Below are 72,089 nucleotides of genomic sequence, written 5' to 3'. Positions count from 1 at the left end.
TAATTAACTTAAAATAATACAGCCGCTGAGGCACTAGTTAGCAGATCTTACCAGGGCAATGATCCAGGTCCAGACAAGATTCTCCATTTGTGCAGTTTATTCCGATAACAAAGTACAACGAACAGTAGTGATGGTGAGATGAAGCCTTATGAAGCTTTGAAGCTTTCCAGCCAATTGGTTCGCAAAAGGGTTCATCTCATGAGGCTTCATCATGGGCTTCATTTGAACACAAACCCCCTGTTGGTCAAAGTGTGTAACACAGGCAGATTGGACATCTCAACAGTGTGCTCTATCTCATACCGAGTTCCCATTGAGTAAAGCCTTAGAATAACTCTAAACAACGGACATTAAATCATATGTTCATGTTAACAATATTGTATTTATTCCAGTTTAATGATTGTGATTGAAAAGCCTAAGGAGGCTGGTAAACATTGCAAAGAGGGATTTGTATTCCTTAATAATATTCGTAAACTTAACCATGTTGTAGCCTGAGAAAGGCAAAACCATATCAAAGAATACATTTATTAACTACATTATCTCATTTAGCTGTAACTTTTATAAACAAAAAAAAAGTACGTATTGTTCTGTCGTTGAACCAGGGACCCTGCGGTCGTGAGTCAACTGCTTTCCAGCTGAGCCACAGCACACACACTAAAGCTCCCTGAAAACACAGCAACATATTTATTCCAGTATTTATTCATTTATTTATTCATGTTTTTATTCCTACATGTATTTATGCATGTATCTATTTATACTTATGACATGTTCCGAACTCTATATAAGTGAGGGTCTGAGCTCTCTTGATTCCATCGTGTCACCGGGCCCGGGTGCAGGAGGGGTAATATGGTTCTTATTATAGATCCATGGGTATGAGCGTTGTGGTTCAACGGTTCAACCGATCTGAAGCGCTTCCTGAAGCAGTCACGTGGTATCGACAGGCAGCGAGGCTTCGTTTGTCATCGATGACGTCACTGGCCCAAAACGATACAAGCCTCGATTCAGGCTTCACAAAAAGCTTCGTTGATTACTCGACACACGCTCCGAAGCCTCGGTGCAATACGTAACATCAGTAACGAACAAGTTTCCTATATCCCTTTTCCTTAAGCCTTTCCTATGGCTTTCCTTTTGCTGGCTTGAACCCCCCTGATAAAAAACCGTTTGCCTACTAGTGCTCTGGCTCCCACCTGTCTCAAATATATACAATTACACCAGGTGCTCTAATCACCGAGTGCCCAAACATGCCTTCAAAATATAAGCATAGAAACTACTTTAACTTATGAGACTAACTAAGAGTACATTTACAATAAACACTATAAAACAGCAAGAAAATAAATGTTAAACTATTAAATAATATAAAGAGATATATAGCTCCAACAAAATATGTTCAATAATAAATTAAACACATCTAAAATGTTACTTGAACTAGTACAAAGGTCATTAAGTAATTACAATATTAATACAAATTAATGTAAAATCTCATCAATCAATTATTGCCAACATGTATTTATAATATATTCTGTATATATATTTATTGTCATTATACACAGAGTATAACGAGATTCAGAGTGCAACTCTGTCCCGGTGTGCAAAAAATACAAACACATACATAACACTAAAAAACACGGCAATAGGACAAACAACATAAACAATCATACGGGGGAATAAATAGTTAAAAATATTGATATAAAAATAGTATATAAAGAGCATTAAAAGTATGTGTATGTGTGATAATGGTAACGGTTATTTCATTATGTGTGGTGGTTAAGCAGCCTAACGGCCCAGGGGTAGAAACTGTTTGTCCGTGACTTGTAGCTCCTGTATCTTCTCCCAGAAGGCAGGAGAGAGAACAGTCTGTGACCTGGGTGAGAGCTGTCCTTTATTATTTGGTTAGCTCTGTTGGGGCAGCGGGAGGTGGAGATGTGTTCCAGAGAAGGCAGGGGGCAGCCGATGGTTTTCTCTGCCATCCTGATCACTCTCTGCAGGGCTTTCTTGTCCGCAGCTGAGCATCCTGCATACCGCCCCGAGATGGAGTATGACAGCACGCTCTCGATGGTCACCCGGTAGAAGGACATCAGCAGCTTCTTGTTCAGTCGGTTTCTCCGAAGCACCCTCAGGAAGTGAAGTCGCTGCTGGGCCTTCTTAACTGCTGCAGTGGTGTGTGCTGTCCAGCTGAGGCTCTCCGAAATGTGAACCCCCAGGAACTTAAAGGTCCCATGTCATGCTTTTCCGGTTATTACCCGCTTGACATTTTTTCCACTAGTATGTCAGGTACGATGAGGTTAAAAGCTGAGCTAAAATCGACAAACAGCATCCTTATATAGTTGCCTGGGCCTTCTAGGTGGCTCACAGCTGTGTGAAGGACCGTGGCAATGGCATCATCCGTGGATCTGTTGGCTCTATAGGCAAACTGATGAGGGTCGAGGGAGGGTGGGAGGCTGGCTTTGATGTAGTCGGCTATCAGTCTTTCGAAACATTTCATCACCGCCGATGTTAGGGCTATGGGCCTGTAGTCGTTGAGCTCTCTTACTGGTGTCTTTTTGGGGACAGGAATGATGGTAGCCGTCTTCAGACAGGATGGAATGAAAGCTTGTGACAGGGACAGGTTGAATATCCTGGTCAGGACCACTGAAAGCTGGTCAGCACAAGCTTTGAGTACTTTGCCGAGTACTCCATCGGGTCCTGCGGCTTTTCCAGAATTCACTGACCTCAGCGTCACCTGATGTTCTTTGAGAGTGGGAGGTGGTATGGAGCTGGTAGTTTGCAGGGGCAGAGTAGAAAAGTGGGGGGGTCTGCTAGCCTCAAAGCGAGCAAAGAAGTGGTTTAGTTCCTCTGCAAGGTGGGCGTCAGCTCTAGTAGTGCCAGATGGCAAACGCACCGTGTGTTTTTATGAGCGAGATTCTCCTCCACTTTTTCCTTGTAGTCCTCCTTTGCAGCCTTAATGCCTCTCTTCAGATTCACCCTTGCCAAGCTGTGTTACAGGAACTCAGGAGAGACCGCACCGCTCTTGTCATCCATGATTTTTGGTTTGGGTAGACCCGTATGCAGAACTTGATGTAGGATTAGACAGGCTATGTGTGTTCCTCCAAGTCTGTCTGTTCTAGTATGTCCCATGCTGTGTGTTCGAAGCAGTCTTGCAGTTGTGAGAGTGCCCCCTCGGGCCAGGTTCTGATATATTTGACCACCGGCTTGGTGTCACCTCTGAGGGGGGTGTAAGTTGGGATGAGAAGCAGTGAGAGGTGGTCAGATAGACCTACATGGGGAAGTGGTGCCGCTCTGTAGGCATGCTTCAGGTTAGAATACACCCGGTCCAGTGTATTCTTTCCTCTGGTGGTACATTGTACATATTATATAGCTGCGCCGCCGCTGTTTGTATATAGGGTAAACACTGAAACCAATTAAAATAAACAAATAACATTGAATGAGAAGGTGTCCAAACGTTTGACTGGTACTGTATCAAGAAACAACATAAATTAACATAAATTAAACAATGACAGGGAACATTTTACTGCACCATCATTACTTTTACATAAGAAGGTGCCGTAAAATGTTCTGTTAATACTTGCATACTTTTACTTAAATAAGGTTTGAATGCAGGATTTTAATTTGTAACAAGAGTATTTTAATTCTATACTGTAGGCGTAGTGTATCTGGAAACGATCCCAAATACAATTCATTGTTTACATTGCGGCTAGTGCTACGCCAGAAGAAAAAAAACGTTTTTCATTTTCAAAGGGGCTGGGCTACATGAAGTGAATTGAGCCAACACAAATACACAATAGGTGGGACTAAGAAAGATAATGTGAAAATATTAAAACAAAGGCATTAATTAGGGCTGCAAAATGTCTCCAATTGTAATGGTGATTAGATGTTTAAATGCTAACACTTAACAGTTTGTTCTGACTGTGTTTCCTGTTTCCTGCAGACGTCCAGCAGCTGGTGGTGGTTAAAGAAGAGCTTCTCCCTGACCAGCAGGAATGGAGCACCAGTCTGGACCAGGAGGACCCAGAGCCCCCCCCACACATTAAGCAGGAACAGGAGGGAGAGCAGCTTCAGGAGCTGGAGGAGGCTGATATCACCAAGTCCACTTTCACTCCTGACCCTGTGAAGAGTGAAGATGATAAAGAGAAACCTCAGTCCTCTCAGCCTCATGAACGGCAAACTGAACACATGGAAACAGAAGCTGTTGGAGATGACTGTTGTGGACCAGAACCAGCCAGGAACTCAGATCGAGAGAGCAGTTTACAACCAAAGACTGAGGAGGACACTGAAGACTCTTCTGAACCGGACACTGAAGACTCTTCTGAACCTGACACTGAAGACAGTGCTGATTGGAAAGAGACCAGAGAATCAGCATCAGGCTCAAACTCACTGAAAAATAGACATGAATCTGTCGGTGATCCACGACGTAGTGCTGAACATAAACCATTCAGCTGCTCAGTCTGTAAAAAAGCTTTTTCACAGAGTGGAAATGTAAAGGACCACATGAGAGTCCACACAGGAGAGAAACCACACAGCTGCTCAGTCTGTAAGAAAGCTTTTTCACATAGTGCACATTTAAAGGACCACATGAGAGTCCACACAGGAGAGAAACCATTCAGCTGCTCAGTCTGTCAGAAAGGTTTTTCACAGAGTGCAAATTTAAAGTCACACATGAGAGTCCACACAGGAGAGAAACCACACAGTTGCTCAGTCTGTAAGAAAGCTTTTTCACAGAGTGGAAATTTAAAGTCACACATGAGAGTCCACACAGGAGAGGAAAAATAGAGCTGCTCAGTTCGTGACAAAATATTTAAATGGCGTAATCGTTTAAAAAGTCACAAGTGTGTTGGTTGTCAGCTGTTTCTGTAACTGTAAGGGAATACATTTGTCTATTTTGTATCCTGATGACCTGATGCCGTTACATGGAATACGGAGCCTGATTTCACCCGCCTGCAACCGATTCACTAATAATCAGAAATGTTCATTTCTTTAACCCTTTGACTCGACTATTTCTTGTTTAATAATCGTTACATCTCTTCAGGACCAAGTTCCCGTGTCCTGCCTTTCACCTGCTGATCACCCACTGCTCATTTAAGGTGGACTGACCTTCCCTCCTCTTGCTCTTTTCTCTTCTCCCCCTTTTTCTCACTGCAGGTAATCAGCTGATCACTTCCTGCCTGTGCAGCTGGGCATTTTCTTTGGTGTAAATAAATAAACTTGTGTTCTCTTTCACCTTGACTGTTATTGGTTGCTGTGTGTTACTGTCTCCATTTCCCTACACTTTATTAGGGATGTAACAAACACATTAATCTGGATTACATCATAAAAATGAAATAATCCAGTAATTCAATATATATGATTCTAAAATGGGATATTACTCACAGTAAGTAGTAAGTAGTGGTTGATGCCAATACGTCTCAGTTTATGCTGCTTTATAATTCTACTTTGCTACATTTTAGAAGACAGTATTGTACTTTTTAATCCACTGCATTAATTTCACAGATGTTAGTTACTAGGTAGATATAGATTATTAGATCATTCCAAAAATATAAATCAATTATTAAATGCACCTTGACAGTTATTTATAGGATAAGATATCCAGCAGCAGGACATAAGGTTATTCAAATTAGCTCTACATTTACTAACTGTGATAAAACACACATACTTTTGGTACTTTAAGTATATTTTGATACCAATGCTTTTACTTGTAACACAGTATTTTTACCCTGTAGTATTTGTACTTTTGCTTTAGTAGAATATCTGAATACTTCTTACACCACTGCTACCATGAGTGTGGAGCCGTGTGCTACAAAAACCTGAATTTAAAACAAATACTTTACAGCTGAAGACTGTTTTCAAATGTCGAGCAGGTTGTAAGCGAGGCTCCGTTGGTAAATTCCTCCCCTTCAGATCCACGCTGAGGAGGATGGGTGTAACCAACATGTGGGTAAAGTACAAGAGCTGATAGGCCACATTCACTGCTCACACACACACATGCTGTTCAGATCACAGCTCACATAGTTTCAGCTCTCAGGAAGTGAAACTCAGACACTCGCTGCCACTGAGAGGTGAAATGGTGCAGAAAGGAGTTCAGCTGGACCGGGAAACCTTCTCTTGTTCCATCTGTCTGGATCTACTGAAGGATCCGGTGACAACTCCATATGGACACAGCTACTGCATGAAGTGTATTAAAGGCTTCTGGGATGGAGAGGATGAGAAGGAGATCCACAGCTGCCCTCAGTGTAGGCAGAGCTACACACCGAGGCCTGTCCCGCTAGCAGCTTTAGTGGAGGATCTGAAGAAGACTGGACTCCAAGCTGCTCCTGCTGATCACTGCTATGCTGGAGCTGAAGAGGAGAGACGCTGAGCTGAAGCTGCTGTCTCACACAGATGATCACAACCAGTTTCTGCACAGTTACCCCAAAAACACTATAGAAGCTGTTCCTGCCGTTGTTACGTTAGTTCAAACGGTAACAACGGACTACTTTTCTTTGCGGATGCATGTCAATTTAAATCAATACATAAAACTATTTTTTAAATCAATACAATCTTTTTCTAAATCCATAAAAGCATTTCAATTATTATTGGGAGTCATTTCGTTACTTTGTTGAGAATGTGGCCATGTGTAATAAGTGGGATAATGTCCACATTGCACATTGCATAATGTGCCTTCATGCCGATCTAGATCCCTCCACAAAACAAAAAACGGCTCGTTCGCGGGCGAGAGCCGGCTCCGGTCGTTCACTATAGGATCCGCCCCTATACGATCCGCCTCCTTGCTGCGGTCTGCAGCCAGACTCTATTGCATTATTGCCCAGCGCATCAACGGAGAGAGTACTGTTTTTGAAAGCAGTTATGGCAACAGTTATTGCAAAGAAGTCATCGGAGCGGTGGAGTGATGAGGATGTGTCGGCGCTTCTGTCGATTTACTCCGAGGACGCGACCCAGCAGCTTCTGCTAAAGGCAGTTTCCAATGCTAAGTTGTACGACCGTTGTTCACTGAAAGTTACGCGACCTGGGAATCTTCCACAGCGCTAACTCATGCAGGGGCAAAATAAAGAAGCTCAGGCTGGACTACAATAATAAAAGTGGTAACGACCGGAGGACGAGCAAATGGTACGATATATTGGATGCTCTGCTCGGCCACAGGTCCTCATTCTCCGGCACAGCGTCGACAATCGATTCGGGCGCGCTGGTGTGGGAGGCCGCTGAAATGACGGATTCAGTGTTCGACGACGACGAAGAAGGTACAAATAAACTACATGCACTGCACTGTTTTAATCTGCACAATACTGGTCTCATATGTACCTTTATTTGCTCAGTAGATCGAGCTGGCCATGCTAGGCTGAACTGGCTAACACTGTTAGCATGCCGACCCTGAGCAGGCTAATAACAGCTAGCTGGCTAGCTATTCTCGTCCGCTATGAAAACGTTTTGACTTGTGAATAAGTGTGCAATGTTTCTGTAATTTGCTTCACTAACTAATCGTGTGTTTTCAGGGGCAGAGATGGGACAACTCTTTCTAGAAACGAGTGAGCTTTCCCCTCCAGATCGGGACAGCAGTCCTCGCTCGTCTCCCTTTCCACCAACCAAACGCAAAGGTACATATAAACACATTTACTACTCTGGTCTTGAAAAGAACGTTATGCATCGAACTGATGTCCACTAATCACGTTTATTTCCGTCTTGGTACAATTAGGAAACACCGTGAAAATACATCGTTTACACTTTTAGCGCCTTTTTTCACTCTCTCACAAACGTAAACTTCCGGGCTAGAGGTTGCATGACTTCCGGTAAGATAACTCCTAAGATTTTTTGACAAAAAACTTAGTTCAAGCATCCATTACACTTCACCTGAACTTGCTCCTGTGGGTATTGTCCACAGTATCTGACCATTGCATGTATGATATATGTGTAATGTGTGTATATGTAAAGCGCTTTGAGTCATTGAAAAAGCGCTATAATAAATGTAAGGAATTATTATTATTATTATTACATTAAGCACTCTTCACAAATACAAAACAATAAATAAGGGCACCACACACACACACACACACACACACACACACACACACACACACACACACACACACACACACACACACACACACACACACACACACACACACACACACACACACACACACACACACAGTGTATATATATATATATATATACACACAAAGTGTGTGTGTGTGTGTATATATTATGCTATTTGATCCTATCTTACCTTCTACTTTACACCTGCATTTGTTACACGGTCCCTGCCTGCACCATGTCCAATGTTGTCTTGTTCCTTGTATGTTGTAAAACTACATGGAGAATAAACTGATCTTGTATCTTGCTTATTTGTCCTCTTAGGAAAGCGGGCTCGGCATGAGAGCTTCCTTGACACCATCGCGGCGATGGAGGACCGGCGTGCCCTGGCCAGCAAGGACAGTGAGGACCGATGTGCCATGGCCAGCAGGAAGATGCACGACGAACAGATGTTGTCTGTTCATAAGTCCCAGTCACCAGGCCGAGGTTCTATTGTTCACCCAGAGAGAGTGTGGGATACGACGCGCACCGCAGTATTCGCATATCTGGAACACATACAAAGGCACAAATTAGCTCAACATGGGTCATTCCAGAATTGGAGGACAATTTAGACACCAACATTTTTGAAAAATGAACCTTTACATTTGATAAAAAATGTATATGTATTTAGGAAAAACAGATAATAAACCATCAAAAAAAGTGATTTGCCCAGCTAGGCATCAAATGTATATTTTCCAATGAAGAATTACCCCGGTTACTCTAATTATAGTAACAAGGTTGAAAGTAACAGGGTTGAAAATCAATGCTAATTTGAGCTTTAACCTCAGGAATTATTGCTAGATGTAGCATGTAATGCTACTTTCAAGGCAAGGACAAACTTGGATATCTAATGCAAGAAAGATAACTTTGAAATTAATATGCTTTATTCTGATAATATCAGTAACAGGGTTGAGTGGATCAGAGTGCCACACTCTTTTAAGACTGAAAAGATTGTAAACGCATGTTGAGGGACACACCTTCTGTGCAAAATTACTGTTATTTAAAATATGTTTATGATTTAACAAATTGATTTTACCATTACAAGAGACATATATCAATAGAATAATACCAAAGTAAATAAAATCCCTATTTCAAATGTTATATTTGACTTGCAAGTTGGTCACCAAGATTTTTGATATGGGGGACATGAAATGTCCTCCAATTCTGGAATGACCCACATAACTCCACAAATCCTACATTAGATTGTATTATGATTTACTGATAACTTACCATTGCTGTTCTTATGGCGTGATAACGCTCATCATCCTCAGCCGCCCTACGGTGAAACAAGGCCAGAGAGCGTGCATTCTGTCGTCCAATCCTTTTGATATCGCTTCTTAACCGTCTTCGCTTCCGAAGCAGCGTTGCTATTTCATTTGAGGTGGTGTAGATCTGCTTTTGTGGCTTGAATAACTCAGTTACAAGGCTGTATAACACGAGCACAAAAACCACAACATCAGTCAACTCCATAATGTCTGAGGTCGGAAGTTTGTGTTGTTGTTCTTATCTTGGTTCTTCTTCTCCTCTCGGTTTTTGGCGGATTGCAACTTTAAGGTGCATACCACCACCGATTGTACTCGCCGTGAAGTGGTTTGCGGCCTGCCAGTAAACCCAAAGCAGAAGAAGAAGAAGTGACGTCAGCGGCTTCATTTGCCTAATCCACCCCCAGGGACTTTTTCCGGTGATCTGTACTTAGTTCATGTGAACTAAAGAGTTTGCATGGTTCGCATGAACCTTTGTGGGAAAAGTACCGCGGTGTGAATGCGCCTATTGAGAGAGTCGGGGGGAAAGTGAACACAAGTGCATTTATTTATACCAAAAATGGAGATGAAGAAGCGTCTATGGAAGAGGGTTAGGGACATGTGGTGAAATGTGAAACTTAAAGTCAGATACAAATCACTTTGGTCGGACCTCAACTTTTTCTTTACTAGTGAAAGTCAGAATTCTGATACAAAAATTAAACATTTTTTTCAGATTTTTGAAATCTCAGAAATCAGATTTTTCTTAAAATATATTTTATTTATTTTCATGACAACCTTCAGAACCTTCTTCATAGATCTGAGATTTAAGTAAGAACTCTGATTTATTACTCAAAAGAAAAAATCAGTTTTGGTCAGATCCAAAAAATAAATCCATATGTGGTCCTCATCCTCTTCCGTGTTTCAGAGTTCTGAGATTTGCATTACAATAAATACAAAAATTTATATATTCCTAGATCTCAGAGTAAAGTCGATACAAAACTAATCCCATATTACTGGCAATGTGTGGGGAATACTGAGAAAAAGAACAATAGGTTTATTGATATATATTTTGTATCCATAGTCATGAACTTTTTCTTGGGACAAAATGTGACCCGCTCTATCGAAATCAGTCGGAAGTCGCAACGGCTCATTTAAAAAATAAACGTGGATTTACATAATAAACTATTATTTCGGGGTTCGGGTGTTTTGTTGATTATAAACAAACAAAGTCTTGGCTTTCAGAATATGAAACTTTTATTTCCAAAATCACACGATAAATATATTTTTGAAGCTTGTAAAGGGACGAAGACAGGCACCTCTCACTCGCAATCTGCTCTTCTGGAGCGCGGCCCCCCCTCCCTTCGGCTGAAATTATGAATGTAAGAGTATAGTAATCATAGATTAAAACTGCGGTCACAGACGTGCACGCAGTTGTGGGCGGGCCTTCGCGTCCGAGCGCCTGTAGGGGAGGGTCGCTGGTCGTCCCGGCGTCAAGCAGATGCGCGCGTGTCCTCCGAAATGAGCCGTTCGTAATTTCGCAAACGTTCGTGTCCCGGACTGCATCTTCCCCATAATACTCGGGCATGCATGTGAGTGGTGGAGGAGGGGGTGGTGGAGATGCAGGTCCTTCAGCAGGGCCTTCAGCAAACTCCAACAATTCTGCAGCAAGCTGCTCCCTGACAGTCTTCTGGGTGTGTGGCTTTGTCCTGCTGCATCTAACAAATGTGGAAAAACAAAGAGATTAGATTAATTCACTGGCTTATACTTATAGGATAATATTGGACTATAAATGAAATATTACACCAAATAAATAAGTAAACACATGTATATTCATTCACTGGCCATTCATTTAGAAAATGTAACTCAAAAAAGACAAGTAACACTATTTAGCATTTTGGCTAATCATTCCTGTTGGCTAAGCTAACACTGTGATGCAGTTCCACCAAACACAAAAGTAATATATAAAAAGGATAATATTGGACTATAAATAAATAATATTACACCAAATAAATAAGTAAACGCATGTATATATTCATTCACTGGCCATTCATTTAGAAAATGTAACTCCAAAAAGACAAGTAAAACTATTTAGCATTTTGCCTAATCATTCCTGTAGCTTCGTGGCTAAGCTAGCACTGTGACGCAGTTCCACCAAACACATAAGTAATATATATAAAAACAGAGAGATTACATACCTTTCCCGTGGTGGAAGTTCAACATCCGAGTCACTACTGCCCGGATCCAGGTCTGGCTGGAGGAGATCTTCATCATCCGACGAAGAGTCATTTGGTATGATCAAAGCCCCGCTATCGTCAGCTAGCATCTCTAGCACCTGCTCGCCTCGGTGGTGAAGCTCTCCCTTCTGGCTGCGTAATGCGTAATGGAGCGGGCGTAGTTTATACTACGCAGGATCATATCTTTGGAACCCATTGGTCGATTTGGGTGATTGACACCTTTTCTGAACCGTTGGAGCCAATAGAATCGAGTGACAGTTAGTAAGTCCCGCTAAACACTTACGTCAAGTAGAGAGAGGTTTGCGTAAACAGCACGTGAGACAGCATTAACTCGGGACTGCAAAACTTTATACCTACTCTGCTGCCATGAATGTAATGATAGATTATCAGGAACAATTCTAAAGTGACTAAGAGACATTGGATTAACCTTAAGCAGCGTTTTTATTCCCTTGAACAAGAGCTTTGATCACAAAACAGCAACGGTAAGACATACTTATTGTTATGGTTTTGAAAACTGTTGTTTTTTTTCTTCTCTGTTCTGGCTGATAGCTCAGTGAGTTTGTGTCCTACAGTGATGATACTTATAACAAAAATAATCTGTGGAGTATCAGCTTTCAGATGATATGTAGTTTGTGCAGAAAACATTAAGTTTTAAAGGTCGTTTTTGCTAGTTAGCACCGGAAGTAGCATCTGCCCGTTTTAGCTAAGGGCTAATGCTAACGCTTCTTGTGAGACTTTTGTTTTGTTTCGGTAAAAATAGTTCTTATCGTCAGTTAGCTGAGATTCTTCTCTTTAATCTGGTATAACACATTAATAGGTTTTTAAATATTAAGATGCTCTGAGACACAGTGTCGTGGAAAAAAAAACAGGGTCCCCGCCGGCTTAACAGGTTAACCGTGGCGTGCGGTGCAGTGGGTTGTGCAGACGTTCTGCCCTTGACTGTTTGTTTACTCAATAAACGCATCTCCTCTTGATATTAGGCCATGTATGTTCCATACCAGTGGAGTTTGCTTTTTGTTGTTGTGTTTATTGATCAAAAAGCAAACCTTCAATACAGCTGTTATGTGGTCAAGGTAAGTAAAGTAATAATTGAAGCTGTGTATTGGTTAATATTAGCGTATGACTTAAAATGAAAACACAACAGCATTTCACAAAACGCTACAGCATTTCACAAAACGCAGCAGCATTTCAGAAAACACCACAGCATTTCACATTGGACGGAAAGGGTATTCCGTAGGGAGAACACTTCTTGTTTATGATTGGACAGAGCCAGCCAGACAGCACTGCTGTGATTGGTTGTTTTTGCTGCCAGTGAAGAAATGACGCTTCGTGATTGGTCAACGTCCGACAGCGCAATATGTCCCAACCGGTCCCTCCCAACACATCAGCCGTTAGCACACACTCAGAGCTCACAGCTCCTCATATCTGTTCAGAAACTGGACAAAAGTTAAATATGTACAAACCACAGATGGCGAATACAGTCGCTGCTTTATTTATGTCTGTATGACGTTGTTGTGAGTGTGGACGGAGCAGCTACAGGTTAGTTTAGCCTGATGGATCCGATTCCATTCTGAAAACACGCATTTTAAAAGCTTTTCGCCTGCCGTCTTGTCTGCAGACTTGTCAAAGCATTAATTCATGGTTTTTACTAACCGTTATCAGTATTAGTTACTTCGGCATCACTTTGAAACGTGTATTACAATTAAATCACTGCCAAATATGTTCATTTTGTTGTAGTTGGTATCTCCCATAGGATTTACATGGAGATACTTCCCGCCCCCTCTCCAGCGCGTCTTGTTTGAATGACAGGAGCAAACACAGCTGACAGCCGCGGTGAAACTCAAGCGATTAGAGCGATGCGAATATTGGGTAAGGCAAGGCAAGGCAAGTTTATTTATAGAGCACTTTTCAACTCAAGGCAATTCAAAGTGCTTTACAAAAAAAAAATGAAAGACATTAAGCATTAAAAAAGAAAAGCTAATCAAATAAACATTAAGGAAAAATACATGGATAAAAGTTACAGTGCAGTCTAAAATATAAATAGTTCAATTAAACATTACAAGAAAAAGTACATGGATAAAAGTTACAGTGCAGTTTAAGATATGAATAGTTCAATTAAAAGCAGCGACAAAAAGAAAAGTCTTCAGCCTGGATTTAAAAGTAGTCAGAGTTGCAGCGGACCTGCAGGTTTCTGGGAGTTTGTTACAGATATTTGGAGCATAATAACTGAACGCTGCTTCTCCAGGTTTAGTTCTGACTCTGGGGACAGAAAGCTGACCAGTCCCTGAAGACCTGAGAGATCTGGATGGTTCATAGTTTAGCAGGAGGTCAGTAATGTATTTTGGGCCTAATCCATTCAGTGCTTTATAAACCAGCAGCAGTATTTTGAAATATATTCTTTGACACACAGGAAGCCAGTGTAAAGACTTCAGAACAGGAGTGATGTGATCCACTTTCTTAGTGTTAGTGAGGACTCGAGCAGCGGCGTTCTGAATCAGCTGCAGCTTTCTAATAGATTTTTTAGTGAGACCTGTGAAGACACCATTGCAGTAGTCGAGTCTACTGAAGATAAAGGCATGGACAAGTTTTTCCAAATCCTGCTGTGATATTAATCTTTTAATCCTAGATATGTTCTTTAGGTGATAGTAGGCTGATTTAGTAACTGGGTAGTCTACCATAGTATTTACATGGAGATAAGCCTCTTAAAAACCATGAATTAATAAAGCATTAATTCTGTGTTTACTCCTGTGATTCAAAAAAGACGCTGGAGAGGGGGCGGGCCGGATCTCCATGTAAATCGGAATCGGATCGATCAGGCTAAACTAACCTGTAGCTGCTCCGTCCACACTCACAACAACATTATACAGACATAAATAAAGCAGCGACTGTATTCACCATGACATAGACAGTCTGTGTTTTGCATATCTTTAACTTTTGTCCAGTTTCTGAACAGATATGAGGAGCTGTGAGCTCTGAGTGTGTGCTAACAGCTAACGGCTGATGTGTTGGTCCAATCACGAAGTCATTTCTTGATTGGCAGCGAAAACAACCAATCACAGCAGTGCTTCTCTGGCTGGCTCTGTCCACAAACAATATCACAAACAATAAGTGTTCTCCCTAAGGAATACCCTTTCCGTCCAATGTGAAATGCTGCAGTGTTTTGTGAAATGCTGCGGCGTTTTGTGAAATGCTGTGGCATTTTGTGAAATGCTGTGGTGTTTTGTGAAATGCTGCGGCGTTTTGTGAAATGCTGTTGTGTTTTCTGAAATGCTGTTGCGATTTGTGAAATGCTGTGGCGTTTTGTGAAATGCTGTTGTGTTTTGTGAAATGCTGTTGTGTTTTGTGAAATTCTGTTGTGTTTTGTGAAATGCTGTGGTTTCTTGCACTTCAGGGCCACCGTACAATAGAGATGTTTTTATTTTAAAGTAAATTGAGATGGAACATAGTAAAAACATGTAAATTCTAATGTCCGCCTAAAAAAAAAACATTACTTATAGTGAAAACCACCCTTGAATGATGAGTTTAGTAGACTAAAAGCTTTAGGAATCCAAACTATAACATATAATAAGTACCCTGTATCAAGATTGATGCAAAACAAGTGAAATTTGACCTTTTTAGAGAGGTTTAGACAAATAAAGTCCACCTCACCTCTGGGTAATTTGGGAACCATCAGTTCCATTTGAACGTTTTCACTGTAAAAATCATTTTATTACTTTGTATTATCACTATAGGTATTCATTCCATCCAAATACAACTGTTGTGAAAAAATAAATAAAATAAAAATAAAACATACTCTGTTATTGTCTTAGGCCCCACAGACCCGTAATCGCGTCATTTTCAGGAAACAACGTCTAAGGAAGCTTAATATTTAATAAACTATGAATATTTTATATCCATAGAATGGGAAAAAAACTAATTTAACTGATCTTTTTCATTTATTTTTTCACAAAAAACACACAATGCTAACAGTGAGCCTCTGAATTAGCCCCGAGCGAAAAATGCTAACCTATTACTGCACCGAAAATCACTCCTAGCTCCCTTATTACTTATCCTAGCTCCACATCAAACACATTGTTTATGACCGCAAGGAGACACAGAATCTAACGGTGCCCACCTCAACACTAAAAGATACAAACTAGCGAGGTTACCAACAAAAACGTACATCAAAACAAGTGGCGCTAGGTATTAGCATTAGCACTGCACACACCCACCGCGTGTTCCAATGAAAAGCATACATATATATAAATAAAGTATAAAGTATAGGTCAACACATTTCAGTATAACACACCAATTGCGATATTACTCACGTTTGACCGTGGAGCAGGGTTTCTATGTACCGAGAAGTGGGTAGTTTAATGAGTCTGTTGACGACAAAACCTTCGCGCACACAGACAGCCAAGGCAAGCTACCTGAATTAAGTCTCTCCCTAAACCGGAAATACCGGAAATGTGACATCCGGTTTGTCATTCACAATAAAGTTTTTCAAAATAAAGGTACATTTAATATTGACGTATCAAATTGATTCAAATGTCTTACACAACACATGTATCGAGACAATAAATGAACTGTTTATATAGTCGATCAACACTGTGTAGGTTACTCATTACAGGATAATCACATGGCACTAAATCAGACCGGCTGTTCTCCTCTGTTTACATCCTGCTGGTTTAAATTATGTGTTCTATAGGCTCTGTGCACAAGATTGAGTTGAGTAGTGAGCCATTCGTTTTTTTTTCGTGGTGAGATGTCTGCTGAGAGGTCCTTGTATACCTCGCTGACTTTGAGGACATCTGGGTCTGGCAGCTCCCCCCGCACGGCCTTGTAACGTGTACTCCTTTGAACACAGCTACATACAATTACAATATATATTACCTTACACCGTCAGCAACTGTAAACTGCTTTGGCATAGTGGAAATGAACACCATGTCACTCACTCTGCCTGGTTTCACACACTATTAATTACACAAAAGAATTGTCAATTTAATTGAAAAGGTCGTTGATGCAATATACTAAATCAGCTCTTGGCACAAAGGAAATACTCATTAAATCATGGATTGGCTGTGAACACATACTGTTCTATTGTATTGCATAGAAAGATGTGTTACTGTTGTGCTTATAGTGGAAATACTGTTTGTAGTCGTAGATAGAAAAACAAAGATGGAAAACATTTCACCATACATTGTTTAGGAGTTTTATATGTATTGGGTGTTTATGGTTAATGTGGGAAATTAATAAGCAGAGCTGTTGCTGGTAAATTTGTGTGCCATCCTAATAGTAATGTGTATACAGCGTTTCGTGAATATCTGGAAAATTATATGCGAGTAGTTTGGAGTCATTTGAGACATGTAAATCGTCAAAAATGGTACATTCTCTGTTAGCTTACGTTCGCCCCGATTGAGCTAGCAACTATTTTATTCGCAATTTAACATGATATTGGATATGGGCTTAACTTGTCCTGGACTGGAATTTTCCCGATCTTTTCCCGAGGAGGTGTTTGCGAAAAAGCGCTTAAAATGCATGAATAACACAGATTTTTCAAAATGGCCGACTTTCTGGGGGGCGGGGCTAATGGAAGCTATTTTGAAATATGTCCGCAATTCCATCAGTAATGTCTGTGGCAAGATTGGGGTAGTTTGGAGAAACTATATGTGACTATCGCACAATAGGGGGCGCTACTGAGCTGGTGTACAAAAATGTACATTTTTTTTGTACAGTCTGGAAAAAGACGTGGGTTGTGACGTGTGTTCCAAGTTTTGCGTCCGAAAGTCATTTTAGCGATTTTGTGGCATTTAAATCGTCAAAATTGGTACATGTTCCGTTAGCTTACGAGCTCCCCGTTTGAGCAGTCGACTATTCATTCGCAATTTAGCATCACATTGGATATGGGCTGATCTTTTCCTGGTTTGAAATTTTTCCGATCATTTTCCTAGGACAAGTATGCGAAAATGCGCTTAAAATGGACATATTTCAAAATGGCCGACTTCATGGGGGACGGAGATAATGGAAGCCATTTTGAAATATGTCTGCATTTCCATGAGGAATCTCTGTGCCAAGTTTCGGGTAGTTCGAAGAAACTATATTTGACTACCGCACAATAGGGGGCGCTACTGAGACATATTTGCTAAAACGTCCGATTTTTTTCTACAGTCTGGAAAAGGTTGTGGGCTGTGACATGCGTTCCGAATTTAAAGGCCGTAACTCATTTTCTCCCCTAGTTATGGCTCGGTACATTTTTTAACCCTTCGATTTCGAGAAAAAACTGAATAGGACACGCCCACATTTTTCATTGGTTGCGACCCTTTAAATCTCAGTTTATACTCACCCTGCCAGTATGTCTATGACAATATATATTTTTTTAGTCCATCGGTTCTTGAGATATAAATTAGTTGTGTTTTTGGCGCCCCCTATTGTTCGAAATGAACATTGTTTGTTGTGCCTATTCCCCAAGACACACTGAACCTATCCACCGAAATCTGTGATATTTGGATACATTTTGGATGAATTGTGAGCATTTATGTGTAGGCCACACCCTTTTGCTAATACGTTTTGATTGATGTCGGCCACATTTTTCCACACCTCGTGCTCATTTTGTATGGTAATGTGTCTGCCCCTCCATTAATGCTGTGCACTAAGTTTGGTTTGGAAAATCAAGAAATTGGAATTTAACTTAATATTTCAATGTTTTTCACATTATGCTAATTAAAAAAAATCAAAGTAGGCGGAGCTTCGGGATATGAGAGGATAATATGTAGAGCTGCTCCACCCGGATAAGTGTGCACAATTTCAGGTCCGTCAGACTTACGCTGCGACTTTGTAAATTTTTCGAAACACTGAATTTACACAGGTGGCGCTAGAGAGCAAGTTGAAAAATGTTCTCTCATCGAATCCAGAATGTTAACATTTTCACCGGTCCTGGCGGCGTTGCCAAATCTCGCTACATGAATAGTGTCGTAACCCCCTCAAAAACAGGTCGAAAGTGCAGAACCGGTAACAGAAGAATAATAATACTGACGATTTCAATAGCTCTTTGCTCTACGTGCTCAGGCCCTAATAACACGGCAGGGTCCGTTACAGTTTGTTTTCATCTGATTTCAAATAAACAAAGTCTTGGCTTTCAGAATATTAAACTTGTTTCGGCAAATTCAGATGATAAATACAACTTTGAAGCTTGTAACGGCATAATTACAAGCGGAGAACGGAGTAACTTCGTCACAGCCGGTGTTTCTCGTGAGTGTTTTCCACAACAAACACAATACACACAAACGCAAAATTACACAAACACACACACACAGACACACACGTATACACACACACTCGCACTTACCCTCCAAACGAAAATATCTTCCCTCCATAGTATTTTGATCATTTGCTCAACTAATAATCAATCAGATCGATGGATTCCAGAGAAGAGAACACTTTGAAGGCCTTTTTCTCAAAATGATTACTCGGTGACAGTCATTATGTGACATATTTCGCTTAATATTTGGAGTACAAAAACAATCCTCATATCATTAGAAAGCTAGGAATATCCTCTTTCCAACAGTGTACAACTCATAATGTGTATTTGGGTCAATGCGAATGATTTTGATAGAGCTGCAGTGAGGTCCATGGCTGGTGAGGCACTGGCACTAACTCTATAACAAATATTATATTTTGACCTAAATCAAAATATAATATTATTTTCAAAAGCTTTTTTTGTCTGATGCTTCGATTAATTTTAAACAACAGAAAGATACCCAAATAAATGTAATTTTATCATTTAAATATTGAATTGTTCTCTCTTAGTAAGATCCTATTTTCAATAAAATTGCTGTCTTACCTTGACTTGAAGATGAAGTCCATTTGCCTATCCCTCTGGACAAAAATCTCTATTACTTTTTTATAAAAGTTCTCCTTATCTTCTTGTAGTTTCAAAAGTCAATCATGAAACTAGTTGATAGATTTATGATTCGAAAATTATAAAAGTAGGGTAGACATGTGGATATTATCCTGCTGAACAAAACGTGCATTTATCTAACAGCTTCTTTCCCACAGATCTGAGATTTGAGCTATTTTCTCTAAAATCCTATGGAGAAATCTCATTGCTTTTTTGTGGAGGGAACCCATGCGCAGCTTACTTCCGGGTTTTAGGACGCATCTCTCGTCTGCTCTTCACACACCACACTTTTCGCGGCACACATATACTTACAGCCAATCAGCTCTGAATGATGTGAGATGACGTATGGTGGGGATGGCAGCTCACTGCCCCTATGGTCATTATTTGTTGCCACACACATTAAATAGGACAATACTCTGAGCATGCGCAGTGTAGTTTTTACAGTCACCGTTCACTTAGACAGTGAGAGGGAGGGGCAGGATCGGGTTTTGTCCCACATGGCTCTAAACAGCTCAATAGGCACACACTGTAGACACTAATTAGAAGAACACAGACTAAAACAGCAATGAGACGAATCAGATGATTAAACATGATCTTAAAATATATTTTATACTTTTATTTATTTTTGCATTTTGTTGTAATCATTATTTGTAATACTTGCTGCTGACACTAGGTGGGGCTGTGCCCTACCTACCCCGAATGACCAGTCACCACTGTGTGTCTGTGATTTTATACCGAATGTAAAGTAACTGGAAATACCTGTGTGTGTGTGTGAGAGAGAAAGAGAGAGACTCCTTTCCAACCTCCCAAACTTTCTTTTTATGTGTGCATTGTTATTTGTGCTTGAGCAACATTTTACTTGAACTTTATTTCACTGAAATTAGTTGTAATTATTGTCCTACATTTTAATTTGTTTTACAGAGATGTTTCACAGCTGCCTGGGCCTAGTGGTCCACAGGCGGCGTTTATCCAGCAGCCAGAACATCCATCTGTGCCTGCCCCCAGGTCAAGATCTACTGTGGCTCAAGGGCCTTCACCAGAGCCATCACCACCAAGGACCAGCAGACCAGCATCACTACAGCTGCCACCTCCATCTGCGGCTGCCACCAGGTCAAGATACACCTCAGCACAAAGGCTCCACCACAGCCATCACCTTCAACCCAGCCAACAAGGAGGTCTCGTGGAGGTCTCGTATAGCACTTGTACCCCACATCTACACAGTAGCCCATGCACCATCACCCCCATCTTCACAGCAGCCAGACCCACTGTCTTGGAAGACAGACAAAGACCTTGACACTGTCTTGACATTTATAATGAATAGTTGGTTGAAAGTTCTGATGTTCAATATTGTAAATAGTGAGATTTTCCAGTTTCTTATATTTATATAAATAGTTGGTTGAAAAAAACATATTTATAATAAATGTATGGTTGAAAAAAAGTTTGAATGCTCAATTTGTATTTGTACACATCACGTGAACCTTGGTATGTAATATGAAGTCATTATTCAGTCCTAATGTATCTCAGTCCCTGCTGTGGTGAAAGTGGAGTGATAAACACCTATTTTATTCAAAATCCGAATGAATTTTTTTTTATTTTAGACATGAATAACACATTTATATACAGTGTAATTCAAATATTTCACTGTTTTTGTGATCCTAAGACTTTGGTAACCAAATCTAAAACACCAAAACAATTCGATCACATCGAAGTTGAAGAATGCAGGGGGTGTGGAGTGAAATAAAATGTGGAACACATCATATTACACTGCAACATGTACAAAACAGAGAGGGAAACACTAAGAGACAGGGTCAGAGAGGCAGGAAGGGAGTGGAGCCTGATGGGGACACTGGGAACAGAAGGTGAGGGGGTAAGAGCTACCAGGAAGGCCATTCTTAAGTATTTGAGTGAAACAGGATTGATTGGAAGAATTTAAAACAATGTAAATACAGTGGTATAATTCCACAAGTGGTGATAGGATGATATGGTGAAACACGCTCTTGTACAGTAGGTGGCGGTATGCACCTTACAGCTGTTTGAAATCCGCCAAAAACCGAGAGAAGAAGAAGAAGCAGAAGAAGAAGAACCTGGATCCATGTGGCGTCTCGTCGCTACGGTTCTCTCTCTCTGTGTTCCTGAGAAAGTGTGTGTGAGCTCCAGCACTACTGATCCATCATCTGTGTGTTTGGATAAACCTCTGAATGGACTGTGTGCTCTTTTTTCTGGAGCGTTTACCTCGGACTATAGGAGCTAGCTTAGCATGCTAGCTGGAAACACGTTAGCAACGCTCGTCAGAGTGAGAGTTTGACGGAGAGAGAAACGGTGTGTTTAACGGAGTCTGCAGGAAAAGGTGATCTAGGAAACATGAGTAAAGTCCAAATGCTGCTGTCGTTGAAGAAGCAGCGACTCACTGCTGCTGCTGCTGAAGAGATATTTGCTCTGTTTGAAAAGACGATAGCAGAGCTCGAGGAGGAGCTGTCTCTTTCCAAAGAGGAGAACAAGAGACTCCAGAAGCTACTGGACGCTGTTTTACAGCCTCAGCTTCGGATACACAGAGCAGGTATGTTCCCTTTACCCTTAATCAACACTTTACACTATTCAGTAGCACTTTGTTGCCACATTAATAACACTTTAGACCTTTATCAGCACTTGCTGCAGGTAGTAGATCCTGAAGTAAAAGTACAAACACCACACTGTGAAAATACTCCATTACAAGTTAAAGTACTGCATTCATATCTTATTTAAAGTCGACCTATCATGCTATATTTGAATAATATAGCGTAGGACCATACCTATATAAGGCATATTTATACTTTTTATTTTTCAAAATACCTCATGAAAGAAAAAACAAGAAGTGAGGATACCCGGCCCGGAGGAAGCCCGGGGTCCCCTTCTGGAGCCAGGCCCAGAAGGAGGACTCGTCGGCGAGAGTCTGGTGGCCGGGCTTTCCACGGTGCCCGGCCGGGCCCAGCCCGAAAAGGCAATGTGGGCAACACCTCCGCTTCTCCGTCCCGCGGGCCCTCCACCTACGGGAAACAGCAATGGGGTCGGGTGCGCTGCCAGAAGGGTAGCAGTGAAAGCAGAGGGTCTCGACGGACCAGACCCGGGCGACAGAAGCTGGCTTTGGGGACGTGGAACGTCACCTCTCTGGGGGGGAAGGAGCCGGAGCTTGTGCGGGAGGTGGAGCGTTACCAGTTGGATCTGGTTGGGCTCACCTCTACGCACAGCGTCGGCTCTGGAACCTTACTTCTGGATAGGGGTTGGACTCTATTCTTCTCCGGAGTTGCTCAAGGTGTGAGGCGCCGGGCGGGTGTGGGTATACTCACAAGTCCCCGGTTGGGTGCTTCGTTGTTGGAGTTTACCCCAGTGGACGAGAGGGTCGCCTCCCTACGCCTGCGGGTTATGGGGCGGAAAACTCTGACTGTTGTGTGTAGGGATGCACGATATTGGGTTTTTTAAACCAATACCGATGCCGATAACTTCCTGCTTCTGAAGTACGATACCGATAAAAGATAATAAAAAAAGATTTACGCCACTAATTATTTTAACACGATTAACGCATGTGTATTTTTTTTCCTTGGGCGCGCCGTAGTTTCAGAGCATCGAGTTTAAAATACCATCTACAAGCTGATGCTGACAGCCCCGCTCCTGCCGCCCGCTTGTGGCAGACCACACTTCCACGCTCACCGGCAGGCATCGACTGGCCATCTGGAGGACCTGGAGGGTGTGTGTATGTGTGGCCCGAGCGAGAGAGAGATCTTACGTGCATTGTTGTTGTTAGCATCTGGTGCTAGCTAGCTGCGCTAACGGATATAAGGAGCTGTTTAAATGAAAACAGAGGAGTGTCATTTCGCCACAACTGCGCCGAGCACTTGACTTTATGCAGGAAGCCAGACAGTGGGACATTGTACGAAAAGTCAGCACACTCAGCACGGATAGTGCACAACATGATTGCAGCGTCCAGGTAGGGCTGGGCGATTTGGCCTAAAAATAAATAAAAAAAATTTTTTTTCTAACTAATGGACACTTTTCGATTTAAACCTCGATTTTTTTCAGTTTTTTTCGAAACAAACCAGACCAAGGCAACATTTAAATACATATTTTCTTTATTAACCAGTGTGAGAAAAAGTTTTTAGAGAGTTCTTGTCCATGGACAAGTGAGTTTGGCAATTTACTTGTCCTAATACATTTTTCACTTGTCCAGAATGGACAAAAATTGGGGCCACTGGAATCTTCTTCTTCGCCATCGTATTTTACATTTTCCCACGGTTTTTACGACACCGCTAACGTAAGTGAGCGGTAATATTTTACTGCATCACACATAGGGTTGGGTATCGTTTGGATTTTAACGATTCCGGTTATCCTTTTCGATTCCGGTTATTTTCGGTTCTCGATTCCGGTAAATCAGTCCCATGACAAACTGGGAGAAAAATATATTTATGAAAACATTAAGTCAAATCTGTATTCCTATTTACAAATCACTTCATACTGTTGAATTTCTTACGGTTATTGAATACAATTATATAAAAATAATTTCTGCATTGTTTAGTTCTAAGTAGTGCAGTTTGAGAATGTACAATTGGCCCAGTCTCCTCTGATGTTACACTGCAACCTGCCTGTGAGACAGATTCCAACCACACATGTCTACACATAATAATAATAATACTAAATATTATATTTATAGCCTATAGGCGTAGCGCTTTTCTACAACTCAAAGACGCTTGCACGCTTACTAGTGCTGGAGCGACGCGTCGACTTCAAAATATCGTCGACGACATATTTCCGCGTCGACGCGTCGCTACACACACGTGGGTGTGTAAACAAAGCAACAAGCAGTTCGCAATCGCACTTCAAACACAATGGAGACTGAAACGGCTACCACCTCCTCACAGGATTGCGCACGAAGCCCTCAAACGAAAACATCTCGCCCTAGGTCTTCAAAAGCATGGGAATATTTTAAAGTTAGTCCAAAACGCAAAGATATTGTCATTTGCAGTCTTTGCCAAATGGAGTTGGCATATCACACAAGCACAACGGCTATGTTGGAACATTTAAAGCGGCAGCTAGCTGTGGTGGCTACCATTAGCAGCTAGCATTTGCTCTCCGATTTTTACATAAAAATGGAATTATGGATTATAAATTCAATCATTTTTTTATACATAGACGTTAAAAACCTATGGATTAACCGATTCAGCCGCGTTTTTTCTCATTTTAAAGCCATTGAACACGTCTTTTGATCAAATTGACAGCTACGGTGGTGAGACGATCTCCCTAGAAGCTCTGTAAAGGTACGTGTTGTGATGACTGTATTTGCTTCCCCTGTCGCAAGTCCGGATCACTCAGTGATGATACTATATACCTACATAATCTGTGGAGTCTCAGCTTTAATCGGATATCTTGTATGTGCAGCTACGATGAGTAATAAGGGTACTTTTATCTTGAGTTCTGTGCCAATGTCCGTTAGCATTTTTCGCTCATGTCTCATTTAGATGCTTCTTATGAGACTTGTGTTTTGTTTTGGTAAACATGGTTTGTTCGGCAGTTAGCTGAGATTATTACCGTTAATCTGGTATAACACATTAATAGTTTGTTAAATATTAAGATCCCCTGAGACACAGTATTGTGAAATTTTTTTTTTTTACATTACGTTTTTTTTACATTACGTTTTTTATGAATTGAACAACAGACAAATAATCGTTAGATTAGTCGACTAATCGATCAAATAATCGCCCGATTAATCGTTTTCGAAATAATCGTTTCCCCCCAGCACTAGTGGTCAGATAGACCTAAATGGGGGAGTGGTGCCGCTCTGTAGGCATGCTTCAGGTTAGAATACACCCGGTCCAGTGTATTCGTTCCTCTGGTGGTACATCGTACATATTATATAGCTGCGACGCCACTATTTTTATATAGGGTAAACACTGAAACCAATTAAAATAAACAAAAAACATTGAATTAGAAGGTGTCCAAACGTATGACTTGTACTGTATATAGAAAACACACACAATTTAATATTTAGCAGGTTCCCTCATCTATAATCATTTTTGCAAGCGCAACTTTGAACATATGCAGCAGTAAAATGCAACATACAAAATAATCAAGAAACAACATAAATTAAACACTGACAGGGAACATTTTACTGCACCATCATTACTTTTACATAAGAAGGTGCCGTAAAATGTTCTGTTAAAACTTGCATACTTTAACTTAAATAAGGTTTGAATGCAGGATTTAATTTGTAACAGAGTATTTTAATTATATACTGTAGGCGTAGTCTATCTGTGAACGATTCCAAATACAATTCATTGGTTACATTGCGGCTAGTGCTACGCGAGAAGAAAAAAAACAACAACCCTTTTTCATTTTCAAAGGGGGTGGGCTACATGAGGTGAATTGAGCCAACACAAATACACAATAGGTGGGACTAAGAAAGATAATGTGAAAATATAAAAACAAAGGCATTAATTAGGGCTGCAAAATGTCTCCAATTGTAATGGTGATTAGATTTGTAAATGCTAACACTTAAAGATCAAATGCAAAGATTTTTTTATAATTGCCAGTAAAATCGAAATCATATAGCTACAACACTATCTAAGATATTGCAGTATTAAAATTGGAGATAATATGCGTCTGGCAATGCGCAATATTTATTTAGTTCAACCCCCAACACCAAGTCCGACGATTTATTTCTAAGCCGCTCGTCTCCGCAAGATGGCGTCGCGTGACGTCAGAGTGGCCAAACATATTTCCACCTGGCTTATCGCTCACAGCTGCTTCCGCTGATAGTACAATTTAGTTTCCTTATCATGTCTGATTCTGAGTAGACTATAGACTAAAAGCTTTAGGAATCCAAACTATAACATATAATAAGTACCCTGTATCAAGATTGATGCAAAACAAGTGAAATTTGACCTTTTTAGAGAAGTTTAGAAAAATAAAGTCCAGGCGACCTCTGGGTAATTTGGGAACCATCAGTTCCATTTGAACTTTTTCACTGTAAAAATCATTTTATTACTTTAAATTATCACTCTAGGTATTCATTCCATCCAAATACAACTGTTGTGAAAAAAAAATAAAACATACTCTGTTATCCTCTTGTGCTCAAATATGGAGGGGACGGCTCCGGGTTTCAGCCTCCAATGTACTTTAAATGCTTCTCCACCAACAGACTTGACGATGGCAGGATCAACATCGTATGCATCAGACGTGAAGTGGTCAGAGCACAACTTGCTCCATTTTGTCGGCTGCCAGCCAACACGATTCACTAAAATAATCCTGTTTCGGCAGATGATTTTGTCTTTAATTAATGAAAAATTCTCCCAGATCCCGCACCGTTCGTACATCCGAAAGCACAACAATAACCCATGTTTTGCGTGATTTCGCGGATATAATTCAGAGTTTTCTGCACCAGTCCTGAGCGAAAAACACCGCTGACATGTGAACAGCGCACGAGACTGCCGAGTCGGGATATTTGGCCCAGAGACTGTTTGGCTACAATGACGTCACACTCGCGGAGGCTGCTGGGAATGACATGTCAGAAAAACGGCTTTGGGTCGAGTTTTGTATCAATAAAAAGCTTTTTTTCGGGTGTATTATCTCGATTTAAATTAAATAAAAAATACAGGCAGTCTTAAAAACAACATTTCTATAAAAATGTAGCATATTTGGAAGCTTTGCATTTGACCTTTACAGTTTGTTCTGACTGTGTGTTTCCTGTTTCCTGCAGACGTGCAGCAGCTGGTGGTGGTTAAAGAAGAGCTTCTCCCTGACCAGCAGGAATGGAGCACCAGTCTGGACCAGGAGGACCCAGAGCCCCCGCCACACATTAAGCAGGAACAGGAGGGAGAGCAGCTTCAGGAGCTGGAGGAGGCTGATATCACCAAGTCCACTTTCACTCCTGACCCTGTGAAGAGTGAAGATGATAAAGAGAAACCTCAGTCCTCTCAGCCTCATCAAAGACAAACTGAACACATGGAAACAGAAGCTGATGGAGATGACTGTCGTGGACCAGAACCAGCCAGGAACTCAGATCCAGAGAGCAGTTTACAACCAAACACTGTGGAGGACACTGGAGACTTTTCTGAACCGGACACTGGAGACTCTTCTGAACATGACACTGGAGACTCTTCTGAACCTGACACTGAAGACAGTGCTGATTGGAAAGAGACCAGAGAACCAGCATCAGGCTCAAACTCACTGAAAAATAGACGACGTAGTGCTGAATATAAACCATTCAGCTGCTCAGTCTGTAAAAAAGCTTTTTCACAGAGTGGAAGTTTAAAGAGACACATGAGAGTCCACACAGGAGAGAAACGACACAGTTGCTCAGTCTGTAAGAGAGATTTTTCACGGAGTGCACATTTAAAGAACCACATGAGAGTACACACAGGAGAGAAACCATTCAGCTGCTCAGTCTGTAAGAAAGCTTTTTCACAGAGAGGAAATTTAAAGGACCACATGAGAATCCACACAGGAGAGAAACCATACAGCTGCTCAGTCTGTAAGAAAGCTTTTTCACGGAGTATACGTTTAAAGGACCACATAAGAGTCCACACAGGAGAGACACCATTCAGCTGCTCAGTCTGTAAGAAAGGTCTTTCATGGAGTGCACAGTTAAAGCACCACATGAGAGTCCACACAGGAGAGAAACCACACAGCTGCTCAGTCTGTAAGAAAGGTTTTTCACAGAGTGGAAATTTAAAGAGACACATGAGAGTCCACACAGGAGAGGAAAAATAGAGCTGCACAGTTTGTGACAAAAGATTTAAATGGCGTAATCGTTTCAAAAGACATAAGTGTGTTGGTCGTCAGCTGCTTCTGTAACTGTAAGGGAATACATTTGTCTATTTTGTATCCTGATGACCTAATGCCGTTACATGTAATACGTTACTCCCTAAGCCTGATTTCACCCGCCTGCAAACGATTCACTAATAATCAGAAATGTTCATTTCTTTAACCCTTTGACTCGACTATTTCTTGTTTAATAATCGTTACATCTCCTCAGGACCAAGTTTCGGTGTCCTGCCTTTTACCTGCTGATCACCCACTGCTCATTTAAGGTGGACTGACCTTCCCTCCTCCTGCTCTTTTCTCTTCTCCCCCTTTTTCTCACTGCAGGTAACCAGCTGATCACTTCCTGCCTGTGCAGCTGGGCATTTTTATTTTTTTTTTTAAATATTTATAGAAGGACCATGCATACAAAAACATTAATCTCAGCAAAGAGAAGAGATGCAATATGCCAGATTATAGCTAATGGCTAATTTCCATCTGTGGTCCTCAGAAAGGTTCATAACAATCAATAAACAAACAATATTGCATGATCTCTATCAGTCAAACAATTTTAAAACCTGATTTAAGTATAGCTCAATAAATGAATACATAGTACACTTGAAATACACTTGCATGATATCGGTCACTCAAATAATTACAAAGCCTTTAAATTCAGGTTACGAAATAACACTTAGTACACTTCAAATACACTTAAATAAAATATCTACGATATAGTATGACAATACAGTTAAAAAAAAAAAAAAAAAAAACTCAGATTACAGTGTAATTAATGTTGGCATGACTGGTTGCTTAATATCACAAGTTCAAATCAGTACAGGTTTTAAGTTCAACTGGAAGAGTATTCCAGTGCTCGATGGCCGTAAACAAAAATGCTGATCGTCCAAAGGCAGTGCGCCTCAGAGGGATGGTTAGATCTGCATTTGATGCAGATCTGGAGTTTCTGCAATTCTGCTCATGGCGAAACTGAAAAAAGCCCCTCAACGGTGGTGTTGTAGAATTGTGAATGATTCTGAATACCAATCGAACTCGGGAAAGTAGAACAAGACTATCAAAACTGAACAGTTTGTATTTGGACAGTATATTGCAATGATGGTGTTTTAATGACTTTCTATCCATAACTTGTAAGGCTTGTTTATAAAGAACCTCAAGTGGTCTCATAGCAGTCTTAGTTGCTTGGGACCAGCAGGTTATACGGTAGTAAAAAAGGGTTAGTATCATGTGATAAAAAAAATGTGATAGTATCATGGCATGCAAAAAGGTTTTCGATGCTTCTATGGTTAATGAGTTCCTGATATGTTTAAATTTGAAAATGTTATATTTCAGCTTTCTAGTCATGCTTCTAATATGGCTTTCAAAAGTCAAATTGGCATCCAAGATCACTCCCAAGTATTTGACCTCATTGACGTTTTCAATTATTTTACCATTCACACGAAGCTGTGGATAAGTGGTTGTTTTTTTCTTCTTCGTGAAATACATTGTCACTGTTTTGTTAGTGTTTAAAGTAAGACACGAGTCATTTAACCATTGAGCAACTTTGTGCAGCGTCGACGAGAGCTTGGAGGCAACCTGTTCAGCATCTTTCCCATGAGTGTAAACCACTGTGTCGTCAGTATACATCTGGATGTCCACATCCTCACAAACAGATGGGAGATCATTAATATATATGCTGAACAACAGCGGTCCAAGAATTGAGCCTTGTGGCACTCCGATTGAGCATGGCTTAGTTTCTGACAGTTTATCATTTATACGGACACATTGAGAACGACCAGCTAAATAAGACCTGACCCATTCTATTGTGCTAACTGACAGGTTGAAATAGTTGAGTTTTGATAAAAGTTTGGTATGGTTTACTGTGTCAAATACTTTTCGCAGGTCAAGGAACACTGCTCCAACTATCCCTCCTTTGTCTAACTTAGCCTTGATTCCTTCCACTAAATAGCAACATGCAGTCTCAGTAGAATAATTGGTCCTAAAACCAAACTGCATAGGATGGAGTAGGTTGTTGTAGCTTAGGTGTAACACCAGCTGCTCCGCGACTACTTTTTCAACTACTGTGGACACAACAGGTAGAATACTGATGGGTCTATAGTTGCCTACTTCTTTCTTGTCGCCACATTTAAAAATTGGTGTTACAATAGCAGTTTTAAGAGCTGATGGAAATGTATTATCTTTTATTGATTGATTTGTAATATAGGTGATGGAGCTAGCTAAGTCCTTTTTATGTTTTTTTATAAATACTGTGTCTAGTCCCCAGTGATCTTTAGCCTTAGAATTTGATAAGGTGGAAATTATTTTATTCACTTTAGTCTCATTTGTACAGTTGAGTTTGAACACTTTTGTATCGTCAGCTAATGCAAGAAGCGGTTCTGTTACATTGAAACTGTGGGCCAATTCTGAAACAGACTCAATAAAGAAAGTATTAAAATGGTTGGCCACGGCTAGGCTATCCTGTTGTAGGGTTCCGTTTATCATAAGCTCAGTATTATAATTTTTTGAGAGATCTTTGCCAATAAGTTTGTCAATGGTTTTCCATAGTTTTTGAGAATTCCCCTTTGCCTGTCAAATAGTATCTAAAAAGTAATTTACCCTTGCCTTTCTTAATTGAACTGTAACTTTATTTCTAAGACTTTTGTATATTAAGCGATCTGTTTCTAGTCCTGATTTTAAAGATTTCTTTAGAGCTACATCCCTTTTTTTCATTAATTCCCATAGAGCAGTGTTAAACCATGGTAACGGTTGTTTGCCAATACGCTTTTGAGGCATTGTTTTTGTATATTTAGCTACGGTTTGTTTTAAGGTATGTTTCAAATTATCACAGGCCCCCTCACAATTTTCACCATATGTCAAATCAAACCAGTCAGTTTGCGTTATTTCATTCTCTAGAATTCCCATGTCCCGCTTTGGGATGTACGAGATATATCTTTTACCCTTTGTTATATTGGGATTTTTGTAAAGAAGCTTGGATAGCTTCCTGGCAACTAGAGTAAGGTTATAATCGGACATGCCAGTAACAAGATTGTATGTTTTTGAGTCTCGATCCTCTTTGTTCGTTAAAATTAAATCCAACAATGTTTGTGAAGATTTGTCATTCTTGTTGCATTTTTAATTAATTGACTCATTTGAAATCTATCACTAATATCCTTTAATTTCTTCCTGCCTTTTTTGTCTAACCAGTTAATATTAAAATCACCCATTAAGATTGTTTCTTTACCATTACACTGTTTGAGAATACTAGTTAAATTATCATAAAAAACACTCTTTGCTGTAGGTGGTCGATATACAACAATTACATTAAAACACATTTCCTGAGATAGTGAGATAGTTATTCCCACACATTCAGTGGTATCACAGGATAATTCGATTTGTTTACTTTGCAGGCTTTTCTTAACATAAATTATAACACCCCCTCCCACCTTGATCACGATCTAGTCTATAAATGTTATATCCTGGGATATTAACAATATCCGACGGAATTGAAGGGTGTAGCCAGGTTTCAGAAAGGCATAAATAATCAAGGTTTGAGTTCGTTAATAATTGCTCCAGTTGTTCCATTTTTGACGTCATGCTTCTGATATTTAAGTGTCCACCGAAAATGCCCTTAGGTTTGACATTTGAGTCCCATAACACCTTTGCATGATTTACAGTTTGAAACATTTTGGTGTCATGTTGTTTTGTCTTCACATCGCTGCAAATAGTGCGCTGAAAGTTAGAGTGTTTGCCACTGGGTGCGTGAGATGATCGTTCAGAAGTGGTGACAGTTACCTTGTTGAATTGTATCATAAAGCTCCCCTTGGACTCCAGGCACCGGTGTGTCGTTGATAAGAAGCCTGGGTCCGCAGGTCAGATGCGGGGTCTCTCCGGACAACGCACAGCTCTGCGTGGCTCGGGTCCAGCTGATTGAAGGGTAGACAATCACAGCATTTTCTTTGGTGTAAATAAATAAACTTGTGTTCTCTTTCACCCTGACTGTTATTGGTTGTTGTGTGTTACTGTCTCCATTTCCCTACACTTTATTAGGGATGTAACAAACACATTAATCTATAAAAAATGAAATAATCCAGTAATTCAATATATATGATTTTAAAATGGGACATTACACACACAACCTGATCTCACCAGAATGCGACGACTTCTTAACACCACAGTAAGTAGTAGTGGTTGATGCCAATACGTCTCAGTTTATGCTGCTTTATACTTCTACTTTAATACATTTTAGAAGACAGTATTGTACTTTTTAATCCACTGCATTAATTTCACAGATTTTAGTTACTAGGCAAGGCAAGGCAAGGCAAGTTTATTTATATAGCACTTTTCGACGCAGGGTAATTCAAAGTGCTTTACAAAAAAGAAATGAAAGACATTAAGCATTAAAAAAGAAAAGCTAATAAAATAAACATTAAGGAAAAATACATGGATAAAAGTTACAGTGCAGTCTAAAATATGAATAGTTCAATTAAACATTACAAGAAAAAGTACATGGATAAAAGTTACAGTGCTAATAAAATAAACATTAAGGAAAAATACATGGATAAAAGTTACAGTGCAGTCTAAAATATGATTTAATTTAGACACACTTTCTTCACCATATTTTGCTCGCATGACATCCACAATCGGACCCTCAGGAGGCTGTACACACCCCCTCCCCTGCTTTGCTTCCATAACAAAGTCGATGCCAGGTATTCCAAATATCTCTGCTTTCGAGCAGTCCCTCTCATAAATGTCATGGAGTTTAATTACGTTTAGAAAAAGTACATGGATAAAAGTTACAGTGCAGTTTAAGATATGAAAAGTTCAATTAAAAGCAGCGACAAAAAGAAAAGTCTTCAGCCTGGATTTAAAAGTAGTCAGAGTTGCAGCGGACCTGCAGGTTTCTGGGAGTTTGTTCCAGATATTTGGAGCATAATAACTGAATGCTGCTTTACCATGTTTAGTTCTGACTCTGGGGACAGAAAGCTGACCAGTCCCTGAAGACCTGAGAGATCTGGATGGTTCATAGTTTAGCAGGAGGTCAGTAATGTATTTTGGGCCTAAACCATTCAGTGCTTTATAAACCAGCATCAATATTTTGAAATCTATTCTTTGACACACAGGAAGCCAGTGTAAAGACTTCAGAACAGGAGTGATGTGGTCCACTTTCTTAGTGTTAGTGAGGACTCGAGCAGCCGCGTTCTGAATCAGCTGCAGCTTTCTAATAGATTTTTTAGTGATACCTGTGAAGACACCATTGCAGTAGTCGAGTCTACTGAAGATAAAGGCATGGACAAGTTTTTCCAAATCCTGCTGTGACATTAGTCTTTTAATCCTAGATATATTCTTTAGGTGATAGTAGGCTGATTTAGTAACTGTTTTAATGTGACTGTTGAAACTCAGGTCAGAGTCCATGACTACACCTAGATTTCTGGCTTTATCTGTTGGTTTGAACATTGCAGACTGAAGCTCAGCGCTAACTTTTAAACGTTCTGCCTTGGCTCCAAAGACCATTCCCTCAGTTTTATCTTTGTTTAATTGGAGAAAGTTCTGACACATCCAGTCATTGATTTGTTTAATGCACTTACTCAGTGTTTGAATTGGAGCATAGTCTCCTGGTGAAATTGTTACGTAAATTTGTGTGTCATCTGCATAGCTATGGTAACTTATTTTGTTGTTCTTCATTATCTGAGCCAGTGGTAGCATGTAGATGTTAAAGAGAAGAGGCCCCATCTACTAGGTAGATATAGACTATTAGATCATTCAAAAATATAAGTCAATTATTAAATACACCTTGACAGTTATTTATAGGATAAGATATCCAGCAGCAGGACATAAGGTTATTCAAATTAGCTCTATTAGCTCTATCTCCTGTCAGCAGTCAGATACAAACTACAGGACATCCTGAGAGAGGAATGGAAAAATGTGTCACCGACTGAAGTGGATGTTTTACTGTCAGCAGCAGAGCCCGCCACCAGAGCTGGGTTCTTCAAATATTCACAGGTAATCACTCTGGATCCAAACAGAGCAAACACACGGCTGGTATTATCTGAGGGGAGCAGAAAAGCAACATACATGAAACCACAAAAGTCTTATTCTAGTCACCCAGACAGATTCACTTTATATCCTCAGGTCCTGAGTAGAGAGAGTCTGACTGGACGTTGTTACTGGGAGGTGGAGTGGAGAGGGGCAGAAGTTGAAGTAGCAGTAGCATACAAGAATATCAGCAGAGTAGGGGATGGGAATGAATGTGGATTTGGAAACAATGACAAATCTTGGGCGTTATATTGTGACAAAAACAGTTATTAATTTCTTTAAAACAGTATCAACACTCCCGTCTCAGGTCCTCTGTCCTCCAGAGTAGGAGTGTACCTTGATCACAGAGCAGGTATTCTGCCCTTCTACAGCATCTCTGAAACCATGACTCTCCTCCACAGAGTCCAGACCACATTCACTCAGCCGCTACATGCTGGAGTTGGGCTTTATTATCCTAATGGAACCACAGCTGACTTTTGTAAACTGAAATAGCCTGAAGTCATTTGAGGAACTCTTCTACTTCTTAAACTCATTGTGTGTCCATCATTGTTGCTGAGAGCTGATTGTTCATGTATTCACTGCACAGAGATCAGCTGTCAATCTAACATTATGGGATGTGCTTTAACATCTTCTCATGAGTTGATCTGTAGATGTTGGAGTTTCTTTAGGCGGCGCTCCTTCCTGTGTCTGTTTTGGCATGGAGGCTGTCACTGCTCAGGAGGATTTCTGTTAACTGATATTTCTCTGCATGAAAATGTAAACTTTGCTCTAAATATTCATTGAATAGGTCTTTGAGTTTTGACTAAGTCTCAATGTGTTGAATGCATTAATGAAAGTTTGAAAAAGGAAAGAAAACACATTCAAAGAAAAGCTAATTTTCTTGTTAATAAAAGAGCTAAGAGGACACAAGTGAAAATCTCCTTCTTTGTTTGTAATGAATGAAATGATCTCTCCTCTCCAGCGAAGCTGCACTAAGTTGAGTTGAATTTGAAATGCATGTAGTTCTTTTTGTACTGCTACATCCCCAAATAAGCTCTAGGACAAAAATGGAGACAGTAACACACAACAACAAATAACATTGAGAGAGTCGGGGGGAAAGTGAACACAAGCGCATTCATTTATACCAAAAATGGAGATGAAGAAGCGTCTATGGAAGAGGGTTAGGGACATGTGGTGAAATGTGAAACTTAAAGTCAGATAGAAATCACTTTGGTCGTACCTGAACTTTTTTTTAGAGATCATTTCATTCATTACAAACAAAGAATGAGAATTTCACTTGTGTCCTCTTAGCTCTTTTATTAACAAGAAAAACCCAAACATTTTATTTTTTACTGTAAATGTGGCACTCATCTCACATCTTGAAAATAGAAACACAATTTATAACAAACTCAACCAAAACTCAGCTTTTCTTTGAATGTGTTTTCTTTCCTTTTTCAAATTTTCATTAATGCATTCAACACATTGAGACTTAGTCAAAACTAAAAGACCTATTCAACGAATAGTTAGAGCAAAGTTTACATTTTCATGCAGAGAAATATCAGTTAACAGAAATCCTCGTGAGCAGTGACAGCCTCCATGCCAATACAGACACAGGAAGGAGCGCCGCCTAAAGAAACTCCAACATCTACAGAACAACTCATGAGAAGATGTTAAAGCACATCCCATAATGTTAGATTGACAGCTGATCTCTGTGCAGTGAAGAAATGAACAATCAGCTCTCAGCAACAATGATGGACACACAATGAGTTTAAGAAGTAGAAGAGTTCCTCAAATGACTTCAGGCTATTTCAGTTTACAAAAGTCAGCTGTGGTTCCATTAGGATAATAAAGCCCAACCCCAGCATGTAGAGGCTGAGTGAATGTGGTCAGGACTCTGTGGAGGAGAGTCATGGTTTCAGAGACGTTGTAGAAGGACAGAACACCTGCTCTGTGATCAAGGTACACTCCTACTCTGGAGGACAGAGGACCTGAGACGGGAGTGTTGATACTGTTCTAAAGAAATTAATAACTGTTTTTGTCACAATATAACGCCCAAGATTTGTCATTGTTTTCAAATCCACATTCATTCCCATCCCCTACTCTGCTGATATTCTTGTATGCTACTGCTACTTCAACTTCTGCCCCTCTCCACTCCACCTCCCAGTAACAACGTCCAGTCAGACTCTCTCTACTCAGGACCTGAGGATATAAACTGAATCTGTCTGGGTGACTAGAATAAGACTTTTGTGGTTTCATGTATGTTGCTTTTCTGCTCCCCTCAGATAATACCAGCCGTGTGTTTGCTCTGTTTGGATCCAGAATGATCACCTGTGAATATTTGAAGAACCCAGCTCTGATGGCGGGCTCTGCTGCTGACAGTAAAACATCCACTTCAGTCGGTGAGACGTTTTTCCATTCCTCTCTCAGGATGTCCTGTAGTTTGTATCTGACTGCTGACAGGAGATAGAGCTAATAGAGCTAATTTGAATAACCTTATGTCCTGCTGCTGGATATCTTATCCTATAAATAACTGTCAAGATGTATTTAATAATTGATTTATATTTTTGAATGATCTAATAATCTATATCTACCTAGTAACTAAAAGCTGTGAAATTAATGCAGTGGATTAAAAAGTACAATACTGTTTTCTAAAATGTATTAAAGTAGAAGTATAAAGCAGCATAAACTGAGACGTATTGGCATCAACCACTAGTACTTACTGTGCGTAATGTCCCATTTTACACTACACCAGCTGAGGAGAGCTTCACGTGAAGAGAAGATAAAGTGAGGGAAGAACATTGTTAAAAGAGAGGACAAATCAAGTGCAGGCAAATAACACGGGCCATAGCTGCCAATGCCATCCCCTTTGCTTCGGAAGCGGAAGGAGGAACCTATGAGCATGTTGTAACTTCCGGTTGTTGTTGTCATCTCCGGGTATCCTGTGTGCCTGTTCTGTTGCTGATAGCTTATTAACTTAACTTAATCGATCGTTTTAAAACTCTTGATCACGGCAACTGCCTGATGTTGTAATCACACGTTACTACAGCTTAAGCACTCACAACTCTCCTTCTCTTAGCGACTGTAACTCCACAGTTGCCTACACTCTTTTCGGGTTTGCTAACGGTAGCTACTTTAGCTTGATAGCTAGCCATGGCTCTTTCCCCACCCTTGGGTGTTATTTCCTGCTCTTCCTGTCTCATGTTTGGTTACTTCCCGGCCTCCTTTACTGGTAAGGATACATGTGTTAAATGTAGTATAGTTGTTAGGTTGGAGGCGGGAATCATAGCCATAGAAGCCCGGCTCCGCATCTTAGAAAGTAACTCAGCTACAGTAAAGCCCATGTTAGCCAGTGCGGACCGGCCAACGGTAGCTCCTCTAGCCGTTCCCCGGCAACTCCCGAGCAGCAGGGAGACTGGGTGACTGTTCAGAAGAGGCATAACACGAAACCCGCAGGTCCCTACCAACCCGTTCACGTATCTAACAGATATTCCCCACTCAGCGAGACACCCACTGAGAAGCCAACTCTGGTTATTGGTAGCTCTATTATGAGACACGTGCATTTAGAGACCGAAGCCTCCACAGTCACATGCATTCCGGGGGCCAGAGCGGGCGACGTTGAGGCGCATCTTAAACTGCTGGCTAAAAATAAACGTAAATACAGTAGGATTATTATTCACGTCGGTGGTAATGATGTTCGTTTACGCCAACCAGAATGCACCAAACTTAATGTGGAGTCGGTGTGTAGTTATGCTAAAACAATGTCGGAAACCGTAATCTTCTCTGGTCCCCTCCCCAATCTGATCAATGATGACATGTATAGCCGCATGTCATCATTTCAGCGCTGGTTGTCTTGGTGGTGCCCAGCAAACAATGTGGGCTTCGTAAATAATTGAACAGCCTTCTGGGGAAAACCTGGTCTGATTAAGAGAGACGGCATTCATCCTACTTTGGAAGGTGCAGATCTCATTTCGGCAAACATTTCAGGGCTTCGTGGACTTAATCCATGACAAACTGGAGTTGAGACCAGGAGGCGGAGTCGCAGTCTTACACGCTTCTGTGCGCTCTCTCCTAGGCAGTCATCCATAGGAATCCCGAACCCAATAAAATACCCAATATTAGCGGTGTGTGTGTCTGCCCAAGGACAATTTAAGGTAAAACCTAATAGAGGTGTCATACATAATAACCTAATAAAAGTAAATGTAACAACTACTACAGTGCAAAAAAACAGGAAGATTAAATGTGGTCTCTTAAACATAAGATCTCTAGCATCTAAAGCAATATTGGTAAATGATTTAATATCAGATTATAATATTGATATATGCTGTCTCACTGAAACTTGGTTGAGACATGAAGAATATGTCAGCATATCAACACTCATATTGCTCGAGGCACGGGCCGAGGAGGTGGAGTTGCAGCAATCTTTGACTCAAGTTTACTTATCAATACTAAACCAAAATTAAATTATACCTCCTTTGAAAGCCTCGTTTTTAGTCTTACGCATCCGACCTGGAAAACTTTGCAGCCAATCTTATTTGTTACAGTGTATCGTGCACCAGGTCCTTATTCAGAATTCTTATCAGAATTCTCTGAGTTTTTATAAACTTTGGTTCTTAAAACAGACAAAGTAATTATCGTAGGTGACTTTAATATTCATGTTGACGATGATAAAAATAGCCTTACTGTTGCATTTAACTCTATATTAGATTATGTTGGTTTCTGTCAGAGTGTAAATAAACCAACCCACTGCTATAATCACACTCTCGACCTTGTTCTGATTTATGGTATTGAAATTGAGTAACTATTAGTCAAACCGCATAATCCTGCTTTATCCGACCATTTCTTAGTAACTTTTGAAGTACTATTACGAGACTACAAAGCATTAGTCAAAAGCTCTTGCAGCAGAAACCTATCTGTTAGTGCTATAGCCACATTTAAGGAAGAGATTCCACCAATACTTAACTCGATAGCATGTCTGCATGTAGGGGAGGAAACTTATACAAAATGTACACCACAACAAATTGATCATGTTGTTGATAGTGCTATAGATGCGCTGCGAATAAAATTAGACTCTGTTGCTCCTTTGAAAAAGAAGAAAATAAAACAACATAGATTAGCTCCATGGCATACTGCCGAAACCCGCAAAATAAAGCAAAAGTCTAGACAACTTGAAAGGATATGGCGTTCCACTAAACTTGAAGAATCTCGTTTAATTTGGCATATTACTCTCAATGAATATAAGAAAGCACTGCGTACAGCGAGAGCAGCCTACTACTCTTCATTAATAGATGAGAATAAGAATAATGCAAGATTTCTTTTCAGCACTGTAGCCAGGCTGACAGAGAGCCACAGCTCGACTGAGCCTTCTATTCCCATAGCACTCAGTAGTAAGGATTTTATGTGCTTTTTTAACGATAAAATTGTTACTCTTAGAAACAAAATGAATGACCTCTTGCCTTTGACCAGTATAGTGTTATCAACAGCTCCCGGAAACGTAAGTTCTAATATTACACTAGATAGTAAACTAGAATGCTTTTCAGCCATAAACCTTGAACAATTACATGCAATGATTCTCTCTTCTAAACCATCAACGTGCATGTTAGACCCAATTCCAACTAAGCTGTTGAAGGAAGTTTTTCCATTAATTAGCACTTCTTTATTAAATATTATGAATATGTCTTTATTATCAGGCTATGTTCCACAATCATTCAAAGTAGCAGTGATAAAACCGCTTCTTAAAAAGCACAACCTCGATCCAGAGGTTTTAGCCAACTATAGACCTATTTCTAATCTTCCGTTCCTCTCAAAAATTCTTGAGAAAGCGGTCGGAAAACAGTTGTGTGATTACTTAAAAAACAATGATTTATTTGAAGATTTTCAGTCTGGCTTTAGAACACATCATAGCACAGAGACAGCTCTGGTTAAAGTCACAAACGACATTATAATAGCCTCAGACAAGGGACTTGTCTCTATTCTTGTTTTGCTCGATCTCAGTGCTGCATTTAATACTATCGACCATGATATCCTATTGCAAAGACTAGAGCACTTAGTTGGCATACAGGGAACTGCTTTAGGCTGGTTTAGGTCCTATCTATCTGAACACTCTCAGTTTGTACGTGTTAACGATGAATCTTCCACGCAAACCAAAGTTAGCCATGGAGTGCCACAGGGCTCAGTGCTCGGACCTATTTTGTTCACATTATATATGCTTCCGTTAGGCAATATTATAAGGAATCATTCTGTAAACTTTCATTGTTATGCGGATGATACTCAACTATATTTATAAATCAAGCCTGATGAAATTAATCATCTAAATAAAATTCAAGACTGCCTTAAGGATTTAAAAACGTGGATGACCTTAAACTTTTTGATGTTAAACACGACCAAAACTGAAGTTATTGTACTTGGCCCGAAGAATCTACGAAACAAATTATCTAAAGATATACTAACTATGGATGGCATTACTTTGGCCTCCAGTGAGACTGTAAGGAATCTTGGTGTTATATTTGATCAGGATTGATCCTTTAACGCCCACATAAAATCAATTTCAAGGACCGCCTACTTCCATCTACGTAACATTGCAAAAATCAGGCATATCTTGCCTCAAAACGATGCAGAGAAACTAGTCCATGCATTTGTTACTTCTAGGCTGGATTATTGTAACTCTTTATTATCAGGGAGTACCAAGAAGTCAGTCAAGTCGCTTCAGCTGATTCAAAATGCTACAGCTCGTGTACTAACCAGAGTTAGGAAAAGGGACCACATTACTCCTGTTCTGGCTGCCTTACACTGGCTCCCTATAGAACACAGGATAGCATTTAAAATTCTTCTTCTCGCCTACAAAGCCCTTAATGGGCAGGCGCCATCTTACCTTAAATAACTCATTATACCCTACTGTCCTACTAGGGCATTGCGTTCCAAGAATGCAGGGTTGTTGGTTGTTCCTAGAATCTCTAAAAGTACAATGGGAGCCAGAGCCTTTTCTTATCAAGCTCCACATTTGTGGAATCAGCTTCCAGTTTGTGTTCGGGCGGCAGATACCCTATCCGTTTTTAAGAGTGCGCTTAAGACCTTCCTTTTTGATAAAGCTTATAGTTAGGGCTGATTAGATTCAGCCCCTAGTTTTTCTGATATAGACTTAGTTTGTCGGGGGACATCTTACTTCTTCCTTCTCTCTGTCTATACCTGTGTACTCTCATGTTCCGATTAACCCAGCTTCCTCAAATTTCTTTATTTTTGGTGTCTATATACGCCGGGATCCGGAGTCATGGATGATCCTGCGGTCCTGTGTCCTGGATCGCGAGTCGTGGCTGTGGTCCTGGATCATCGGTCCTGGATGGATATCCTCGTGGATTCATCTTCCTATTATACACACATGCATTTCCAAACATTTGGACTACCTATGTTGCAAATGTATTATCTTTTCAATGTACACACGGCATCTATTGCACATCTGTCCGTCTTGGGAGAGGGATCCCTCCTCTGTTGCTCTCCCTGAGGTTTCTCCCATTTTTCCCTTTAAACTGGGTTTTCTTCGGAAGTTTTTCCTTTTACGATGTGAGGGTCTAAGGACAGAGGGTGTCGTATTGTCATACTGATATTCTGTACACACTGTGAAGACCACTGAGACAAATGTAACATTTGTGATATTGGGCTATATAAATAAACATTGATTGATTGATTTTAGAATCATATATATTGAATTACTGGATTATTTCATTTTTTATAGATTAATGTGTTTGTTACATCCCTAATAGAGTGTAGGGAAATGGAGACAGTAACACACAACAACCAATAACAGTCGGGGTGAAAGAGAACACAAGTTTATTTATTTACACCAAAGAAAATGCTGTTATTGTCGACCCTTCAATCAGCTGGACCCGAGCCACAACATTGTCGGAGACACCCCGCATCTGATCTGCGGACCCAGGCTTCTTATCAACGACACACCGGTGCCTGGAGTCCAAGGGGAGCTTTATGATACAATTCAACAAGGTAACTGTCACCACTTCTGAACGATCATCTCACGCACCCAGTGGCAAACAACACTCTAACTTTCAGCGCACTATTTGCAGCGATGTGAAGACAAAACAACATGACACCAAAATGTTTCAAACTGTAAATCATGCAAAGGTGTTACGGGACTCAAATGTCAAACCTAAGGGCATTTTCGGTGGACACTTAAATATCAGAAGCATGACGTCAAAAATGGAACAACTGGAGCAATTATTAACGAACTCAAACCTCGATTAGTTATGCCTTTCTGAAACCTGGCTACACCCTTCAATTCCGTCGGATATTGTTAATATCCCAGGATATAACATTTATAGACTATATCGCAATCAAGGTAAGGGAGGGGGTGTTATGATTTATGTTAAGAAAAGCCTGCAAAGTAAACAAATCAAATTATCCTGTGATAGCACTGAATGTGTGGGAATAACTATCTCACTATCTCAGGAATTGTGTTTTAATGTAATTGTTGTATATCGACCACCTACAGCAAAGACTGTTTTTTATGATAATTTAACTAGTATTCTCAAACAGTGTAATGGTAAAGAAACAATCTTAATGGGTGATTTTAATATTAACTGGTTAGACAAAAAAGGCAGGAAGAAATTAAAGGATATTAGTGATAGATTTCAAATGAGTCAATTAATTAAAAATGCAACAAGAATTACTAAATCTTCACAAACATTATTGGATTTAATTTTAACGAACAAAGAGGATCGCGTCTTAAAAACATACAATCTTGTTACTGGCATGTCCGATCATAACCTTACTCTAGTTGCCAGGAAGCTATCCAAGCTTCGTTACAAAAATCTAAATATAACAAAGGGTAAAAAATATATCTCGTACATCCCAAAGCGGGACATGGGAATTCTGGAGAATGAAATAACGCAAACTGACTGGTTTGATTTGACATATGGTGAAAATTGTGAGGGGGCCTGTGATAATTTGAAACGTACCTTAAAACAAACTGTAGCTAAATATACAAAAACAATGCCTCAAAAGCGTATTGGCAAACAACTGTTACCATGGTTTAACACTGCTCTATGGGAATTAATGAAAAAAAGGGATGTAGCTCTAAAGAAATCTTTAAAATCAGGACTCGAAACAGATCGCTTAATATACAAAAGTCTTAGAAATAAAGTTACAGTTCAATTCATAAAGGCAAGGGCAAATTACTTTTTAGATACTATTCGACAGGTAAAAGGGAATTCTCAAAAACTATGGAAAACCATTGACAAACTTATTGGAAAAGATCTCTCAAAAAATTATAATACTGAGCTTATGATAAACGGAACCCTAGGATAGCCTAGCCGTGGCCAACCATTTTAATACTTTCTTTATTGAGTCTGTTTCAGAATTGGCCCACAGTTTCAATGTAACAGAACCGCTTCTTGCATTAGCTGACGATACAAAAGTGTTCAAACTCAACTGTACAAATGAGACTAAAGTGAATAAAATAATTTCCACCTTATCAAATTGTAAGGCTAAACATCACTGGGGACTAGACACAGTATTTATAAAAAAACATAAAAAGGACTTAGCTAGCTCCATCACCTATATTACAAATCAATCAATAAAAGATAATACATTTCCATCAGCTCTTAAAACTGCTATTGTAACACCAATTTTTAAATGTGGCGACAAGAAAGAAGTAGGCAACTATAGACCCATCGGTATTCTACCTGTTGTGTCCACAGTAGTTGAAAAAGTAGTCGCGGAGCAGCTGGTGTTACACCTAAGCTACAACAACCTACTCCATCCTATGCAGTTTGGTTTTAGGACCAATTATTCTACTGAGACTGCATGTTGCTATTTAGTGGAAGGAATCAAGGCTAAGTTAGACAAAGGAGGGATAGTTGGAGCAGTGTTCCTTGACCTGCGAAAAGTATTTGACACAGTAAACCATACCAAACTTGTATCAAAACTCAACAATTTCAACCTGTCAGTTAGCACAATACAATGGGTCAGGTCTTATTTAGCTGGTCGTTCTCAATGTGTCCGTATAAATGATAAACTGTCAGAAACTAAGCCAATCGGAGTGCCACAAGGCTCAATTCTTGGACCACTGTTGTTCAGCATATATATTAATGATCTCCCATCTGTTTGTGAGGATGTGGACATCCAGATGTATACTGACGACACAGTGGTTTACACTCATGGGAAAGATGCTGAACAGGTTGCCTCCAAGCTCTCGTCGACGCTGCACAAAGTTGCTCAATAGTTAAATGACTCGTGTCTTACTTTAAACACTAACAAAACAGTGACAATGTATTTCACGAATAAGAAAAAAACAACCACTTATCCACAGCTTCGTGTGAATGGTAAAATAATTGAAAACGTCAATGAGGTCAAATACTTGGGAGTGATCTTGGATGCCAATTTGACATATTAGAAGCATGAATAGAAAGCTGAAATATAACATTTTCAAATTTAAACATATTAGGAACTCATTAACCATAGAAGCATCGGAAATCTTTTTGCATGCCATGATACGATCACATTTTCACTACTGTATAACCTGCTGGTCCCAAGCAACTAAGACTGCTATGAGACCACTTGAGGTTCTTTATAAACAAGCCTTACAAGTTATGGATAGAAAGTCATTAAAACACCATCATTGCAATATACTGTCCAAATACAAACTGTTCAGTTTTGATAGTCTTGTTCTACTTTCCCGAGTTCGATTGGTATTCAGAATCATTCACAATTCTACAACACCACCGTTGAGGGGCTTTTTTCAGTTTCACCGTGAGCAGAGTTGCAAAAACTCCAGATCTGCATCAAATGCAGATCTAACCATCCCTCTGAGGCGCACTGCCTTTGGACGATCAGCATTTTCGTTTACGGCCATCAAGCACTGGAATACTCTTCCAGTTGAACTTAAAACCTGTACTGAATTTAACTTGTTTTCCTATGGTGCAACAAAAATGATATTAAGCTACCAGTCATGCCAACATTAATTACACTGTAATCTGAGTTTTTATTTTTTTTATTTGAACTGTATTGTCATACTATATCGTAGATATTTTATTTAAGTGTATTTGAAGTGTACTAAGTGTTATTTCGTAACCTGCATTTAAATCAGGCTTTGTAATTATTTGAGTGACCGAGATCATGTAAGTGTATTTCAAGTGTACTATGTATTCATTTATTGAGCTATACTTAAATCAGGTGTTAAAATTGTTTGACTGATAGAGATCATGCAATGTTATTGTTTGTTTATTGATTGTTATGAACCTGTCTGAGGACCACAGATGGAAATTAGCTATTAGCTATAATCTGGCATATTGCATTTCTTCTCTTTGCTGAGATTAATGTTTTTGTATGCATGGTCCTTCTATAAATCTAAATTTTTTTTTTTTTTAAATGCCCAGCTGCACAGGCAGGAAGTGATCAGCTGGTTACCTGCAGTGAGAAAAAGGGGGAGAAGAGAAAAGAGCAGGAGGAGGGAAGGTCAGTCCACCTTAAATGAGCAGTGGGTGATCAGCAGGTAAAAGGCAGGACACGGAAACTTGGTCCTGAGGAGATGTAACGATTATTAAACAAGAAATAGTCGAGTCAAAGGGTTAAAGAAATGAACATTTCTGATTATTAGTGAATCGTTTGCAGGCGGGTGAAATCAGGCTTAGGGAGTAACGTATTACATGTAACGGCATTAGGTCATCAGGATACAAAATAGACAAATGTATTCCCTTACAGTTACAGAAGCAGCTGACGACCAACACACTTGTGTCTTTTGAAACGATTACGCCATTTAAATATTTTGTCACAAACTGTGCAGCTCTATGTTTCCTCTCCTGTGTGGACACTCATGTGTCTCTTTAAATTTCCACTCTGTGAAAAACCTTTCTTACAGACTGAGCAGCTGTGTGGTTTCTCTCCTGTGTGGACTCTCATGTGATGCTTTAAATTTCCACGCTGTGAAAAACCTTTCTTACAGACTGAGCAGATGAATGGTGTCTCTCCTGTGTGGACTCTCATGTGGTCCTTTAAACGTATACTCTGTGAAAAAGCTTTCTTACAGACTGAGCAGCTGTGTGCTTTCTCTCCTGTGTGGACTCTCATGTGGTCCTTTAAACTTCCACTCTGTGAAAAAGCTTTCTTACAGACTGAGCAGCTGAATGGTTTCTCTCCTGTGTGGACTCTCATGTGGTCCTTTAAATGTGCACTCCGTGAAAAAGCTCTCTTACAGACTGAGCAGCTGTGTGGTTTCTCTCCTGTGTGGACTCTCATGTGTCTCTTTAAATGTCCACTATGTGAAAAAGCTTTCTTACAGACTGAGCAGCTGAATGGTTTCTCTCCTGTGTGGACTCTCATGTGGTCCTTTAAACTTCCACTCTGTGAAAAAGATTTTTTACAGACTGAGCAGCTGAATGGTTTATGTTCAGCACTACGTCGTCTATTTTTCAGTGAGTTTGAGCCTGATGCTGGTTCTCTGGTCTCTTTCCAATCAGCACTGTCTTCAGTGTCAGGTTCAGAAGAGTCTCCAGTGTCAGGTTCAGAAGAGTCTCCAGTGTCCGGTTCAGAAAAGTCTCCCGTGTCCTCCACAGTCTTTGGTTGTAAACTGCTCTCTGGATCTGAGTTCCTGGCTGGTTCTGGTCCACGACAGTCATCTCCATCAGCTTCTGTTTCCATGTGTTCAGTTTGTCTTTGATGAGGCTGAGAGTACTGAGGTTTCTCTGTATCATCTTCACTCTTCACAGGGTCAGGAGTGAAAGTGGACTTGGTGATATCAGCCTCCTCCAGCTCCTGAAGCTGCTCTCCCTCCTGTTCCTGCTTAATGTGTGGCGGGGGCTCTCGGTCCTCCTGGTCCAGACTGGTGCTCCATTCCTGCTGGTCAGGGAGAAGCTCTTCTTTAACCACCACCAGCTGCTGGACGTCTGCAGGAAACAGGAAACACACAGTCAGAACAAACTGTAAAGGTCAAATGCAAAGCTTCCAAATATGCTACATTTTTATAGAAATGTTGTTTTTAAGACTGCCTGTATTTTTTATTTAATTTAAATCGAGATAATACACCCGAAAAAAAGCTTTTTATTGATACAAAACTCGACCTAAAGCCGTCTGAATTTCTGACATGTCATTCCCAGCAGCCTCCGCGTGCGTGATGTCATTGTGGCCAAACAGTCTCTGGGCCAAATATCCCGACTCGGCAGTCTCGTGCGCTGTTCACATGTCAGCGGTGTTTTTCGCTCAGGACTGTTGCAGAAAACTCTGAAATATATCTGCGAAAACACGCAAAACATGGGTTATTGTTGTGCTTTCGGATGTACGAACGGTGCGGGATCTGGGAGAATTTTTCATTCATTTCCCCAAGACAAAATCATCCGCCGAAACAGGATTAATTTAGTGAATCGTGTTGGCTGGCAGCCGACAAAATGGAGCAAGTTGTGCTCCGACCACTTCACGTCTGATGCATACGATGTTGATCCTGCCATCGTCAAGTCTGTTGGTGGAGAAGCATTTAAAGTACATCGGAGGCTGAAACCCGGAGCCGTCCCCTCCATATTTGAGCACAAAAAACAACCGAAAGAACGTAAGAGCCGGGCAATGCAGAAACGCCAAAGAATTGAGGTAAACAAATTTTGATTTGATTTCAAAGCGCAGAGCACAGAGCGGACAGCAGATAACGGAATTGCAGTTTTATTGCTTATAGATTATCAGAACATTTCAAAGGGGACACAGCTCCATTGGATATTAACTACATCATCGTTTTTATCGTTTTAATGCTATTTGAGACCAGACAAAGAGGAAGGTAAGCCTAGCTCATGTTAGTACTTAGTACCTAGCGCCACATGTTTTGATATACGTTTTTGTTGATAACCTTGCAAGTTTGTATCTTTCAGTGTTGAGGTGGGCACCATTAGATTCTGTGTCTTTACGATCATAAACAATGTGTTGGATGTGGGGCTAGGATAAGTAATAAGGGACTAGGAGTGATTTTCGGTGCAGTAATAGGTTAGCATTTTTCGCTCGGGGCTAATTCAGAGGCTCACTGTTAGCATTGTGTTTTTAAAAAAAAATAAAAATGAAAAAGATCAGTTAAATGAGTTTTTTCCCGTTATATGGATATAAAATATTCATAGTTTATTAAATATTAAGGTTCCTTAGACGTAGTTTCCGGCAAATGACGCGATTTCGGGTCCGTGGGGCTAAGAGGATAACAGAGTATGTTTTATTTTTTTTTTACAACAGTTGTATTTGGATGGAATGAATACCTATAGTTTCATTTCATTTCAAACCTTTATTTAACCAGATTGGTCCCATTGAGATCATAGATCTCTTTTTCAAGGGAGACCTGCAGCATATAGGTTCCACATGAAACATAAAACAATAAAGGACATTATACATTATATTTACAGGATACATAGTTATAGACATTTACAAGTGCCCATTGTATCGGCAAGCATTTCATTTACCCTAGCTTTAAAAACATGCAGTTTCAATTCTTGCTGAAGATTGTTCCAAGCAAGTGGAGCTGCGCATACATAGTGATAATTTAAAGTAATAAAATGATTTTTACAGGGAAAAAGTTCAAATGGAACTGATGGTTCCCAAATTACCCAGAGGTCGCCTGGACTTTATTTTTCTAAACTTCTCTAAAACGGTCAAATTTCCCTTGTTTTGCATCAATCTTGATACAGGGTACTTATTATATGTTATAGTTTGGATTCCTAAAGCTTTTAGTCTATAATCTACTCAGAATCAGACATGATAACGAAACTAAGTTGTACTATCGGCGGAAGCAGCTGTGAGCGATAAACCAGGTGGAAATATGTTTGGCCACTCTGACGTCACGCGACGCCATCTTGCAGAGACGAGCGGCTGAGAAATAAATCGTCGGACTTGGTGTTGGGGGTTGAACAAAATAAATATTGCGCATTGCCAGACGCATATTATCTCCAATTTTAATAATGCAATATCTTAGATAGTGTTGTAGCTATATGATTTCAATTTTACTGGCAATTATAAAAAAATCTTTGCATTTGATCTTTAAGTGTTAGCATTTACAAATCTAATCACCATTACAATTGGAGACATTTTGCAGCCCTAATTAATGCCATTGTTTTTATATTTTCACATTATCTTTCTTAGTCCCACCTATTGTGTATTTGTGTTGACTCAATTCACCTCATGTAGCCCACCCCCTTTGAAAATGAAAAAGGTTTTTTTTCTTTTCGCGTAGCACTAGCCGCAATGTAAACAATGAATTGTATTTGGGATCGTTCACAGATACACTACGCCTACAGTATAGAATTAAAATACTCTGTTACAAATTAAAATCCTGCATTCAAACCTTATTTAAGTTAAAGTATGCAAGTATTAACAGAACATTTTATGGCACCTTCTTATGTAAAAGTAATGATGGTGCAGTAAAATGTTCCCCATCAGTGTTTAATTTATGTCGTTTCTTGATTATTTTGTATGTTGCATTTTACTGCTGTACATGTTCAAAGTTGCGCTTGCAAAAATGATTATAGATGAGGGAACCTGGTAAATATTAAATTGTGTGTGTTTTCTATATACAGTACAAGTCATACGTTTGGACACCTTCTAATTCAATGTTTTTTGTTAATTTTAATTGGTTTCAGTGTTTACTCTATATACAAATAGGAGTCACTGCTGTAAGCAGGGTCCTGCACGCACACAGGCAGAGATCCAGGGTCATGCACATGGCTTTCTTACCCAGCAATAAGTGTGTGAAAGCTGGGTAAAAGTTATGTGAATACAGGGAGGGAGAGAGCAGCAGCAGCAGCAGGCTGTGACCCAGACAGAGAGCTCCTTCCAGCACCTCACTCTCCCACCCAGAGGACAGGCTGCTTCACAGCACTATGTAACCCAGGAAAGAAGCTTGAATCCTGGGTATGTCAGTGTTAAAAAGTGCATTAAACTGGTTTAATTACCCAGCAATAAGTGTGTGAAAGCTGGGTAAAAGTGATGGGAACAGAGGGAGAGAGCAGCATTTCACAGGCATTTCACAGGCACATAGGCAGAGATCCAGGGTCATGCACATGGGTAAAAAAAAATCTAAGTTAATTTTTGGAAGAACCAGAAAAAAGGGGTGAAAATGGATAAATTGTACCCCAAAATAGTGTCTCTTAAGGCGGATATAGTCCCAACAACTCCCGTTAAATCCCTCCAGAGTCAGAAAAAGTCTAAGTTAACTTTTGGAAGAACCAGAAAAAAAAGGGGTGAAAATGGATAAATTGTACCACAAAATAGTGTCTCTTAAGGCGGGTAAAAGTTATGTGAATATGGGGTGACGTATATGGACACTTGAGCACCAGCAAGACCCCCACCTCCATAACCTTGTGCACCAAGCGAACCTGTGTACCCACATTTAAGCACTCCCCCACGGACTACACCAAGAGGGAACACCGGTCAGAAGTTCGTGCCCCTGGTAACACTGAATAACAAAAATGCCATTAAAACTGCTATGCATTGAGGATTTTAGTCCGAGATGAGTACTTATCTGCGGGTATCTTGTGTCAGCTTCGTGGACCCCAATTTAAAAGGAAATGTCCATGATATTGACAAACATATTTATATACAGAATGATGATTATTTTACCCTCACATGCATAGAGTACCCCCAAGTGTTGGTTTACAGTTGGTCAAATTTGCAGGACTTTGCATTGGAAGTTCACATCACATTTCCATTGTGCGGACATGTGTACATTTGAAGGACAAGTCCCATGTTAACTCTGTCAATAAGGCAGACCTTTTCCTTATCGGAGCAAACTATGTCAGACTTCCATGAAATACACCGGGAAAAGCACCTCTCTGTGGCGGCTCACAGAGCCCCAAATGACGGACTAATTAGCTCCAGCATCGCTCCCTGACATGAGCGAACAGGCTATTTCACACTAACAGGAGACAGAGCGCGAAAACCACCTCTCTGTGGCCGCTCCAAGACCCCCCAAATCACGGACTAATTAGCTCCAGCATCGCTCCCTGACATGCGTACTTCCATAACCTTGTGCACCTTGGGTCCCCGGGCCCCCGAACTTAAGCACTCCCCCACGGACTAAACCCAGATGATCACACCCTCAAGAACCTCGTGCCCCTTAAAGGGGGGGTGGATTTTGCGGTGCTTTATCGTCCGCCCATCGGCATCCATATTCATAGCCCCACCCACCCGACTGTGGAGGATGTTCTCATGCTCCTGGTAACCCTTTAAATAGTCTGATACTACCACTGCACTTTACAAGCCATAAATAATGTTTAAATTGTCGGGAAAATAGTTTTTAAACATCTGGAAGAGATTTTTAGCCTGTCATTTTGCAAGATATCATTTAACATTGAAGCTCTCTTGGAGAAGGACAGAATATGTCCATTTCCAGGAGAGCTTCAATGTTAAATCATATCTTGCAAAATGACAGGCTAAAAGTCAGGAATAAGTGTTTCAAAGGCGGGGAAAATATGTTTAAAATAGTCTGATACCTCCAGGGCGCATCACCACATTTTAAAAAGCCAGTGAAGGTGTCTGAATCCTGGGTAAACTTTGTTTAAATAGTCTGATACCTGGCACTGTATCAACCCCTGGGAACCTTAAACGTTATTAAAATGTTTTTTTATTTATTTAATTATCACATTATTTTGACAAAAACAGTATACACAATAAACATAATACAAACATGACTAGCGGGGGCCCGGGGGCCATATTAGCCTTCTAACTTGTACGGTGCACCGGGGGGAAAAAGCTGAGTCCACGGCCCCCACATCAGGAGTATCAACCGGCCCAGAAGAAGTGGTATCGCTGGTCTCCGCCTCTGAGTCCTCTTCGGAGGTATCGAACGGCGGTATAACTCCTTCCGATGATGCTGCTGCTGCAGCTGCTGCCACCCTGAACATGGAGCGGATCTTCAATCCCTCCTTCATTCCAGGCGTATTCGCGTAGAACCGGTCTGCAGTGCTTACGTCGTGACACATAAACCTGGCGAGAATCGACCTGCTTTCTGGATCTTGGTGATGCTTGATAATGTCAGCCAGGGCAGTGCGCAGGATTGTGAAGGTGACGGCTGTTTCTAGCCCAGCATCAGCCCAAGCCCTCTTCAAGTGAGCGTTCAGGTTCCTGGAGGCATGCTTCCTTGTTGTGAAAAGGAATAATTCATTCTGAGGACCCGACAAGCCCTCTTTTATCCCCATCCATCGCATGACCCAGCTAAACCCCTTTACTGTAAGCACCAGCTGTGCTTCGCCAAATGTCTTGGCAGTCTTGTGATCCTGCACATGGAGGATGTAGCCCTCAGCAGTGCCCCTTATGTCCGCCTCTAACACCTCAGTGTTGGTCATGTTTGCGTACACACCCGGACGGTGGCCATACAGGAGGCTCCAATGGAGGGTTAGATAGCTGTATAGCAGGTACTGGGTGATTGAGGTTGGGTTGCCAGCCATCAGGTCAAGTAAATCAGGGATGCGCTTCTCAGCGGCCGCCATGGCGGCGAGAAGCTCCGCCTGGCTCGGCAGATGATCCAGCTTGTTCTAGGGATGTCCCGATCACCTTTTTTTGCTCCCGATCCGATTCCGATCATTTGATTTTGACAATCTGCCGATACCGATTTTTCCCGATCCGATCTGTATGAAATGCATTAAGAGAAAAAAAAGGTAACAGATAACGGCTGGTCATCCAACGCGATGAATTCAGCTATCTTGGCTGTTATTTGTTTGGCCTTTTCACTGTTCTGGGGCAGTTTCTCTTTCCTTTTAAAAGTCTCTGAAAGTGTTGGTTGTTTCAGTGCCGTTACCTGAGTGGCCGCTGTGTACTCGTCGTGTTGTTGTTGGTGTTTGTTTCTCAGGTAGCGATTAGATTGGTCGTGTTGAACGTAGCTCTGTTCTTTCCACCACAAGGAACCTCCGCCTTGCAAACATTGCATCTGGTTGTTACACTGCCTTCGCTTTCAATTTTATAATACTTCCAAACTGCTGACATTTTCTCTGTCCCGACTCCCGAGTCACCAGCTGAACGTAGCCTCTCGTCAGCTTACTGCTACTATTAGACACTGCACCCACTCTGTTGCCAGATTTGAGAGAAATAAGCAACCAGGTCTGAAAACAAGCCCAAAAGAAGCAACACATACATGATGTTGTGTAATTTTAAACCAAAACTAAGGCCTCAGGATGACTTTAAGACGTGAACATGGTCATTTTTGTTTTGTAAAATGAAATAAAATAAAAATATTTTATTAAAGAAAAAAAAAAAAAAATCCCGATCCCCGATTTTTTTCTCCCGATTCCGATCTTTTGAAAATCACGTGATCGGCTCCGATCCCCGATCACGTGATCGGCTCCGATCCCGTGATCGGCTCCGATCCCGTGATCGGCTCCGATCCCCGATCACGTGATCGGCTCCGATCCCCGATCACGTGATCGGCTCCGATCCCCGATCACGTGATCGGCTCCGATCCCCGATCACGTGATCGGCTCCGATCACGTGATCGGCTCCGATCCCCGATCACGTGATCGGCTCCGATCCCCGATCACGTGATCGGGTCATCTCTAGCTTGTTCCTCTTCATCTTGAACTGGTGGACAGTGACAGACTTTTTCAAGTTGTTCATGTTGGCTTTCACCTCTCTGATAATGTGGGTCATATCAGACTGGGTGAGCCTGCACCCCCGAAGCTTTGACTCAGACAAGTACCTCAGGAAATGGTTCAGATTCTTCAGGAACAACAGCGCTGTTGTGACTGCCCGGCCAGACATTACAATATACTCGCTCCAGCCACGGACCCAATCTGACAGCCGGTTAACACCATGGGCCATGAATACGAGGAAGTTCTTTATCCGGCTGACATTGGACAGACAATTTTCTTTCCGTTTTACTGTTGGTGAGACACCCTCACAATGATGCCTGTATGTCTGAATGTACGTCTCCATGCTTTGAGGCAACGTGATTTCATGCATGGTAATAATAATAATATATTTAATTTATATAGCGCTTCTCATCTGCCAAGACAAATCTCGAAGTGCTTCACAACAAGGGATACTGATACACTTTGAGAGATTAAACAAATAATTGTAATAATAAGAAATCAAAAAATAAAATATAAAATAATGATATGGTATTCCCCCGTCCCCTCCCAGTGGACCAGTGAGGAGAGGGCCAGTCCTCATTACAGGAGGCTGCTGGGGACCGCATGACAGTCTTGAGCGGGGTCTTGAGAGGCGTCTGACTACCGGAGGCTGCTGGAGACCGCATGACAGTCTTGACCGGGGTCTTGAGAGGCGTCTGACTACCGGAGGCTGCTGGAGACCGCATGACAGTCTTGACCGGGGTCTTGAGAGGCGTCTGACTACCGGAGGCTGCTGGAAACCGCATGACAGTCTTGACCGGGGTCTGACTACAGGAGTCTGCTGTGTTTATGCCGGAGGTACTTGAGATTGCCAGGCCCTTAAATCGTATACATTCTTCCTCTTCCTCAAGCACAGCAGCAGTGGCACACTGCTGCCTGGGTTTTAGCCCCTTTTTCAGCCTGGAGCGCAGGGTCTTCACCTCATCAATGAGGGCATCCTTCTGAGCCCTCAATGCCTTCCAGCATCACCTGCCTGCAGTCCTCTTCGTCCCACTCAGTATGTGGAGAGAAGGGTGGACGGTGCACTGGGTATTCCTCCTCATTGTCTATATCCAATGATGTAGCCATTCCAATTATGGGATTAGTCTGTCTGAGGTCATGGAGCAATTGCAGGGCCACACTATGCTTCAGCCTTGCCAGGACCTGATGTGCTTCATCTCGGGATAACTCAGGGTGGCCATGAGTGACATGACGGTGCAGTTTCTTCCCAGCATACGAACACCCTGTGATGGGACAGGGTTTGGTCCAAACATTTATTCGGCCACTGGCCATTTTAAGAATGATGCCTCTTTCCTCCAAGTTCTGCACTGCATGTTTGTGCTTAAGGTGCTTGTTCAAAGCCAGATAGAAGAGTCTGCACACCTTGCATTCGGACGACATCCTTACTGAAACAGACACAGTTAATTGTATTTAAATTCTGTTGTGTTTCTCCGTTTATATGCGTTAGCGTAACAGGTAATTGCAACAAAAGTTTGATGCTTCAATACCTGGTACACGGACCAAAGGAGGACTTGGGTTACCACCTGGCAAAATGGTCCCACCTCCGCACCAACATTGCTGGTGATGGCAACATTGGGTCCGATGCATCAATTCATGGTGGCCCGACCATGAGAGGGTTTGGGGTGCCCCGGAACCAGGCAGTACCCCAGCAGTACGTTTTATGGCCAAAGGAGGAAAGAGTGATAGAACCGGGGTAAAGCAAAGAAAGTGTCCGAAAATAGTGACTTGTAACCCGGGTAGAGAGTATGTCATCTCTCGGTCCTATCCTCCAGACAACATGGTAATGTGGGGACAACAGTACCTCCGGGCGCTCCATCCCGCTCCGGCATTCACCGCAGTGGGGGGAGGAGGCATTGAACCCCTCACACCTGCCCCCGGAGGAGGCAGGGGAGTCAGGTACCCGGAGGGCGAGGATTTTACGGTGCTTTACTGTCCGCCCACCAGCATCCATATTTTTTTTCTACCCTCCTCTGCCTTACACATCCTCCCACACTTGAGCACTCCTCACTCGGACTAAACCCCTCCATGCACACCCAGACTGCACCCAGAGAACAGGCTGCTTCACAGCACTTTGCAAGCCAGGAAAAGTGATTGAATCCTGGGTATACATGTTTTAAATAGTCTGATACCTCCAGGGCGCATCACCACATTTTACAAGCCAGGGAAGGTGCCTGAATCCTGGGTAAACATTGTTTAATTGTTTAAGTGTTTTTAAATGTGAGAAAACAGTGTTTTGTCACTTTCAAAACTCTCCCGTCATTGCCCGGAGAAATTGGGTCGATATTGTATTCAATCTGACCGTTAATATTCCAGTGAGACGAAGTACGTACAATGACCGGAGTGATCCCATGTTAATTTTGTCCCAATACCGGAGCATTCCCTAACCCATGGCATATTATTCAATGCATGTATTTTTATAAATATATTTATTTTGGTAGGTTTTCTCTTCCGTAATACATTTTAAATATTAAAATAAAGTACATGTGTCTAATAATACTTACATACTTTTACTTAAAGGTGACCTATTATGCAAAATGCACTTTTGTACGTCTTTTATACATGAATATGTGGTCCCGGTGTTCCAGGGAACTCACCAAGTGTCAGAAAACACAACCCTCTCTCTTTTCCTCCATACCCAAATCTCTTAAAAAGGGGCTGCAACGGATCCGATACAGACTGATCCAGATTTGAAGACTTCTGTGACGTCACAGAAGTGGCGCTACGCAGGGGCGGTTCTAGGGGGGGGGGCCAGTGCCCACCTAACAGTGACCTCTGACCCCCCTGTGGCCCCCCTAAAAATGAAAAGTGAAAAAAATGAAAAATGTATGATTTATTACACGATTTATTGAATGACGGAATAGGCGGAACTAACGTTATTCGTCATTCTAGTCGGACCCATTAGAGCGGTGCACTCACTTTCACTGTCCGGCTGAAGCGCGCGAAAAACAAACACTTTTAATCTCGGATCATCGGAGGCTGTTCCATCCAAGAAAGACTGATTGAAACCTACGTTTCGAGAGACTACCACAATAATTGAAGGTGAGTTAAACTATTGTATCCGTGTAATTGTAGATGTAAAGTAGAGATGTAACTGTTCATTGCCTTTATTTTTATATAAATATGATATTGTGTTAGTGCAAAAATTGTACTATAACTTAAGCTGAAGCTAACAGTAATAACTATAAGATATATCTGAAATAAATAAGTGTACTGAAACAAATACCAATAACTGTATTGCATTGTTTTCTTATACGCAATTACTTCATACTGTCTAGTTCTCTTTTTCGTCCTGCATTTATTGTGCCCCTCTCAGAAAATAACTGGTCCCCCAGTGGCCCCCCCCCCCAGTCAAATTGGTCTAGAACCGCCACTGGTGCTACGGCTATTGGGCCAACTCCACCAATCAGGAGGAGACAGCCACGGACATTGCCGTTCGAAAGCGCTGGAGACGCTGTATTACATATGCCAGGCCTGTAGATGGTGCTGTTCTCACAGAATCAGCCCATGAAAAGACAGTGTTAAACTGAGCGAAATGAGGAATGGCTAAAATGCATGATCTGTTTGGTATTCCATCCATCCATCCATCTTCTCCCGCTTATCCGTGGTCGGGTCGTGGAGGTATCAGTTCCAGCAGAGAGCCCCAAACTTTCTTTTCCCTGGCGACATCAACCAGCTCTGACTGGGGGATCCCAAGGCGTAGGGCTGGGCGATTTTTTCGGTTTTAACGACTAATTTGCATTTTTACTTTCCTACGGTTTGTGAAATGGCTGAAACGAAAAATCGCGATTTAAAAACATTTCTAGACTCCGCAGATTTGTTTATCTTTAAGGGACTCCGTAGTAACGTACTCTCACTTTCCAGAACGCGCACAAAAATCAGCCACATTGCCTGTGACTACCCGATTTGCAGCTCTGTGTACACATATATCACTTAAATTATTCAATACATCCTTTGTCCTGAAGTATTCAAAAGTAAAAATTACACGTTTAATATAAATGATTTGCTGTGGCCAATTGTTTTCATTGCATTTACAGACCCGTGTAACTCTCTGATAGCACCCAATGAATGCATTGACTTGCTTGTAGAACCACGCTACACAAAACAGATAGCAACACCTATAAAAACTATTTTAAAAAAGGCCCGGCCACCAGACTCACGCCGACGAGTCCTCCTTCTGGGCCTGGCTCCAGAAGGGGACCCCGGGCTTCCAACGCAATAGAGTCTGTCTGCAGACCGCAGCAAGGAGGCGTTTCCTATAGGGGCGTTTCCTATAGTTAACGACGGGAGCCGGCTCTCGCCCGCGAACGAGACGTTTTTTGTTTTGTTTTTGCGGAGGGATCTAGATCGGCATGAAGGCACATTATGCAATGTGCAATGTGGACATTATCCCGCTTATTACACATGGCCACATTCTCAACAAAGTAACGACATGACTCCCAATAATAATTGAAATGCTTTTATGGATTTAGAAAAAGATTTTATTGATTTAAAAAATAGTTTTTTGTATTGATTTAAATTGACATGCATCCGCTAAGAAAAGTAGTCCGTTGTTACTGTTTGAACTAACGTAACAACGGCAGGAACTGCTTCTATAGTGTTTTTGAGGAGCTTTTTGATTACAGATTTGAAAACATCGTTGCTTGCTTTAAAAGTAGCACAATTCATTATGTCAAACCATGAAAGATATCCCTGCCCTAATGCCAAAAGTAACTGGCAACTGAATATGTGTCGCCGTAGCTATGATGTCTATGTCTGGACCGCTGCGTAAAAAGGAGGGTTTCTGACCCATTACTTCTCTTCCTACTTTTTGTCCCCCTCTTCTCCCCGCTGCAGCCTAGCAGTTGCTCTCAAAGCACGCTCCCCTCTCCTGCAGGGAGAAAAACTATATTTATATACTTTATATAGGTTGATACAGTAGCCCCTTTTTTGAAATGGTTTTTATAGGTGTTGCCATCTGTTTTGTGTAGCGTGGTTCTACAAGCAAGTCAATGCATTAATTGGGTGGTATCAGAGAGTTACACGGGTCTGTAAATGCAATGAAAACAATTGGCCACAGCAAATAATTTATATTAAACATGTCATTTTTACTTTTGAATACTTTAGTACAAAGGATGTCTTGAATAATTTAAGTGATATATGTGTACACATATAAATCATTAGTCAAAACAGCGCTACATTTGATTTAATTAAAAGGTATAATATGTGGTAAACTGAAGAGCCCTTTGGGAGCCGAAAGAGCCGGCTCTTCTTGGTGAGCCAAATGATCCGGCTCAGCAAGAAGAGCCGGAATTCCCATCACTAGAACAATGACTTCTTCTGCGAGGATTTATAAAAGCAGCTGGATAAAAAAAGTTAGGAAACGCCCCTATAGGAAACGCCCCTATAGGAAACGCCTCCTTGCTGCGGTCTGCAGACAGACCCATCTCTTCCTCCGGGCCGGGTATCCTACTTCTTGTTTTTTCTTTCATGAGGTATTTTGAAAAATAAAAAGTATAAATATGCCTTATATAGGTATGGTCCTACACTATATTATTCAAATATAGCATGATAGGTCGACTTTAAATAAGATATGAATGCAGTACTGTAACTTGTAATGGAGTATTTTCACAGTGTGGTGTTTGTACTTTTACTTCAGGATCTACTACCTGCAGCAAGTGATGATAAAGGTCTAAAGTGTTATTAATGTGGCAACAAAGTGCTACTGAATAGTGTAAAGTGTTGATTAAGGGTAAAGGGAACATACCTGCTCTGTGTATCCGAAGCTGAGGCTGTAAAACAGCGTCCAGTAGCTTCTGGAGTCTCTTGTTCTCCTCTTTGGAAAGAGACAGCTCCTCCTCGAGCTCTGCTATCGTCTTTTCAAACAGAGCACATATCTCTTCAGCAGCAGCAGCAGTGAGTCGCTGCTTCTTCAACGACAGCAGCATTTGGACTTTACTCATGTTTCCTAGATCACCTTTTCCTGCAGACTCCGTTAAACACACCGTTTCTCTCTCCATCAAACTCTCACTCTGACTAGCGTTGCTAACGTGTTTCCAGCTAGCATGCTAAGCTAGCTCCTATAGTCCGAGGTAAACGCTCCAGAAAAAAGAGCACACAGTCCATTCAGAGGTTTATCCAAACACACAGATGATGGATCAGTAGTGCTGGAGCTCACACACACTTTCTCAGGAACACAGAGAGAGAGAACCGTAGCGACGAGACGCCACATGGATTCAGCTTATTCTTCTTTGTCTTCTTTGTCTTCTTCTTCTTCTTCTCTCGGTTTTTGGCGGATTTCAAACAACTTTAAGGTGCATACCGCCACCTACTGTACAAGAGTGTGTTTCACCATATCATCCTATCACCACTTGTGGAATTATACCACTGTATTTACATTGTTTTCAATTCTTCCAGTCAATCCTGTTTCACTCAAATACTTAAGAATGGCCTTCCTGGTAGCTCTTACCCCCTCACCTTCTGTTCCCAGTGTCCCCATCAGGCTCCACTCCCTTCCTGCCTCTCTGACCCTGTCTCTTAGTGTTTCCCTCTCTGTTTTGTACATGTTGCAGTGTAATATGATGTGTTCCACATTTTCTTTCACTCCACACCCCCTGCATTCTTCAACTTCGCTTTTTCCCTTTAAAAACACTGTGCCGTTTAATCCTGTATGATCCAATCTGAGTCTAGTGATTGTGATCTCCTCCCGTCTGTTTCTTTCTGTATAGACTTTATTATGACTGATTTGTGTAACTTGTGGTATCTCCTCCCTTTCTGATCTTCCTCCCACCCAACATATCAAAAATGTTCAGGACAATCTCTGGTATTGCTATATATGCAAATTATTCACCTTAGATCACTGTTTAATGAGATAAGTAGCTCAAAAGCTTACACTTTGACATCCGATTTTCGGAAAATCTTCAAAACTCTTGTGAAAACACAAATGTACTCATGTGATCGAATTGTTTTGGTGTTTTAGATTTGGTTACCAAAGTCTTAGGATCACAAAAGCAGTGAAATATTTGAATTACACTGTATATAAATGTGTTATTCATGTCTAAAATAAAATGTTAGACATGAATAACACATTTTTTTTGAGTAAAATAGGTGTTTATCACTCTACTTTCACCACAGCAGGGACTGAGATACAATAGGACTGAATAATGACTTCATATTACATACCAAGGTTCATGTGATGTGTACAAATACAAATTGAGCATTCAAACTATTTTTTCAACCATACATTTATTATAAATATGTTTTTTTCAAACAACTATTTATATAAATATAAGAAACTGGAAAATATCACTATTTACAATATTGAACATCAGAACTTTCAACCAACTATTCATTATAAATGTAAAGACAGTGTCAAGGTCTTTGTCTGTCTTCCAAGACAGTGGGTCTGGCTGCTGTGAAGATGGGGGTGATGGTGCATGGGCTGCTGTGTAGATGTGGGGTACAAATTAATATATTTTCGAAACCGTCTCTGTACTGTAGGTCTCACTATGTATGCGCTCAAATGTATTACTACGCGGCGGCAGTGTATAGCCGAATCACAGCCCCACCCTCACTCATGTCACATTTTGTCACGTGAGCAGAAAAAATGGATGGTGCCGGTAGCCAAACGCCCAGCGGGGCTGCGAAAAGAAAGAAAAAGAAAGAAAAAGAAGAGAGAGTGGCGGCTGCATTAAAAAATGTGCCAACAATAAATAGCTTTTTCAAAAAATGACGAAATAGGCCAGCAACAACCACAAGGAACAGTGGCGGCGGTCACGGAGGATGTTGTTGAGCTAGCGAGCAATGTTAGCCTTGAACCTAGCATGCTAACGCAGCAGCGAGTAGAAGAGGAAGATAAAGACGAGCCTGACGAGGACGTCACAGAGCAGGGTGAAGGTTCGAGTTCATCGGAAGTTCCCTGTGTCTCTCAGGACCCTGCACAATGGGGATTAATTGCTGGAAATGTACGGGAGGAGACTTTGATGAAAGACGTTTCATACTTTCATAATCGGGCAACGAAGTATCCAGCATCTCGGAGGGAGACCGATGCTAGCGGCCGGACACGCTCACTGACCAATGATATGCTGACCAGACAGCTTCACAATGGAGAAATCGTTCAACGCGATTGGATTATTTATTCTCCATCTACCGGAGCAATTTATTGTTTTGCCTGCAAACTTGTATCCACTCACAGCCAAAGTAATGCATTTGATCTCGGCTTTAGTGATAGGAAGCATCCCGAGAGGATAACGGAACATGAGACGAGTGGTGAGCACAGAAAATGCATACTTTCACTTATGCATCGCACTAAACTCATGGGCACTGTGGATGCTTCTCTAGGGATGCAGGTCGACACAGAAAGTCAGTACTGGAAGGATGTATTGAGACGTGTAGTTGCGGTGATTAAATTCTTGAGTGAGAGGGGGCTTCCTTTCCGGGGAAATGACGAACTTTTAGGATCCGCACATAACGGGAACTACCTGGGAATCCTGGAGCTGCTCGCGCAGTTTGATCCATTTTTAAAGGATCATTTACAGAAGTTTGGCCAGAAGGGACGTGGTAGGACTTCATACTTGTCATAAACTATCTGTGAGGAGTTTATTGGTTTGATGGGTGACAGAACAAAGGAAGCAATAGCAACAGAACTACAGCGAGCAAGGTATTTCTCTGTCATCGTAGATTCTACACCTGACATGTCTCACGTCGACCAATTAACTTTCGTTTTCCGATTTGTGAGTGAGAAAGGAAAAGTCATTGAGAGATTTATTGGATTTGAACCCATTCACAGTCACACTGGGTCAAGTCTGGCTGACTGCGTGATGAAGATGGTCATTGATATGGGGCTGGATCTCTCAAACTGCCGTGGCCAGGCTTATGACAACGCATCCAACATGTCAGGAAAATATAATGCGCTGCAAGCTCATCTCAAGAAAAGCAACCCACTCATACATTACATTCCGTGCGCAGCACACTCCTTGAATTTGGTTGGTGTCAACTGTGTTGAAAGTAGTTGTCGTGAAGCAAGCCAGTTTTTTGATATACTTCAAGCACTTTATGCTTTTTGCTCTGCTTCTACCCACCGATAGAATAAAGTGTTCACTGAAAACATCACACTGAAGCTAAAATCTCTCTCCTGTACAAGATGGAGCTGCAGAGGAGACTCCACAAGAGCTCTTTGTGAGAATTACACTGCAATAAGAGGGGCTTTACAAATGTTGGCGGCTGATGACGAAGAGCGCCAGGACACACGGCGAGAGGCCTCTGCGCTGTGTGGCAAACTTGGGAAACTAGAGACTGCTCTGCTGACAATATTTTGGGACACTGTACTGCACCAATTCAAGCTTACGAGCACTGGCTTGCAAAAGAAAGACATTGACCTAATGACAGCTGTGCGACTTTTGGAATCGCTGCGCACTTATGTTGCATCACTACGAGGGACATTTTCGGACTTTGAGACATCTGCCCGGGCCGTCACCGGCGTGACACAGACATACCAGCACGAGACTCACCATGTTGGTAAAAGACGAGTATTTGATGACGAGACAGTGGAGCACGAGGTGGTACTGACTGGCAGTACAACATTCCAGGTTGAGACATTCAATGTCATTATTGACAGGTTGCTCTCAGGACTTAGCAAACGCCTGGATGCATACAAAGTCATAAATGATCACTTTGGAGTCCTATTTGACATGTGCTGTGATGACACTGATCTCCGCAGACGGGCCAATATTCTCTCCTCATCATATCCTACTGACTTGGATAAGTCATTAGGAGATGAGCTGATCCAGTTTAGGGCTTTTGTCAGCACAGAGCCAGATAAAACTCCTGCAAACAGACTGCAGGTGGTGCTAAAACATGGACTACAGACAACATTCCCCAATGTTTTTGTTGCGCTCAGGATTTTTCTCACACTACCTGTAACCAACTGCGAGGGTGAGAGGTCCTTTTCACAGCTTAAACGCATCAAAAATGAACTTAGGACAACCATGGCTCAGAAGAGACTTTCAGCCCTTTCTTTGATAGCCATCGAGTCTGATCTTGTGAGGGATCTGGATTTTGATGACCTAATCACAGACTTTTCAAAGAGAAAGGCAAGGAAGAAACACTTCTAAAAGGTAAGATCCACTGTCTCTCATACACTCATTCATTCACTCTCTCTCTCACACACACTCACTCTCTCTCCCTCACACACACACACACACACACACACACACACACACACACACACACACACACACACACACACACACACACACACACACACACACACACACACACACACACACACACACACACACACACACACACACACACACACACACACACACACACACACACACACACACACACACACACACACACACACACTATCTTCCATCATATATACTGATCACTTAGTTGAGCAACCACACCATTTCACTACATATTATACTTTTGTAACTCTCAATGTTTGTAACTAATAAAAGTCCTCGTGTACGTGTACAGCCAGCCAGTCATATTTTGGCATTAAGTCGGGTGCTACTCTGAGGTTTTGAGTGATATTACCTAGGTATTCCTGAGCCATACACTGTCTTGGAATCTTATCCATTGTATTTTGTCTTGTGATGTTTGACTAAAAGGGCAAAAGGCTAGACCTACTTTGGTTGAACTATGTGGCTGCGTCCCTGCTTTTGACAAATAGGTGTGCGATTTGACATGCCAGATTGACTGAAAATTCTAAATATTGGTCATGTTGGTAGGATTGGGTAGGCGTGGTGTTACTTGTTGGGTTGGGGGGGGGGGCCCATGAGCGCTCAGTGCCCAGGGGCCCCTGTAGGTACTAATCCGGCCCAGATTAAACTGTGTACATCCCTGGAGGTTTAGGGGATAGAAAACACTCACATTTAAAACATATAATTAATAAATGGGTGAAAATGGCTTGTGCCCATAATGGGCAGCATTAATATATATACCCACATGCCAGCTAAGGTCAGAAGAGCTTTATTTAACAGCTGGTCTTATGTTTGTGACCCCTCCTGTTGTTAATTGATAACATTACATTACATTACATTAATTGATAAGCCTGAAACAGGCACTTGTCAAGGTTCAGAGGCACATTTTGCAAATATGGCAGTAGCCATCGATCAGCTTAAGATAAGATATACTTTATTGATCCCAAGTTGGAACATTTGCGTTACATCAGCATGTGTAACAGTTAAATATGCAGTTGTGTTTATTTGTAAATCATTTAGTATAATCACACAAATTCTGTGTTTTATATTCAACAATTCTGTGTTCTTTATTTATAGATTGTTCAATATCTGACAAGGCCGGAGATGAAATATCTACATACATCTTATAAGAGTATAATACATATGTATAATATCAGTTAAAATAAGTGCTTCAACATAGTTAACATTGCTGGAGGTATGCACACATATTGATAGATGTCTTGTAATGCACTATTGAGGAACCTGCAACCCAAGTTTTTCATTCAGTGCAGAACTACACCATAGTTGTGTAGGCCTATATGATATGTCAATAAACCTTAGAAAATCATGAAATCTTGAAAGGGATGTGCAAAATAGTCATTACATACAGTCTTTAATTAACTATTAGTAGAGAATAACGAGTAATGAATATACTTTATAGGGATCCTATTAATATCTAATAATAAAAATAATTAAATTCAATAATATGCTTTAACCACCAGGTGTCCCTTTATATCAGCTGTGCACCTTTATGGTGTAAATACAGCCTATCTACCAATTGGATCAAATATAAAAGTCAGCCGAATTAGTGTTGATACTGCAAGGAGACGTATTGTGTGAAAAGAAATGTAAGATGTTGTTTAATGGCTGATATATTTCCTCATGTTTGTCTAGAAGTCTTCTCATCAGGGCTCTATAAATACAGAACTACGGCAGATATGTAATATTTAATGCAGCCGAACCGTGTATTACAATGCCGGTATGTGATGACTTTCAAAGAGAAAAGCAAGCACACTCGGAATAAAGTATTATTTCATTTTTTTTAAATGTTTTCGGTCTGTTTCCGGTATTTTTTTAATGAGGAAGTGCTCTGAGATGTGAGACTGGAATTGCACAGGGGAAAATAACGTAGGCTATCTTTAGATGCGGATTTTGTTAAACTAATACGTTTGCACTGTGGACCAACACTATACATTGACGGGGAAGGGGGTAGCAATAAAGATAACACCATTAAACAGTTACACAACATAACAGAAATAATATCGATAGCAGCGTCCCTAGCAACCACCTTGGTAACAATGAAAACGTTATGGACGCAATTTCCTGAAGTAATCTTCGTAATAACTAGCAAACTAAAGATCATGTACATCCACTGCACACATAATCTGAAATAACAACTCATATTTCTCGCATCAAATGACATCAAAACGCATTTTAATGGCCAAACTAATTTTACAATAGGCATTTTACACCGAGAATAAAACGAAATTCGGCCATGTTTTTTTTTCTGCAGGGAGACATTTGAAGATCACGTGACGTCAAACAGAGGACATGGTGTAGTCCAAACGATAGCTGGGGATTCTGGGTAGTGTAGTGTCTTCTGCCATCCTTTACTCCGAAAAAACATTTGTCGAAGGGGAAAAATACAAAAGCATTGCACACAATTTAAACCAATCAATGTTGTGTAATCAACAAGGATAATCTGGTGTTTTTTAGTCGATGAGTAGTGCAGATATCACTGTAAAATCAATCGACAGTAAGGGGAATACTTACTTCCGGGTGTACAATTCTCCGTTATCCAATGAGAATGGACGCTCACATTGCCTTTAAGGGCGGCCGACACAAACGAATGCCGTGCTTCCATGAGCGTCCATAGAAGCATATGGACATCCCGGAAAGCTGAAAATGGACGATAAGGCCCCCCCCTATTGCGTTGGAAAAAGCCGACACAGGGGACTTGACATAACGTCAACATAGGCCGACCTGGGAGTGAGGATGTGTTGGGTAAACATGTAAGGAGTTTCTCCTGTCAATCTGCTCTAAGACAATGAACGAATTACCCCCGTTGCTAAGCAAAATCTTTTGATAACTAATGCTTAGTGGTCATGGAAGAAGCTTAAAACCAGATTTTAGACTCTAGTAAAGAGCAGTTATTATCAGAATGATATTTGACAGTGAAAGACAACATTGTAATTACTATTTCCAAAATACAGACTTCTAAAAATATTTACAGGTCAGACATTATGTGTATAAAAATACAATTCATTGGAAATCTCAAGAGACTCTCACCTACTAAAGATGTTTTTCCTGGATCACAAATAACTAAAACACTTATCACACTTTAACATATCTTTTTGTTTGCAGTTCTTGTTTCTTCTTTCTCAATGAACAGACTTTTGTTCTCGCTGCAGCTCTTCTCGTTTGCACTCCCTCATTTTTTGTTTTTGATTCTGACACAAACATCCCAAGTGGGCGGGACTTTCAGGGGTGCGTCCCCATTGGCTACTCAGTTTTTGAGTGACAGCCCACTACACCACAGATCATAGAGTGCAACTCATGCAGCAAACTCCGGAGTCCACTCGGTCACGTTAGTGTTGGTGTTTCCTGGGGAGTTTCATGAACATATCGGACTTATCTTATGGATTGCTGTGCATTATACTTGTGTTGTGTAGTTTATACTTTATTCCAACTTTAAATATTTTAATACCTGAACACACTGCTGCTGTTAAATAATTTCCCAATTTGGGATTGATAGTGTCTGTCTATTTATTTTATACATTACAAAAAAAACACATGAATGTATTTTCAAGCTAAAGGTGATGCACAATATAAACTGTATACTATTATTTTTTCAAAGACATGTTAAATTTCAAAAGCATATATTGCTATGTTTGGGACAAACAATTAAAGACTGCTTTAATTTAACAAATTCTACAAAATAAAGTGGAAGATTTGCTTTATTAAACAGACCAGACCTAGGCTGCTACACAATTAGGAACATGCTCACATCTTACTATGTTGGTCTGAAGAGCTGAAGCATTCATACAGAATGGATAAAAACGGTGTTGTCTCATTCTATATCCTGTGAGAAAATGATATACATTTAGCATTACAAATTCGACATACTATTCCTAGCCTGAGGCAGATATGAATAATCAACAGATTTGAATGGAATCTCTAACATTTTCATGTCGAATAAAGACAAAAGAGTGATTATACAAATTACATTTATTGAAATTTGAACCAGAAGATGAAGTCTCAAAGAATGTTTTAAATAAAAGGACATAAAACCAAAAGGTGGATAATAGTAAAATATATTAAATGTAAAGACATTTGGTCAAATGAAATGACACTGAGCCAGTGATAACAACGTGTGGATGAAACTGGTGCAGGTCTTTCTTCATGCCCCCCCCCCCTCAGTTCGGTCCCCTCAGAGGAAGAGTGAAAACACCACGCTACGCTGATGATATGATAAATGATCCACACTGTTAATATGAGAGGGAAATAAAGTTTTAGGAAATGAAAAATATGAAGTTAACAAATAAAACACAGCTCAGGGGCAGTCTTGGACGGTAGGTTTTCCTACAAAGTTAACTCAGCCTCCATTGATTTTCATATCAAATTAGCGTGTTAATAAAATAAGCTATCATGGCTTATACTGGCATATCTAAACAGAATCATGAAAGCATGTTGGTAGAGTCAGGCACATGTTACTGGCCTCAGGCCTAGGGGTACCTGGGCCAGCAGCAGACTCTACCTCTGTATATGAAAAACACACGAGGCAGAAATGTTAGCTTGTTTGTAGCTCAACTGCAGGATTTAATCTGCTCATTTGGAAACAATCCACAACAACAACATTTATCCATGCTCATTTCCATGAGGCAACAACACCAGAGATCAATAAGGCAACAGCATCCACATAACAACGATGATGACATGGTAAAAATACAACAGAAATGTACAATAAAATCGTCACACTCAGAATGTACTGTTATCCTCACACTCAAATTCCAATACACACACTTCAAAGAAACATATACAACCTATATGCATAAACACAATCTACCTCTCATAGTCATTTATATCATACACCAAGCAACACGTGTCTACATAGTACTGTGTAACCTGAGCGTTAGCTCCACTAGCCGTTAGCTCCGCTAGCGTCACATTGCACATAACTATACATAACTGCCTAAAACAACGATTAGACATATCACACTCAATCACAACACACTCATAACACTTATACCCCTTATACTGGGAGACTATGGTGTCATTTGTAGGACTTAGAACCCACCTGTATATGAAAAACACACGAGGCAGAAATGTTAGCTTCTTTGTCGCTCAACTGCAGGATTTAATCGGCAGGTTTCTGCCTTTGCAGGGTTCTAGATCCTCCCGAGTGGTATTGCCCTCTAGTGATCAGTCCACCACACAGTTGCAATGTAATACAGTTTAATGATTTCTAAAGAGACAACAATAAAAAATATCGGGGTGACACTTTTTAACTTAATTTATTTTGTTTTAACAATGAACTGGTTCAACCCTTAACACACACGAGTCCGTTTGAGTGTGTGCGCCGGTGTCTGAACATGCACTCATTGCTAGCTATGTAGCTAACTGTCAGGCTACTTAGCTTGCATTGTTATGGATCTAAAGTTAGCAAAAGCTAACTTTCATAGCACAGCTTTACTTCTCACATAACACAATCATTCACATTCCTAATAAACATGTTTCTTGAATTGATATTATTATATTATGATATGACTAACAACCTTTTCTTTCAGCCCTGTTTTACTGATAAACCACTCATAATTTCAATAGGTTTTCACTGAACAATTACAGAAGAAAGCACATTATATATACCGACATATATGAAGCATCTGGTATGTTGCAACTGACAAACCACATGAACAAGTGAAGATACAGTATAGACATAACATACTTTAAATAATGTTTTATTTGGTAATGTTGTGAGTGAAGTGTGTGTGATGAGTGTAAAAAATGTTATGTGGATCAGTATGTGTGAAAACTTATTAAATTATAAATGTTTCCTGGTCCACGTCAAAAATTAGCTGGTGTATCCCGAGGTGGACTCTTGCCCTCTGTCCCCTTGTCATCAGCCTCATGGTGGGCAAGAAGCTCTTAAAAAAACTGCAAGTCCTCGTCCTCCACCACTGGTGGGGTTGGCTGGGTAATTGCTGACAGCAGACAGGAGACTTCTTTAGAACGGGGACATCTCCCTCTCCCTCCCCCGTGTTTTGCCCCGGACCTCAGCATTCTCCACCTGGCTGGCTGCTGCTGGCTGGACTGGCGGGCTGACTGGTGGACTGGCTGGCTGGCTCACTTCCTCTGCCACCAGGGTGGATGGAGGCAGGGTCTGCCGGGGGACATTGCTGGACGTCTCACGGTCTATGATGAATGGGGTTAAAACCCCATCACTGCCATAAAACGCCAGGGCTTGTACCCCCCTGTACCCCTTTTTGCCTCCTTCTCCATATTCTTCTCCTTGCGGAACCTGTCCCTCAGAGTCTTCCATCTGTTTTTTACACACATCCTCTAATAAAATGAAATGAAATAATAAGTTAATAAATAATAAAGTGAATTTCTGAATTTACTAAATTATTCCTCCATTTATGAATGCTATTTTTATGCTACATTCCATGCTGGCTAAATATACTGTCTATGCTTGATAGCTGTGCATGTATTATATGTTATGTTATATATTAAGGGTAATATTGGTATATTATACATATACATATATATATATATACATTATATATTATTGGTATATATATATATATATATTGGTATATTAATATATTATTATATTAATATATTAAGATATAAGATTATATATTATGCTTATTATATTATTATTTTATTTTTTAATTATTATATTAAGATATAAGATTATATATTATGCTTATACTTATATTATTATTTTATTTTTTTTATTATATTATATATATTATATGTTATGTACGGAGCCCCTAAGGGACATGGAAAAAAGAAAAAAGAAAGAGAGACAAAAAAAAATAAAGTCAGGATAACGGATTCGTTCTCGTGCGCAGAGAAACGAATCCGTTATCCTGACTTTATTTTTTTTTTGAGAAAGTTACCGATGCACCAAGGAGGAAGTGGAACCCGAGACAACCATTTCATTGCAGACTTTTATGTTTACGTGGGGAAATGACAGTGCATACATTATTTGAGATATATTTTGAAGTCAGACTTAATTGTATGGACATTTCGGCCAGGGGTGTAGAGCTATTGGTTTAAGCACCGGATTGGCAAAAAACAGGAGAGTCTGTAAACCAGTCTGCTTTGATCTATGAATTAATGTCCGTGACTCTCAGAGTACCTGCTGCCCGCAGCTGTCACTCACACACAGCACACGCACACGCACGCACACACACACACACACACACACACACACACACACACACACACACACACACACAACACACACACACACACACACACACACACACACACACACACACACACACACACCACACACACACACACACACCACAGAGCCAGTGGCGGACTGGCCATCGGGACGTTCGGGACGAATCCATTGGGCCGGTACCGAAGTGGCCGCCCGTTGACAGTTTACGTGGGCTAGGCTGCGTGCGAGTCCCGGGCTGATTTTTAGTCCCTGTCCGCCCATCATGTATAGCTGTGAATGAAGTAGGTAAACACAGTGTAGGCGGTGCGTAAAAGCTTCTTTGAGCGCTGGTGCTGCTCTTCTCTGAGTTACACGTCCCGCTGCCTCCTGGAGTGACCACACACCCCTGGCCGAAATGTCCTTAAAGTGAAGTTCTAAGTACGATATATATCTCAAATAATGTATGCACTGTCATTTTCCCCACCTAAACATAACAGTCTGCAATTAAATGGTTGTCTCCTGTGCGCTTCACTTCCTCCTTAGCGCACCGGTAACTTTCTCAAAAAAAAAAGTGCGCGATACTTTATGGTGACCATGAGAAACTTTCTCGTGCTCACCAGAAACTTTCTCGTGCACACGAGTTAGTATCTCGTGCGCACGAGTTAGTATCTCGTGCGCACGAGATACTAACTCGTTATCCTGACTTTTTTTTTTCTCCCTCTGTTTTTTTTCTTTCTTCTTCATGTCCCTTTAGGGGCTCCGTAGTTATGCTACATTACTAGCTGTCCATTTAATGTTAAAATGAAGTAAACTGGATATAAACTCCCCAAACAGTTGAACACCTACCAGTTTCACCAACTGTCTCTGCCACCTCCCGCCATGCCTGGTTCCTCTGGTTTAGGTCCCGGTAGGTGAACAGAGTACAGTCATACAGGACTGGGACATTTGCCACGGCAATGATTAATTTATCCTACATTTTATGACATATGGAAAA

General features: G+C 40.8%; 2 protein-coding genes across 2 annotated transcripts; one reads left to right on the top strand and one right to left on the bottom strand.

The window, feature by feature from the left end:
* The first annotated feature begins 21,467 nt into the window (after nt 1-21,467).
* LOC139435725 (zinc finger protein 233-like) lies at nt 21,468-28,540 on the top strand. Its single transcript, XM_071206564.1, has 2 exons — nt 21,468-21,963; nt 27,130-28,540. The coding sequence occupies exons 1-2, from the start codon at nt 21,768-21,770 to the stop codon at nt 28,140-28,142; spliced, it is 1,209 nt and encodes a 402-aa protein (XP_071062665.1). The 5' UTR covers nt 21,468-21,767; the 3' UTR covers nt 28,143-28,540.
* Nucleotides 28,541-41,979: 13,439 nt separating this feature from the next.
* LOC139435723 (zinc finger protein 79-like) lies at nt 41,980-59,992 on the bottom strand. Its single transcript, XM_071206561.1, has 2 exons — nt 59,499-59,992; nt 41,980-47,062 (listed from the first exon to the last, which is right to left on the bottom strand). Exons 1-2 carry the CDS (start codon nt 59,749-59,751, stop codon nt 45,966-45,968), a joined length of 1,350 nt encoding a protein of 449 aa, XP_071062662.1. The 5' UTR covers nt 59,752-59,992; the 3' UTR covers nt 41,980-45,965.
* Between the last annotated feature and the right edge of the window lie 12,097 nt (nt 59,993-72,089).

This window comes from Pseudochaenichthys georgianus, chromosome 18, assembly GCF_902827115.2.
Source record: "Pseudochaenichthys georgianus chromosome 18, fPseGeo1.2, whole genome shotgun sequence".
NCBI classification, from domain to species: domain Eukaryota; kingdom Metazoa; phylum Chordata; class Actinopteri; order Perciformes; family Channichthyidae; genus Pseudochaenichthys; species Pseudochaenichthys georgianus.
The sequence above is the reverse complement of the archived record's forward strand: the minus strand, read 5'-3'. Positions and strand labels throughout refer to the sequence as shown.

Bases quoted from the DNA above. Each gene is read 5' to 3' on its own strand.
- LOC139435725 (XM_071206564.1), top strand. From the start codon at position 21,768: ATGAGTAAAGTCCAAATGCTGCTGTCGTTGAAGAAGCAGCGACTCACT. The intron at 21,964-27,129 runs GTATGTTCCCTT...TGTTTCCTGCAG, and splicing joins GCTTCGGATACACAGAGCAG to ACGTGCAGCAGCTGGTGGTG.
- LOC139435723 (XM_071206561.1), bottom strand. From the start codon at position 59,751: ATGGAGAGAGAAACGGTGTGTTTAACGGAGTCTGCAGGAAAAGGTGAT. The intron at 47,063-59,498 runs GTATGTTCCCTT...TGTTTCCTGCAG, and splicing joins GCTTCGGATACACAGAGCAG to ACGTCCAGCAGCTGGTGGTG.